Genomic DNA, 72,089 nt, shown 5'->3' with positions numbered 1-72,089 from the left:
TCCTGGTTTCCTTCCCTTTACTGCTGGTTCCCTGTATATTTTTCTTTATTTCCCTTTGCATAGCCTTCACTTTTTCCTCCATTTTGTGACCATACTCAACCATTTCTGTGAGCATCCGGATTACCAGTGCTTTGAACTGTGCATCTGATAGGTTGGCTATCTCTTCATTGGTTGGTTCTATTTTTGGAGCTTTGATCTGTTCTTTAATTTGGGCCAAATTTCTTTGTCTCATCATGCCTATTACATTGGAAGGGGTGGAGCCTTAGGTACTCACCAGGGCGGGGCAACCCAGGTTGCTGTGCTATGATGCTGTATGTAGGGGAGAGGTCATAGAGGGAACAGTGCCTCTTGCTCAGCTCTCCACCAGCTTTCATTCACTTGCCCTGCTACCCACAAGCAAGTTGGGCCCTTCTGGTGCTGATTCCAGGGTGGGTGGGTTTGTGCACATTCTAGGATACTGAGGGTCTCTCCAGTGATTTCTCCTGTGAGGCTGGGAGTTTCTCCAGCTGCCTCATCCCCCACAGTTTCTTACAGCCAGAGGTTCTGAGGCTTTCTTTTCCTGGGCTGGAACTGTGGACTGCGCAATCTGTCTCACTCCCCAGCTGTCCCTCCCGGTTTATCCGCATGCAAAAGTGGGACCGCAAGGCCCGCCAGCTGCCGCCTTGCCACGTGTCCTCTCTGCCCCTCCTACCAGTCTGGATGAATGTTTCTTCTTTAACTCCTTGGTTGTTGGACTTCCATACAGTATGATTTTCTGGCAGTTCTGGTTATTTTTTGTTTTTAAATTGGTCGTTGTCCTTCTTTTGGTTGTGCGAGGAGGCAAAGGCTAGCTACTTACCATTGTCTTCAATATTAATAATGTGATATCTTGTCTTATTCTTTGGTTTCATTTCTTAATTATCTCACAGCATTTGTGGGAAAGATTGGTTTATTTATTGTACCTATTGAAATCCCAATGGTGCTATCAATTTAATAATTACATGTATTTCATTGGGGACATCTTAAGGGCCTGAGTGGAATACACTTCAGAATTATCTATTGAGGGGCAAAGAAGCTGGGATATTTATTCACCAATTCACATCCCTCACTGGTCGAAGGCTGCTTTGAGGGTATTAATTCCCTGACACTTTTAGCTGGCCCATTTTGTGGAGACACAGGTACTTGAAGTAGAAAACCATCAATGTGACTAGAACTGTCTATTGAAGCAACAAGTGACTTTCAGTGTAGGTTGAGGGGATATGGGGTTGAGATAACAACAGTGTCTTATATAAGGTTGTCCTTGAATGCCCCTTGACTATGTTGGGTGCCCTTGCTCTGTGGTTCTACCACCCCCAAATTTTTCTGTCATAAAACATGACATTGTGTGGGTTGTCTACCCTTTCCCCTAGGCCATAACCTTTATGTGGGCAAGGATAAGATCGAGCTTGTTTACTGTGGTATCCCCAAGTCTGGGTGATCAGTAAATATTTGTTGAATGAATGTTCTGATCAGAAATAAATACATATTTACAGTGAAAGAACCAACTATATGATTATATTTAAAACTAGTTTTGCTGTTTTATAAGAAATATATTTACTACACATGGAATAGTACTGGTGAACTCTTTTAATACAAAGACATGAAATGCTTGGTTTGAATCCATTTGATATTGGTGAAACATTTGAAGGAAACTTCTATCTTTTACAATTTTATGGTCCAAGAAAAATGTAGAGATATTTTTCATTATTTACTTATTTAATCCTCACCTGAGGTATATTTTATTAATTTCAGAGAGAGAGGAAGGGAGAGAAAGAAAGAGGGAGAAACATCGATGAGAGAGAGCAACATTGATCAGCCTCCTCCTGCATGCATCCCAATGGGGGAATCAACCCATGACCTACGAAAGGGCCCTGACCAGGAATCAAACCCACAACCCTTTGGTGTATGGGATGACACTCCAACCAATGGAGCTACCTGGTCAGGGCAGATATTTTCCATTTTAAAAAACAAATGTGAGCCAGGAATAGTTTCCATGAGTATAAGATAGAGTAAGAAATTTATTGTTTGAAGTCTTTCTAATCATTTCTGTAATGAGGTTACTTGTCAAAGTTCCCTGCGAGTTCAGCAATTTTAAATGGATTTCAGGGCTGAGAATATGAGGGTGTAATGTGGGAATTCGGACAGTAGGTGGTGCTGTTTCATGTAGCAACTGAGGCTTTTTAGGTTTTGACTGTGTAAATGGAGTTCACAACATTAATCTCAAAATGAATTAGATTAGTTTCTGAACTTTTGATAGGATTTTTTTTTTAGCATCAGAGAAGCAATCAATAGGGGAAAAAGTAATGACCCCCCTTCCATAAGCAAAAAAGTCAGAGGGATATACAATCTTTGCAATTCAGACAACTTCAGCCAATAGTATGGAGAAGAAAAACACTTGATAGATTTAAAGATGGCTAATCGTTTTTGATTATGTGCCCTGGTGTGACCTAGGTAATTCCAGTTTTGAAAAACTGTCTTGGATGGACACATCTGCTAAGAAAAAGTGGATGTAATGTATAGTTTTTGCTATAGGATCAAGAATTGTTTGAATATATAGCTTTAAGATGAACTGCAAAGTACTGGACTTAGCTTTGTGAATAACCACATATGAAATACAATTATGTTTGCAGATTGCTGCATTTAAAAACAAGTCACAAAGTAGCTCTTAGTACTCTGATTCATATAACTTCACAAACTGCTGAGCTGCCTTAATATTTCATTTGAATTTGATAAACACATATTTGGCATATACTGTGTACCAAGCGGCTTGCCAAGCACTGGGAATCCACAAATGAATAAAACAGAGCCCTTCCTTCCGGGTTAGGCTTTAGCCCAGCTGGTTTCAGGCCTTCTGAAGACCCTGCTATTCTCCAAGGACTGTGGTGAGAGGAGTCGATGGTTCCTAAGTCTGCGATTCACTCTGCAGCAAGGTCCCTGCTTGGCTCTTACATAAACCTTGTCTAGTTTGGAGGCTACAGGGCAGTAAGAATTGCTGACCCTCTAATTATGCCCCTCGTGCTACCACCCTTTAACACAGAATGAAGAACAGTCATTTTTAGATGTTTATTAAAATCTACTGATAGATTTAAAAATGTTATCACTCACCATAACTGAATTTTATAATCATATTCTCTTCTGGGATACCTACAGAAGTTTCAAAGAAGCAGTGAAATGGTCAAACGCATATTCTAGGAGAAGGCTATTAAATGACACCTCTGTTGCCAAGACACTAACAAAGTTGCCCCCAGATTTACCCTCTCTTCATCATCCAGAAAGACTCAGGATGGGGAAAGTTGCCCCATACAGCAGTAGAAAGATGCCCAGTAATGACCTTCTGCAAGAGTCAAAGCTTTTAGAAGGAATGAGCAGCAAATATTTCGAAGTGGGGTTCTAGAACAAGGATATCTTTAGAAATGCAGTCCTGGCTTAGATGCCAACTGAACCACATATCATCTCTGAGATTTGAGGCAATTTGTTTTAACTACCCTCACTTAAAAACAAGAATTATAATTCCTAGCTCATAGGTTGTTGCAATGCTTGAAATAGGATAACATATGGGAAAGCACCTAAAATAATTCCTGGCAAATTAGGCATCCTGAAAGATGCTACATTTGTCCCTTCTCTCTTTGGAGAGGGTATCAGTAGTCAGTCACATGATCACAGATCACAAATAAGAATGTTTAGTATCAAAATTTTGTCATTAACATCGACCCATTATCTTCTCTATGCTCGCTACTAATGCTCCTTATTTTGATAGCAATGTCAATAGCAAATGCTATCATGGCAAAGTCAATGAGCAGATGATCTCAGGGGCTAATTCTGGAAGCATTCATGCAAACCTAGAGTAGTAAGAGGCCATTTAAATTTCTCACATGTTTCCTTATAACTGGTGCGTTGGAAAGCTGCATTCTAAAAGAAACTGATTAAATGATAGATTATGTTCATGCATCTCAGAGCTTTCTTCTCTTTTGCTGTGTGATTCTCTGCCTGCTGGCTTAAGTGAAGTGAGGAATAGTTTCTCTTCACATGCCGTGGACAATATGGAAGCATGGCTGCTTTTGTTGCTGATGAAAATATTATGGCCTCGGTTTCCTGTAATCAATTTACTGCTTTATGGACACAAAGTCCTCCAGAGAATTTAATAAATTCACATAATGTTTCTAAGTGCTGCATTGTGCATTTGGAGTGCTGATTTAGCTGACAAATGTGAAAAATTCGTGTAGCTAGACAACTCCCTAGTGATTAGACATGTGTAGAAGCTAAAGAGAGCACGTTGCTCCCAGAAGGTCAGTATTAACATACAGCCGAGACCCTTCTCTCCTGATTGGCTTTTTGTCCCTCTGCCTCTGGTAGATAAAGCTATCAGTCCAAACATTTGGGGGGTTTTACCCATTTCCAGTGGGGTTGCACTTTTACTTCTCTAACAACTTGCAGCTTATGATCTGGACAGAGTGAGAGACAACAAAAGTGAAGGTGATGGTCGAGTATGAGGCTAGGGTGGTACTCACTCAATTCAGATAATGAAATGGCCACTGAATTATGCACCTTTGCCCCTGGGGATGTCAGAGGTTTCTAAGGAAGCTTTTCATGGGCTAGTATCTCAGGTCACTTGTTTTAAACTGGTTCCATTTAAGTTATATTGAATCTTTCTGTACCTCTTTTTCTCCCATTCTAATTTCCTTCCAAACTTAAACAAATTTTCAAAAATAATAAATTTTAAACCATTTTTATTATTCAAAATAATATATCTTTACTAATGTACATATACACATTCTGCATAGTTAAATCATTTTGTCTTAAAAATATCATTTTGTATTCCATGTTTCCTCTTTAATGTTATTTCAAACAAACAGTAATGTTAATTTATATTCACCAAGATGAGCCACAAAGATGTGGTTTCAAATAGGTTTTTAGTATTGAATTTCTGAAGCTTATCTTTAAATTAAAGTAGACAGGTGCTACGTTGCCTCAAAGGTTGCTATTGTTCAGAATTACTGCAGGTTTTACTGTTGATTTTAACTTGAAGTTTGGTTTTCAGCTCAAGCTAACATTTAGGATTTAGCCTGAGTTCTCAAATTCAGCAATATGTGTATGATCCTGGGTATTTTGTAATAGCTGTTGTGGAAAAGAATCCAACACCTCTCCTGCCTCTCCACCCTGGTGACATACGGCCCAGATTTTACCTCACTGAGGCCGGCCGACTGTGAGTGCTGAATGAGATTGTTCATTCTCTCCTGGTGGACCCATAAGGTTTGGGACTGCCTCTATGACTCTGGATCTGGGTGGTACAGACATCCAGATGGTTCTTGAATTAAAAGGGAATACTGCTTCATGTATTTGGATGCTGTAAGTAATGCCATTTGACAGGTAAGCTTTCCACTGCTCACAAAGCAGCAGAAGAGTTAGGGAACCACAATGTGGTCAAGTATTGACAGCCAGAGATAGCATTAAAATTAACAACCCTAATTAATGAATCTAGGATTCATAATTATGGTTTCAGGTGGATTTGGTATTTACTTGAGAAATGGATATTGTTAATTTGATATGTTCGGTCCGGTTAAGAGCAATGGGGCAGGAAGCTGGATAAGTCATAACTATTTCCCTTGAAGGCTATTTTTAAACTTCTCAGAGAGTTTCCCTTCACCTGTCCTCATTTATTCAACACAGAGACTGAGGCATAGAGAAGATGAATGATTTATTTAAGCTACAAAAGATAGTGCCTGAGATAGGATAAAAACCCAGGTTCTATGTTTCCCACCCATTCTTTTCCCACTAGACTGGTGATTCCCAACGTTTTGCTTGTGAGGACTCTGTTTTCATGTTAAAAAATTTGAGAACCCTCATACAAGGCTAGCCATATATACTTATATATATTTTTTCCAGTTTTTAAATTGTGGTAAAATATATATAACATAAAATGTACCATCTTAACCATTTTAAGTATTCAGTTCAGTAATATTAAATACAGTCATAACAAATGCAACCATCACCATTATCCACCATTATCTTTTCTTCTTGTAAGACTGAAACTCTATATCCGTTAAACAATAACTCCTTATTCTCCCCTTCTAGTCTTTGACAACTACCATTATACTTTTTGTCTCCCTGAATTTGATGACTCTAATTGCCTCATGTAAGTGGAATCATACAGTATTTATATTTTGTGATTGGTTTATTTCACTTTCACTTAGCATAATATCTTCAAGGTCTATCCATGTTGTAGCATGTGCCAGAATTTCCTTCCTTTTTAAGACAGAATAATATTCCATTGTATGTATACACCACATTTTGCTTATCTATTCATCTATTGATAAACACTTGGGTTGCTTTCAATAACTATATTTTTTTGTAACTTTTAATTAGGAAAATCCAAAATAGAGTCACAGACCATTTGTAGTGACTCTATAGCCACTTGGGGTACACAGGTTGGAAAATCATTGCACAATAGATTTTAATTTTTAAAGACTTTTTAATGAACTCTGACCTGGAAGCCAGCACAATTCAGTGATATTATGAAGAAAATGTTTAATTATGAAGCTCCCTACACCTCAGGACTTAACAGTGAACAATGTTAGTGAAAGTCCCTTGCAATGAGGGGCTTTGTTAAGGAGGGGACTTTCTAATGAAGATGTTTTCTAAAGGTTCAACTTTCTGCATCAAAAATGGCATAGCAGTGGGTGAGGCAGCTGTGGTGGCTCAGTAGGTGGGTTCAGATTTTGGGGGCCAGCTGCTGCCATGATCCTGTGAACAACCGCATCATCAAGGGGACGCTCGCACTCAAGTTCTAAGTTTGAGAACTTGGCCACCAGAAGTAGTAAAAGCAACATTTGCAGATTTTGATGGGGTCCTCTATCATATTTCAAATCTTAGTGGAGACAAAACAAAGGTTATGGTATTTCTTTGAAATTCTACAATGAACTTCAGGCACATGGTGCTGATGAGTTACTAAAGAGAGTATTCTGGAGTTGCTTGGTAAATCCAGAATCAGGACACAATGTCTCTTTGCTATACAACCTTGAAAATCTGTCTGCATCCGAAGACTCCATTGTGCATCAGTCAGGCTGGTATGTTGAAACGAAATTGTTTTGCCTCTGTCTTTGAGAAATACTTCCAGTTCCAAGAAGAAGACAAGGAAGGCGAGAACAGGGCAGTCATCCATTAGGGAGATGATGAGACCATGTACGTTGAGTCTAAAAAGGGCAGAGTCGCAGCAGTCTTCAGCACAGTATTTAAGGGTGAGGATGACATGACCATTGGGAAGGTGTTCATGCAGGAGTTCAAAGAAGGAGGCCAAGCCAGACACACAGCCCCACAGATCCTCTTTATCCACAGGGAACCTTCTCTGGACCTGAGACACTGATGCTGCTGTGAGTGACAACACTGACTATATTACTTTTGTGCTGTTTCCTTGTCACACTATGTCAGTGCTCGAGACAACACTTTCCACCTGATCCACACTGTGGGACTACCTGCATGACCACATCAAGTGCTCTAAGGCCTGTATTCATACATGTATGTGAGCAAAAACATCCGACTTCCTCAAGGTGCTGAACTGTGCACACCCAGATGCAAAGAAAGAAATGAAAACAATCACCAGGAGAACGTTTTCATCTTGTTCCTCTTGGGAACAGGTAGAGGAAGAGGCTGACAACTGAAGGCTGGCACCCTTGCTACTGGATAATCATAGCTTTTAATGTAGCATCTCTCCAGGTTCTTAAGGGATTCTTCATTTTGGTTCTACATTGTACATGTTTGGAAAATAATCCGCACAAATGAGCTATGTTTGCCAGGACTTCATAGTTCCCAAGAATTAAAAAAAAAAAAAATCCGCTTGATCAGCTTAATTTCTTTTCTTTATCTTCTGGCGCTCATTCTCCTTCTCTTCCACCTTTTTTCCAAGCTGTTTTGCTCTGCAATACGTTACTGGTAATGAGTTGCAGGAAAATGCAATCTTATCTTGTTTTCTCCTAAGTATTTGACTTCAAAACTCCTGTATCTAAAATACTCTTGGGGTCATTAATAAAAGAAAATCTTTCTATCTTAAAAAAATGGCACATGTCAAATCTAACTGTATTATGTTCCCACCACCTATCCTGAAATGATAGAACTGAAATGCCTGTACCAGGCAGACAAGATTCTATATTATCACTCAAATGATAAACCAGTGAGACTGTCCTGCTGTGAGGTTGTGATTTTATTTTTGCCACTATTTTGTTGCTGTCATTCCTGGTAGGTATATTTCCAAACTTGTCAGGTTGAATTTGCTGTCAATTGGAATACATAAAATGCATAACTCCAAATGTATAATTTTTTTCATTTTCTAAAATGAACATCATAAAAAAGACAGAAACGTGACCTCAAAAGGCAGGATACAGACTCAAAATATTGTAGAGCAGCTTCATCTTTTTATTAGATTCCCTGTGTTTTTTTCTCCCTAGTTGCTGGATAAAATCCATACAAATGAAATTCTGGCTCACTCAGTAAATAATAATGAAAAGGTAAATTCATTTTACAGAGAAGCCAGTACATGTAAGACATCATCTTGAATGACTGTGATTTTCTTGAACTGATCACCAGGCTATTATAGTCTCTCAAAAATAATATCTGGCTTTTAGGCTCTCCAATTGTGCTTGCGACCTCTCCTTAACCCTTTGGCTCTTAAGAAAAATTGATTTTTTTAAAACATGTGCACAGTATGCTGCTAAAATTACACAGGTGCCATTTAGCTCACATTACACTGGTGTTCTAAGAGATGACAGTTCACGCTGAGGGTCTTGCTTCTTTCTGCCACCGTTTCCCCCCTCCCACTGTATCTTTCAATAGTTATGATATAATTATAAGACTCTTTAAAAAAATAGAAGAGAAATATCTCTAGGGCTAAAAATCTTTCCTTTTTAAGTTTGTTTTTTAGCTAATTATGTTTCTACACCTATTATATTAGATTCCATTTTATGTTTTGAGAAGTCTAAATGAGTATGTATAATAATCTTGTTTTTGAAAAAATAAAGAAAATAAATTAAATGAAAAAAATAATCTTGTTTTTTCCTTGGAGTATTCCCTTAGTGTGGCAGGAAGGACTGCCCTTTAAGTAGGCATACGTATGCCAGAGAGGACGATAGGGTGACTAACTATCCAGATTTACCCCACTGAGGGAGTTCCCAAGACATGCTACTTTCAATTCCCAAACCAGGAATATCTCTGGCAACCCAAGATGACTTGTCACTCTAGGGGACATGTTTTCTCTGGACTTTGTTTCTATACAAGAGAAATGTAAAATTCAATTCAACAACTTTTTTTTTTTCTTGAGAACTTCTATGTAAAAGAGCCTGCTGGGACAGAAGATTAGCAAAGCAAATCTGTTCTAATGAGCTTTCTACTTGGGGACACTGTGAGTCAAGCCCCTACATAGCTGCAAGCTGAGGAACACTTCCACCGGCTGCAGGACACAGTGGGGGAATGGTCTCTTCCGAATGCAGGTTGTCTGTGCTCAGACAATTAAAAGCAAAATACCTGTAGTTGTTCAGAAATGCCATGCAAATAACTCAGTGTTTAGTGTGTATATAAGAAGATAAAAATATGCAAGTAAGCCTTTGAGTTAGAGTTTGTCTTCAGTCTGAGTCTCGGCTCTCCTGAAAGCTACACTGGGCTTTATTGAAAACTACTGTTAGGCCCGTAACATCTGCGAAGTGTGTCCATGTTGAAGTGGCCTTGCATGCGAGGGAAAGGAACTGTGCACTTGGCCAGGTAGGTATCCTACCTGAGGAGAATCCAGACTGGTAGGGTGAAGGTCTGCAGACAGGAGGCCTCAGAAATTGAGCCATGTTGTGCACTAGTGGAGTCTCAGGATCAGTAGGCCCTGGCACAGGTTACAGTGACTGACAGAAGGGGAGGAAGCATGGCTGAGTGCACGATGTCTGTCTTGGTTTTTGTCACGAAGGTGTGAAAAGTGACCAATGGCCAATGGATGAGGTTAAAGGCAGAGTCAGACAGTCCTTTTCTGGGACACATTTCCTCACTCCTTTGTGGCTGTGTAATCTGGGGTAATCTACTTAATCCCTACCACCCCCTCAACCCCGCAATTTCTTATCTGTAAACTGGGGCATAACTCTCTCACTATAATTTAGTTATTAGGGTTAAATGAGGTAATGTAAACCATTTAGCACAAGTCCTAGTATATGGTTAATACTCAATAAATAGTAGCCATGACTATTATCATTATTAATAATAGGATAGCCATTTAATTCATCTGTTATATTATGTTAACATATAGTAGCTCTTCCTTTTGTCAGTTTATGCAATCTCCTCCTGAACTAAAACCATCCTTTTATAGATATGAACTAAAATTATGAGAACCATTTTCTAGCTGATATACTTATTAAAAGCATAAATTATCCATTTGATAAATTCCTTTAAATTGAATTTGACCGATTTAAAAAAGGTCTGATGGAAGATTTGTTCAGAAGTAATGTTTCTTCCTGGGAGAGAGCCTGAGGTTTCCTGGCATATGGTTCATTCTCTTCTTCCCATGATGCCGGCTCTCCTCAGCTGCTCACTCCAGGGGCGACACCGTGGATAGCTGTCAGCACAGCATGGAAGTGGTTGACAATGGGGGCAGCTGAAATGCAAACCAACCTTGTCCACACAAGACCACGCCACCCAATTTGTTTTGCTTTTCTCCTCTCCATGTGACAGTTCCACCGACTTTCTGCGTGAACGAAAGTCATCTGGGGTTGAGGATTAATCTTTCTCAAGTGCTCTAGCAGAGATGAGAGCAGGAAGCAGGCACAACTAAGGCCGGGTTTGTGCTCAAGGAGGAGAGAGACACATTTGTTGTAACTGTCCTGGGTGGTGAAGTAGATTTATGTCATGCCCTCCTTATTGGGAAGCTGGAAACTGTGCACAGGCCTGAATTCATCCTCATGTGGGTGAATTCTGCTGCTTAGGTGATTCTTTTATTTATTTTGTATCCTCACCCAAGAACATTTATTTTTTTCATTGCTTTTTAGAGAGAGAGGGAGGGAGCAAGGAAGAGAGAGAGAATCATTGATGACAGGGAGAAGCATTGATTGGTTGCTTCCCATTTGCTCCCAGACCTGGGACTGAACTTGCAACCTAGGTATGTGCCCTGACTGGGAATCGAACCTGCAACTTTTCAGTTATGGGATGATATTCTAATGAACTGCCACACCAGCCAAGGCAAGATAAACCTTTTGGATTCAAAGGAAATGAAGAATTGTACAGTCTTTTAAAAATTACAGCTACAAACTGGGCTGAATTTGACTATTCTCTGCTTAGAAGATAAATATCTATGTTCATCTGCAATCAGAAAACAACAGTAACAGTTAATGTTAAATCCTGTGGATTGGGCAAGCCACATGAGCATCAGCTGTGTTGGTAGGTAAGGTTCACTGGGTCTGACAGATGTCTATCTGCATAAAGTGCTGAGGAGCCTCATGGGGAGGACTCACCCTAAAAGAGGTAGGAACCAAGCTTCATAAGATAAATCCCTAAAAGGGCCCTGAGTAAGGTTTTGGGAGGAACATTATTTGAATGTGTTCTACCTGAGGTCTGTAGGTGAGCAGTAGAAAAACAAAAACTATGAGGAAGGTACTGATACAGTCATGGGACTGGAGCACTTATACAAAGTTTGTAAGCAGACTGCTTTGGAGGTCCTTCAGTGATACAGCATACATAAGGGGACGCCGCTCCCGTGGCACAGGACCCAGGAAGCTCATGCTGCTGATGAGAAGCACTGAAGCTGGAGAGGTGCCTGCTGCAATGAGTTAAGGTTGGTATCTGTAAGGAGTGTTGTATTGACATGTAGCAAACTTGGAGTTTGCATCTACAGATTGGAAGTTGCAGGTGCAATTCTTGAGAGGTGGATTCTAATTCAGACATGAGTATGCGGGGAGTGTGTTAGGGCATGTTCTTGGGACTAACACCTGCTAGGGAGGGGGTGGGCAAAAGGAGAAGCTGAGCTGTGACGTGGCTGACCCCAAGGGGAGCTCTGCAGCAGGAATGACCCTTTGGTTCCTCAGTTGGGGCTCAGAAGGTGGATTTTCATGCCCCTGCATCAACCAGGTGCTGAAAGCAGGGTAAGCTGGGAAGAAGGTAAGATATTGGTTAAGGCATTGTCTTCGACCAGCTGAGGGCAATTCCCAAGGCCTGAGAGCTGAAGGTTCTTGGAGAGCAGCAGTTGAGGGCCTAAATCCTTCAGTACTAGTTGGGATTTGGGTGGCACAGCACACCCAAATAGGTCCTCTACTACAAAAGGACTTATTTTTTGAGAGACCAATGGGATGTACTGAAGTACTCCTAATTTGGGGAGATATAAATCAGCATGGATTATTAAAACAAACTTTGAACCAAGTAACATTAAAATGATTGAGCTGATTAAGCAACAACAACAAAAAAAAAAGACTCATAGACACAGGCAAGAGTATGGTGATTGCTGGAGGAGAAGGAGGTAGGAGGAGGTAGAAGAGGGTAAAGGGAGATAAATGGTGATGAAAAGAGGCTTGACTTGGGGTGGTAATACAGTATACAGGTGACGTATTGTAGAATTGTATACCTTAAACCTATATAATTTTATTAACCAATGTTAACCTCAATAAATTCAATTAAAAAATCAAAATAAAATGGCAATTAAATAGAATGAATGGCCTTCCATTCTTGTGGCCTTCCCCTTCTGAGAAGATCATACCCTAAGATTTTCTCATAGTCTATAAACACACTGTGCACTTCTTATGTGTGTTGCTATAATAATAATAGCTGTAATGATAACAACAACTAATACATATTGACTTATTATATGCCAGCACTGTTCTTCTTCTTCCTTTTTTTAGTTATGAGGTGGAGGGAGAAGAAACACACTGCAGAAAGTGTTAAGGTACAGAAGAGCACAGAGTAGAACATATCACAGAAAGGTGGGTCCTTCCAGTGAGGAAGCTCTCCAGCCCCTGCCACCCTTCCTATGCTCAGATCCTCCAGTCTAAAGACCCACTGGCCACAAGCTTTTTTTTTTTTTTTTTAAAAGCTCTTATTTATCTATTTTTAGAGAGAGGGGAAGGGAAGGAGAAAGAGAGGGAGAGAAACATCAATGCATGGTTGCCTCTCGCACACCCCCTACTGGGAAGCTGGCCTGTAGCCCAAGCATGTGTCCTGACTGGGAATTGAACTGGTGACCCTTTGGTTCACAGGCTGGCACTCAAGCCACTGAGCCACACCAGTCAGGGCAAGAAGAGCACAGAGTAGAACATATCACAGGAAGGTGGGACCCTTGAGTCGGGGGAGAGCCCCCCCCCCCCCGCCACCCTTCCTATGCTCAGGGCCTCCAGTCTAAAGACCCACTGGCCACAAGCTTTGCGTTGGGTAACAGAACCACTCTCCTCTGCCCCTGCTTATGGCTGCCTCACTCCTCCACTCAAAGTTTGATTTATAGTTCTGTGGGCTGTGTGGTCCCAGAGGCTCCTGAGGATTTGGAGAGCGCCTTCAGGATGGAGTCAAGGTCCACTTCAGTAGGAGGGTTGGATGAGGCAGCAGAATTCACCGCGAAAGGCAGCTTGCTCTCCTTTTTACTGAGGGACTATCACTCAGCTGTAGCAGGATGGGCTGGTCTGAGGTGATAACATTTCCATTCATGTGAAGGTTGCACTTCATTGGTTGTTTGTGCAGACATATGTTACTACGTTTCTTTTATGCGGTGATGGCATCGTCCTTCACAAAGACCAACTCTGCTACCAGAGGATGGACCAGCTTAACCTGTTTCAGGGCTACACACACACAAAAGCTTAGCAACCTCCTCCTCTGCGACCTGAGGGTGCCGGTTATTGCACTGTCATTTTAGTGCTTTCCAAAGGGCAGGGGACAGGCTCATCAGGCAGAAGCTTTTGGCGGGGCCCCCCCACTTTTCCTGGACATGTTGGTCAACACTTTTGTTTGAACAGAGGAGGGGAGAGCAGGAGCTCTATGCATCACTCTGAACCACTTTGGTGAGAAAGCTTGGGACTGCACAGCCCCAGCAGGTGCTGGAGAAAGCTGCCTGAGCTTGCAAATTTCATCTGTTTACCAGGAATGGGAGCTACAATGTCATTGTCTTCATCCAGGTGATATAAATTTGGCTTGGTTATTGACAATATTGGTCCTCATTCCAACACAAAGGGCACGGAGTGGGGCCAAGGCCTTTCACTGTGGCACCTGGTTTTAGTGAGCTACACATCTGGGGTCACCATCCCAATGTGGGGGGGTGTGCTCAGGAAGGCAACGGGGGACTCCGATTCAAGCTGAGCTCCTCTGGCCTCAGCTGCCTGGCAGGGCTTCTGGTGCACAGTGCTCTGCTGCTTGCCGGGGTTCTCTGGCATTATGCACTTTCCCTTTGATCTGGAACAGGACATCTTTCTGCAAAAGCTTTTCCTGGGCATTTGAGAGGTTAATCTTCTGCTGAGCATCGGGCCTCTGCTAGAAGGTGGCAGTGCGTGCTGGCTGGCTGAGGAGGCTCAGCTGGGTCCCAACATGAGATCGGATACCCACCAACTCAGGGTCTGGCGTTAACCTGCCCTTTAGCTGCAGCCGTCCCTCTTCTGTGTGAGCTCATCTAGGGATATCCCAGTCACCTGGCATGGCAAGCAGCTTAGACTCTCTCAGCTGGTGAACCCACTTCTTTGGCCTCTTCTGAGTGACTAGTTGCTTCCAGTGATTGTCAGAATTTTCCTAAATGTTTTATTTAGAATCTTATGTTTAATTCTTGTAATACCCCCCGACTAGGTAGATAGTTTTATTATGTCCATTTTAAGGAAGAGGAAACAGGCTCAGAGGGTTTAAATAACTTGCTCAAAGTTACATACAATGTAAGAGGTGGTGCTGAGTTGAAAACTCAGGCATGAAAAACAAAGATGAAAAGGTCAGAAGAAAAGCAAGGCGTTCTTCATTTTATTAAAATATTTTATTTATTTTTAGAGAGAGGGGAAGGAAGGGAGAAATAGAGGGACAGAAATCTTGATGTGTGAGAGAAACATCAATCAGAATTGGGGACTTGGCCCTGATCAGAATTGAACTGGTGACCTTTCAGTTTGCCGGATGATGCCCAACCCACTGAGCCACACCAGTCAGGGTGAAAGGTGTTCTTGAAAAGAAATGGTGGTGTCAGGTTTCCTGGACAACGGCAGTGGGCAGAACTGGCCTCTTCTGTTTCCAGAAAAGAGTGTTTGACAGAATTGTGCCTGACTTATTCCCTGTGAATCTCCTGTGTGACCGTGGGTGGCATGGCTTCTTGAGAAGCATGGCCCCTTGGCAGTGCTCGAAACAGTTTTACTAAATAATGGATTGAATGAATGTATTAGAAGGATGATTGTATTTAAACAGAGTTGAAACCCTGGGCAATTCACTTTCTCTATGCCTCAGTTTTTTCTTCAGTTTCAGTAGCGATGTGAGATTTGGAAATAATTGTTGATCTAGCATATAGTCTTCCACAGCATAAGCTCTCAACAGGTAGGAGCTATGCTGCTGCTGCTGGTTTTGCTCCTCATGCTGGAAGGTAGGGGTTGATTTGAAAATTTCAAAGAACTAAATGCCTCATTCTCTTAGCTTTGGAAGGCCTAACTACATTATCTTTAGTGTTCTGCCTTTACCCTAAGTATGGAATCCTAGATTTTGATGTTTTTCAGGTGCAAAGTTTTCTAACAAAATAATTTTAATAAAGCAAAACTGGAGTTTCTTAAATTCAACTTGCCCCACCCAGCCTCACAATGTTTTCAAGGCACGTCTTTTTTTATGACCCTTGCATTAACAGATCTACTTCAAGGAGCTTACCATGACCCAGGAAATGGAGGATGACTGAAAATGGAGGAGGAGAGAGGACAAGGAGACATAAAAGGAATTTTATGTTCTTTTTTAGGAGTCATTAAAGTAGTGTAAAAAAAACCCCTCAACATACCTCATAAAGTAGTGTTTAGATAAGACTCAGAGAATGTTTTCTGTAGACAAAAAAAAAGTAGAGGCTACTGGTTTTGATGATTTATCTCCTGGGTAGAGTCATGGTTCAGGGTTCTATCAGTCAGGGCTTGGCTGGATGTAAGAGAAACCACTTAAGCTATTTTAAGGAGGAGGTTTAACACAGGTGTGCTTATGAGACTGTTGGAAGGATCAGAGGAGCAGGCCCCAGCTGGTCCTCCAGACACTACTACCAAAAGGACAAACCAAATTCTCTTGGGAAAGGAACTGTGATTTCAGCACAATCAGGAAGTTTGGGGAATCAGGAGGCTACTGGGCTCGCTGTTGGCTCCAGGTTCATGTTTCCTTAACTGTGAGTCTGAGATCAGGAAGCCACTGCCTCCACTGTTGGTTCAGAAACCTACTACCTGGGCCGAAAAGCTGGCTCCTTCGTAAGCTCTGAAGCCATGCAATCTGCCTGCTACATCTGCACCAGCAAAACAAAGCTCTCTCTCCCCATTTTACTCAGGTTTGATTCTGGATCTTGCCTAAGCACATCTTCAAAGGAGCCAGGGAAATGTTTTTTATCTTTCCAGCTTCTGTAGTGTAGGAATGCATGGTGCACAGACGTTGAAGTGAACATTGAGCTAACCTGTCTATTTCCATTGCAATGGTTTACACAGTGGAAGATTAGGAAGGCTTCAGTTTTCTTCTTCGTGTTAAACTTGTTTTTGTGTGTTTATGGAAAGAATAGAATGTGTGTTTGTAAACATAACTACACATTCACCTTATTGTGATCCAATGACTAATTTCAGTGAACCCTAATACAGAACCTGAATTATTTGAAGTCCAAATAATTAGGCATAGAAAAGCATGAAGACACATATTTATTAACAATGAATTTAATGGAGCTTTTTACTTGTAATACTCTTGGAAAACTATCACTTCTCCAGTGGCCATGGTCACATTGTTTCTCTATTTTAGACCTTTTGGTTGCTCCTGGCTGCTTGGATCATAATCACCTCTCTTTAACAAGAGCGCCAGAGAGCAGTAGTGTTTGAAACCTAAAGACCAATAGACAGCCTGTAATCTCTTTGAGGTCAGGGTCCATGTCCTTAAACCCTCTCATCATCCCTGTACCCACTGCTGTGAATGCTATTTCTCCAGGACCATGGGCATAGTAAGTGTGTAGCAAATGTTTATTGACCATTTCTTAATGAATAATCGAATGCATGAATGAATAATTGCTAAATAGGTCATATCTTGATTTTTAATGGTGGTGAAACATTTGGGAAAAAAGTATTTTTCACTTACCAGTTAAACATTTTTTAAAACAAGAATGTTTATGAGATCAGTCCTTGGAAACCATAGACAGTTTTTTCTCCCTCAGGCTTTTATTCCAGACCACAGCCGATCTGAAGTAACTTTACGTTATGATTATAATTTGGATTTTTCATTCCCTGGAAGACGTAGCTGTGAACACAGAGAAGAAACAAATTCTCCCAGTGGCATCTTTGTTCTAGCCTTCTTTTCAGTATTTAGCATGTTCTCATGCTTCCCTAGATTTCATAATGCAATCCACAAGGAATTTTACTCAGAATTACTTACCCCTCCTGAACCTTGATCAGCGGTGTCCTTTTTGACCTTTGCTAAGAGTGGTGGGAAAAGCAAAATTTTCTTCTGTAGATAATCTACGAATTATTTGTCCCAGTGAACTGTCAAAGAATATTGTGCCACAACAGGTATTTTCAAGCTGCAATATCATTATAAAGTTAAATTTGTTACTTTTGTATGGGACTTCTGATAGGAGCAAGGGCATGAGTTCCAAGCAATCTTTTCTTTTCATGGTACTTAATTTGTGTCCCTGAAGGAATATGATAAATTACTAGGTAAAAATATCAGGGATTAGTTAATAATTTAACCATTCCAAAATTATTTTTGAGTCCTTGCTACATGTTGGGTATTGTTTCAGTTGCTGGAAATACAGCATAGAACAAAATAGATAAAATCCTTGCCTTCACAGAACTTAACCTTCTAGTAAGAAGACATGTTAGACAAATGCACATAAGTATAATAAATATGATGCCAGGTTGTGGACATTGGAATGAAAAAAAAATAAAGCAGATCAAGGTGAATGTAATGAGTACTGATGTTTAACTGAATGGTGATATGAAGGGAAAGAGTATTTTAGGCAAGGAACAGCAAGGACAAAGGTCCAAGGATCAAAGTGAACAGGAAGGTGGGTGGGCAGGGGTCAGATGATGGAAGGCCATAACAAAGAGTTTGAATTCTATTTTGAGTGTGAAGGGAAGCTAAGAGTAAAGGATCAACATGATGTAATTTATATTTTTCCAAAAATTACTCTGCTACTTTATGGAGAATAGACTGCAGGTGGCATAAGGAGGACAACAAGCCAACAACTGGGGACTATGATAGTTATCCAGGTGGCTTGGGCTCATTAGTCTGATATATTTATTGGCAGTGAGGATGCTGAGAAGTGGTCACAGAATTGTACTGAATAAAATCTGGGGTTATTTTAAGGATAGTTACACTCTAGTTTTCATTCTTGCTCTGCTGAGAACATGATAGGAGGAAATGGGCTCAAGTGACAAGTAGGGAACTTAGTTTAAGTGCAGAACCGAGTGGCAAGGACAAATTTTGGATTGTGTAGATGAATATAATGTGGAATGTCTTTCTCTGTGATATTTTAGAAGAGGTAAGTATTAAGGATTTAAGGGAAGAAAATATTCCAAATAAAAGTGACCAGATATTCCAGCAACACAAGATATATTTTCTTAAGAAACTTTGTGCTCATCTGGGCTCCTTTCTTTCATCTCTCTTTTAATTAATTACTTAAATATGAGATTATATTTCTTAGAGTGCATTATTAAAACTTTGACTTTGTCAAGGGCAAGAGGGAGAACAGGATTACATATATGTCTAAAAGTGTTGGTAAGACAGAAAAAGATATAAATGATTTATCAAAGAATCACAAGCTTCTGAAATGGAAAAAATTCTAGCAGAAGTTGATGTTTCAAGGACAAATACCTGTAGAAAGGTTCATAGAAGTAAGGTCAGAATTACTAAAGCAGGAAATGAGATACAACTTTAAAGTTGAAATAGAACATTCTTTTTTTTTTTTACTCTATCAGGAGCAAGAAAAGACTAATGCAGAGTGTTGTCCTCTAATTAGATAGGAAAGAAAGAGACTTGGTGATGACATCGACAGGCCACAGGGCATTTAATGTCGTTTTTAAAAAAACCTTTCTGTGCGATCAAATGAATGTGCCTCTGGAAACAGGTAATGCATACTTTTAGAAGAATGAAAAGGGAAAAGAAGATGTGAAGGAAGGTAATTTAAATAAATAAGATCTATATCTAAATGCATAGGCCCTGGTTATTTGCATCCAAGGATACTAAAAGAATTGGCTGAAGTATTGTGGTCCATAAATTAAATATGACTCAGCAATTTGTAATGCTTTTATTTTTTTTTAAACGGGAATGTGATTGAGAGTTTTATTAACAGGAGTGTGACATGAAAAGAGCAAGAATGCACTTGACATTGATCAACTATTATTTAGAATATAATTACCAATTTTGATCACTATATTTAAAAGAGATGAGTAGGTTTAAGGAAAGAAGCACAAAATGATGAATGGAACAAAAAATAAATAAGAAAAACTAAAGGTGGGGGTAAAATGTTATGTCATTTTGGTTAAGAGTACCAACTTCCAGATTTAAACTGACTTGGAACACTTGGGTTTGCATCTTAAGTGATTTGTATCTCAGTAGTCATATTTTAGGTCAAAGGAAGTGGGTTTCTTTGTTTAGAAAATAGTAAATGTATAAGAAGTGTTATTGTGAAAACCATTCTGGCTAATTCACATTTTTAAGAGAAAAGCATGAGGAGGTTGATGGTTGGTGTATATTGGTATTAAGATGTCTGATTAATTGAGGCATAGGTAAACAAGTCTCACCTTATCACATAATTACAGCAAAAATTACAACTAGAATATAAAACAAATATCACCCAGAATCATCACAAAATTGAGCTATATAGAAGTCTGACAACCAACGATTTAAAGGAACCACATTCGTTCAGACAGGTAGGAGAGGCAGAGATGCAGAGAGGCACAGGAGAGGTGGGGAGGCATGGAGAGGCACAGAGATGTGGAGTGGAGTGGAAAGGCATGGAGATGTGGAATGGGTGGTCCCATATCAACGTGTGGTGGATAAAAATTGGGAGGGATACTTTGGGAGCAAGGGGTCCCAGCCCCAGACCAGACCACGCAGTCCAAGGTTCCAGGGACAGAAAGGTAAGTTCCCATAACTTCTGGCTGTAAAAACCAGTGGGGGTTAGGGCAGTGGAAGAAACTGTGGGATCCTTAGGAGACTCCTCTTAGAGGTCTCACAATGGACTTAGGACTTATACAGATTCACTCCCTCTGGGATTCAGCATCAGAACAATAGCTGTAAGGGCAATGACTGCATATGGGGAAAAAGTGAGGTGGCTAGCAACAGGGTGAGTGCTGGGAGACAGCTTCCTCCCAGGCAAAATTCCAGAGGCCAGGCAGCAGCATTGTCCCCTCTCCCAGCACTCCCCCACACAGAGCCACAGAGCAGTGACACAGGTTGCCTGGCCCTGGCAATTACTTAAGGCTCTACCCCATACAACTTACAAGTTCACTTTTCTACAATAGGCCACACTGCTAACACAGGAAGTCAAAGAAGTTCTACCTAATACACAGAAACAAATACAGGATGGCCCTACCAAAATGAGGAGATAGAGAAATAGGGCCCAAATGAAAGAACAGGACAAAACTCCAGAGAAATAACTAAACAAAATGCAGATAAGTGATCTATCAGATGCACAGTTCAAAACACTGGTTATCAGGATACTCAAGGAATTCATTGGGAATTTCGACAGCATAAAAAAGGCCCAGGCAGAAATGAAGGTTACATTAAGTGAAATAAAGAAAAACCTACAGAGAACAACAGTGGAGGGGATGAAGCTGAGAATTAAATTAATGATTTGGAACATAAGTAAGAAAAAAATATTCAATCAGAACAGCAAGAAGAAAATAGAATTCAAAACAAACAAACAAAACGAGGATAAGCTGAGGAGCATCTGGGATATATTCAAATGAACCAGCATCCAAATCATAGGGATGCCAGAAAGAGAAGAGGAAGATCAAGAAATCAAAAACTTACTTAAAAAAATAATGAAAGAAAACTTCCCTAATTTGGTGAAGGAAATAGACATGCAAGTCCAGGAAACACAGTGAGTCCCAAACAAGATGGACACAAAGAGGACCATATCAAGACACATCATAATGAAAATGCCAAAGGTTAAAGAGAGAATCTTAAAAGCAGGAAGAGAAAAAAGAGTTACCTACAAAGGAGCTCCCAAAAGACTATCAGCTGATTTCTCAAAACAAACTTTGCAGGCTAGAAGGAACGGGCAAGCAGTATTTAAAGTGATGAAAAACAAGGACCTACAGCCTAAATTACTCTATCCAGCAAACTACCATTTATAATTGAAGAGCAGATAAAATGCTTCTCAGACAAGATAAAACTAAAGGAGTTCATCATCACCAAACCATTATTATATGAGATGTTAAAGGGAATTATATGAGAAAAAGAAGATCAAAATTATGAACATTAAAATGGCAATAAATTCACAATTATCAACAATTTAATATAAAAAAACAAACAAGAAGAACAGAAACAGAATATAGATATGGAGATCATTTGGAAGATCATGTGGGAGGGAGAAAGGAGAGTAATGGGGGAAAATGCCAGGAATTAAGAAGTATAAATTGGTAGGTAAAAAAGAGACAGGAGAATGTTAAGAACAGTATAGGAGATGGAATAGCCAAAGAACTTATATGCAGGACCCATGGACATGAACTAAGGTGGGACATGGAGGTATCAGGTGGAGGGGTACAAAGGGGGAAAATAGAACAGCTATAATAGCATAATCAATAAAATACATTAATATATAGTGGTTTTAAAAGAGTTGGACCAAAAAAGAACTACAACAGTGATTAAGTACAAGAATGAAGGGCTTATTTTCCCACAATGTCTTAGCATAATAATGCAGGGTCCTTAAGTATATGTATTTGACCCTTGAGCAACTTGGGTGTTAGGAGTACTGACCTCTGTACAGTCAAAAATCCACATATAAATTTGACTCCCTCATCTTAACTACTGATAGCCTACCATTGACTGGAAGCCTTTTGAGAACATAAAGAGTCAATTATCACAAATTTTGTATGTTATATACTGTATTCTTACAGTAAAGTAAGCTAGAGAAAAGAAAATGTTATTAAGAAAATCATAAGGAAGACAAAATACATTTACAACACTGTACTGTATTTATTGGTGTTGTACATTTACATCCTCTGTTTACAAGATGAAAAATTTCTGAGTAAAGGAGAAGAGGAAGAGCAAGAAATTGAAAACTTATTTGAAAAAATAATGAAGGAGAACGTTCCCAATCTGGCCAAGGAAATAGAGTTCCAGGAGATCCAGGAAGCTCAGAGAGCCCCAAACAAGTTGGACCCAAGGAAGCACACACCAAGGCACATCATGATTGCATTACCCAAGATTAAAGATAAGGAGAGAATCTTAAAAATAGCAAGAGAAAAGGAGACAGTTACTTACAAAGGAGTTCCCATAAGACTATCAGCTGATTTCTCAAAAGAAACCTTGCATGCAAGAAGTATTCAAAGTCATGGAAAGCAAGGACCTACATCCAAGATTACTCTATCCAGCAAAGCCTTCATTTAGAATGGAAGGGCAGATAAAGTGCTTCCCAAATCAAGTCAAGTTAAAGGAGTTCATCATCACCAAGCCCTTATTATATGAAATGTTTAAGGGACTTATCTAAGAAAAAGAAGATCAAAACTATGAACAGTAAAACAGAGGGGAGGGGGAAGGGGAAGAATGGGGAAAAAGGTACAGGGGATAGGCAGCATAAATAGTAGGTACAAAATAGGCAGGGAGAGGTTAAGAATAGTATAGGACATGGAAAAGCCAAAGAACTTATGTGTATAACCTATGGGCAAGAACTAAGGTAGGGGGGAGGCTGGGGGAGAGGGTGGTGCAGGGTGGAGGAGAATAAAGGGGAGAAAAAAAATGGGACAATTGTAATATAGCATAATCAATAAAATATATATTTAAAAAAGAGAAGGGATAGGAAGTTCATACTGAACATTAATGTGACAGACACACTGTTAGTTTTCCACCAAAATTTATTCACCCTTTACTCCAGAATAATGTGGTTTAATCTGGGCATCTGACTGCTTAAATGAAGACTATACAATACCCTCCTCCCAAAAAATTTCTGGGTCTTAGTGGACCTGGGTAGTTCAGATATGTTAGTGGAACCGGGTAGTTCAGATACCCAGTGGGCTCTTCATATTTTTGGGTTTTCCATCTGCGGATTCAACTAATTGAGAAATGAAAACAGTATTTTTGCATTCCCAGCTGTGGTTTCCCAACCTCAGATTCCCAACTGAGGATGGAAGATACTACTTTTAATCCAAGTTTGGGTGAATCCTCAGATGTGAAGGGCTGACCATACTTGCTGTCTTTTTTTGTCATAGAGTCCCCTGTTCTCTGATTCAGTGAAGGAGCAATGTTTGGGCAAGAATCAATGATAAACAGGTGCCTGTTTCAACAGGAATTCTGGTATGAGACTGGAATTGCTAAATGGGTAATATTTTTTAAATTAATATTCCTAATTAATCTTCAATAGTTTTTATTTTCCATGGACACACCACAGAACATCTGTTTCTTAGATGCCTAGGGCATTTATGTTGCTTCTCCCTGACAGTTCAATACCCTCCTCTAGCTCACTTTGATATATTTCCTTGGACTGTTTCCTCTGTGATACCTTGGGCTTCTTCCTGCATATGTGTCCAAATATCCCTTTTCTCTATTCCATCATCTAGAATTCTTTACTTGAGTTTCCAAATTGACAATTTATTAATTCTGATAATTTTTTCTAGTTGGGTTAATTGTGGTTTTTCAGTGTCTCTTAACGAGTGGCACTGTGGGACTGAATAGTAGGATGAAGGAGAATATTTTACATGGCATATAAATGCAGCAGTACATAACACTGAACCATGTAAAGTGAAAGTTATCCTCTTTGCAATTTCTTCTCAAATCTTTCTAATTAAGACAAGGAGAGTTCTGGCTGGTATGGCTCAGTTGGTTGGTGCGTCATCCAGTAGCTAAAGGGTTGTGGGTTTGACTTCCAGTCAGGGCACAAACCCAGGCTGCGGTTCCATCCCCAGTCTGGACATGTGCATCTCCCATCTGGAGGCATATGATCTCTGGTCTGGGCGCATTCAGGAGGCAACCAATGGATGATTCTCTCTTGCATTGGTGTTTCTCTCCCTCCCTTCTTCTCTCCCTCCCTCTCTCCCTCCCTTCCTCCCTCTCTCTCTCAAATCAATGAAAAAATGTCCTTGAGTGAGGATAAAAAAAATAAGACAAGGAGAAAGTTTCATTTTGGTGCTTAGTGTGGTTTTAATCTTTCAACAATTGCCAACCTCCTTTTTTTACAAAGCAAGTACAGGTTGCAGTCTCAAAGCCTTAGAAGTTGAATTATTTCTTAGACTTTTTTGTACTGAAATATAATATATGACACTAGAAAGGTGTATAAATAAAAATGTGTATCTTGATTAATTATATTAGCTAGAATTTTGAATTATTTTTTCAATTCTTATTGCATTTATGTACAGAGTACCCTTTTATTTATGTCAAGAGATACTGGTTTTCTAAGGCAGTGATAGAGAAGTTTTATTTCAAAAAGAAACATATTAAGTGAAAAAAGTGAGTTGATTTAAAGAGAAAAAGATTGCTCTATTTCAAAGGTTCTAAGGACTCCCCCAACCACGCAGTATTTTAATGTCTTTGAAATCATGGATCATGCGGTTGGTGTCATCTTCTGATGCCCACGGGCTAAGTCAGGCAGCACACTCATAGTGATGTAAACCTTCAGTTGACACCTGTAGTCAGATCAAGAAGGATCAACAATCAGAGCATTTTAGGTTGAATAAAATACAGTAAATATGATATGGAAAAAGTAGAGATTTGGTGTGCAAACACCTGAAGTTTAGCAAACAGTAGCTTGGTGACCTACTTTTTCCATCTGATGTCTCTGTATTTTACTAGGAGCTATAGAGATGCACACACCCTTAGCCCCAAAGAGTGATAGCAGTAGCAGAAATTTCAGCCCCATGGCTGGGTTGTGATTGGTGTCAGGGAATTCCAGGGAAAAATGAGTTTGATTTTACATCTCCTCAGTGTTTTGTGCCTATCAACACTATGTCTGTCCGGAACATAGGGCTTGCTTGGCTCTTTGTGACATATATATTATCCTTGTTCAGAAATTTTTGAGCACTACATAATCAGGCTGCAAGCTTATGAATGACAAGGAAATTAGCTTTCAGATTCAGAATGTTGTTACACTAGAGTATAGATCAATATACTTGAACATCAGGTGTTTGCCTAGACTTGCTCACTGTACCATGATGACCTAACATGTTGCCTTCTGTACAGGAGCCTCCAAATACATATTTGTTAAAGGAATGAATGAAGGCAGCTTACTCTTGGTCTCCAGACTCCAGCTGTGGCTGTACTGTGCGGGCTAAACAGCTAGGGGACAGTAGCAGCCCATAGTTGGCTCCCCCAGCTGCATATGAGACTCCAGGGGCATTGGCTGCACATTTGTATGGTACACCATTTGCATACTCTAACGAGATGGGATATAATTGGCCTTCATTGATTTTGTTTTCATTGAGCTAAAATAGAGTCAGAGCTTCTTAGGCTAGAAGAACTGATTGATTTGTGGTAGAATTCAGGACTATTCAGTTGAAGAAATAATTAATTATGTTCTTATTTAGTAATCATCGTGGTTCAGCCTATTTCTTAGCAGGAGAATTGGAGTTTGCTAAGGCAGGGATGCTTTAATATAGGTACTTGAGATGGGCAGCTGGATGCTATACATAATAGTTAATATTTTTTAAAAAAGAAATCTGTGTGCAGATTAGAAGCAACAGTGTGTGTGTGTGTGTAATGTAGAAAACAAGAGGCAGGCATCATATCTTCCTATTCTTCATCTTTCTCCTCACTGAGCATATAATTCATCTATTTATCTCTCTGTCCATTTATCTCTCCACTAATCCATCCTTTTATCTACTTGTGTACCCACCTTTCAACATTTTGTAACTTCTCTCTCATTTAATTCAGTTTGGATGAATGATACCTTCCACATTTGTCTTCCACTTTTCAAACTTGAGAGCTGGTCCAGATTGGCCCCAACCTTATTGGAATAGGCAGAGAATATTGGTCTGATTTGGTTATCCTGAAGCCTGGGATACTTAAGCAAATAGAGGTCACTTAAGCAAACATAATGGCAAGTCAGTCTGTGTATATAAGGTAGCTTGAAATTTTGAACTATGATTAAAGTCTTTCTAAATGGTTTAGTCCCATGTCAATCTCTGCCTTTTAAAGATTTCTTTTGAAATTATTGTGTAAAATTTTTGGATATTATTAGCCCATATTAGAGTGAGGCCTAGTCTGTAAATTGAGACCTTATACCTTTGAGGAACAAGGTATAGATATAAATAAATAACCACATTCTTCCTTCATTTAATGGACATTTATTGAGAAACTCCATGTGGAAGATATTATGGTAAGTACTGTAAGGGATACAAATTTTAATAAAACACTGTAGATGCTCTGAAGCATCTTACAAGTTAATATAGAAATATTTGTCAGAATTATTTTGTATGTTAGTATTTGGAACTATGTTTTATACAGCCAATAGCCTAGACCACAAAAATCTATATGGTCTCTGGCAAACCCATGTGAAATTGCTAATGTTTTACCATATTTATCCTATAAAAATGGCAACTTTATATGACTCAGACTAATATAACTATAAAACAATGTATTTTATACTAAAGTATAAAACAAAGAGTAACTAATGACCCCGAATGATAATGATTATGTGGGGAAAATGTGTCCAGAGAACTACCTCTTACTGAAGACCTAGAAATGAAACAAGGGACAATGAATGTTCCCATTTTGGGGGCTAGCTGACATAGGGGTTTCTGACTTTGAATCCTTGTTCTATCATTTATTAGCTGCGTGACTGTGAAGAAGTTTCCATCCTTTCTCTTTCTGCAGTTCCATAGTTATACTGTAGTATTACCTTATAGGGTTTGGGCGAAGATTAGACGAATTAAGTGTGTGAAATGCGTAGAGTGATGTATGACCCATAATAAGCACTCAGTAAATATCAGCTGTTTTTGTCTGATGTCAGCTATTTTCAGGTGGTATTTTCTATCTCTGTGACCTTGGGCAAATTATTAGCATTTCTGGGTCTATGGCATTATATTTAAAAAAGCCTCATGGCATTGTTAGAAGGCTGAAGTGAGATTAATCAGTGTGAAACTTGACAGTGATGTATTGTATAAGTATACAGGATTGATATTAAATTGTTCATTATATAGTATATCCTTGTTATTAATCCCATTTCCAGTTTTTCTTGAAAATTTTATCAAAATATTCTAGCAAAGGAGACAAGTGCTCAAGGACTCATTCAATTTTTTATCTTAAATCTTCCAAATTTCTTTTTATTAAGGTTTCCAAAAAAATGCAATTCCAGTCTTATCTGTTGATCTTTAATACATGTTATAAATTAAAAATTTTTTTAAAGTACTGAGTCTAGAGAAAGAGAGGGAGTGAGGAAGGGACAGTGGTTGGGAATGAGAGAGAGACATAGATTTGTTGTTAGTTATTCATTCATTGGTTGATTCATGTATACGCCCTGCCCAGGGATTGAATTTATAAACTTGTCATATCGGGACTATGTTCTAACCAACTGAGTGACCCAGCTAGAGCTACATGTTATAAATTTTGATCATATTGTAGAAAAAGCTTTATGAGTGGATAAGATATGCAATAACTTTAAAAAAAAAAGAGCTAACTCAAGTTGAAAAGTTCCTTGGGCTATATTGTAGTAACAACTCACATCTAACAGTGGACTTACTTTTCAAATAGCTTCCTCTTCCTTTACAATAAACTTAAAGCATGTGGGACATAGATTGTCATACTTATTGTACAGGTAAGAAAACTGGGGCTCCTAAAGTTTAAGAAACTAAGGTTTCATGTAGGCTATTAATGTTAAAAATGTTCTCTCATTTCATAATCTATAATATCATATGTATCATTGTTTAAGATAAGAATGTCAATTTCTGGGCCTGATATATTGCACTGACTTCATTGTTAGATACAATTTTCTGAGACCATTTTTTAATTTTCTACTTAGAAGAGAGTACTTGAAGAAATTGGGTGGAAGAAATGTTTCAGTTAGAAATGAGAAAACCTGTTTCTGGAATTTCCCCAAGTATTCCAAAAACTAATTCTTCTGCAGGAAATTATATATATAAAACTATTATTCATGAAACACATGCATGCACATATGTGCACACATACATGCATAGGAATGTTGGAGCTACAGGCTGCAGCCAAATCATGGGTTGTTGGCCTTTGGTTAACTTGGAGTGCCTTCTTGGTGCCATAGTGGTGCCAGGAGGGGGAAGCATGCTTCTACCAGGGGATGTCTTCATACTTTTTTTAAAAAATTATATTTTATTGGTTATACTATTACAGTTGCCCCGACTTTTCCCCCATGCCCCCTCCTCCCAGCACCCCCTATTCCCTCAGGCAATGACCCACATTGTTACTGTCCATGGGTCATGCATATAAATTCTTTGGCTACTCCCTTCCATATACTGTACTTTACATTCCCATGGCTATTCTCTAACTACCTATTTGTACTTTTTAAGCCCCTCACCTCTTCACCCATTCTCCTCTTCCCCTCTCCCACCTGGCATCCTTCTGGTAACTAACTTCTTTTCTCTTGCTTTTAAGAGTTTATCTTTAACCTTTGGCCTTTTAATAATGATGTGTCTTGGAGTGGCCATCTTTGAGCCCATCTTATTTTGGGACTCTGTGCTTCTTGGACTTGCATGTCTGTTTCCTTCACCAAATTAATGAAGTTTTCTTTCATTATTTTTTCAGATAGATTTCCAATTTCTCGCTCTTTCTCTGTTCCTTCTGGCACCCACATAAGGTGAATGTTGGACCTCTTAAGTTGTCCTAGAGGCTGTTTATACCATCCCCATTTGAGGGGATTCTTTTTTATTTTTGTTGTTTTGCATGGCTATCTTTTGGTTCCTTATGTCCCAAATCATTCATTTGATTCTCGGCTTCATCCATTCTACTGTTGTTTCCCTATAAGTTGTTTTTTATTTCAATTAGTGTATCCTTCATTTCTGACTGGGTCTTTTTTTATGCTGCTGAGGTCCTCAATAAGTTCCTTGAGCATCCTTATAACCAGTACATTGAACTCTGCATCTGATGGATTGCTTATCTCCATTTTGTTTAGCTCTTTTTCTGGAGTTTTGATCTGTTTTTTTAATTTGGGTCATGTTTCTTTGTCTCTTCATTTTGGCAGCCCCATTGTGTTTGTTTTTATATATTAGGTAGAGCTGCTTTGACTCCCTGTCTTGGTAGTGTGGTCTAATGTAGTAGGTGTCCTGTAGGGTTCAGTGGCACAGCCTCCTCGATCACCCAAACTGGGTACTCGAGGTGCACTCTTTGTGAGGGCTGAGTACACCCTCCTCTTATAGTTGAGCCTTGGTTGCTGTTGGAAGATCAGTGGGAGGAATTTACCCAGGCTAGTCAGCTGCAGGGGCTGGCTGTGACCAGCCACCACAAACCTCCACCCTCCATGGAGGATGAGCTGTACAGGGGCAGGGTGGTGATGCTCCAACATGGTCTGTAGCTGTCCACTGAGTGTGCAGGCTCTGGAGTTTCCCAGGTGGTACAGGCCAAGGTCAGCCCTCACCTGTGGTTTGCCCAGGGCACCCTGACTGAGCTGTAAAGCAATCTGAGATGGCTACTCTTTGTTCTTGGTTTGGAGATTCCCAAGTGAAGCTAAGTTGTGACCCTAACCTGGCTGCCTCTAGGACTCACTGAAGCCAGCTGTTGCTTTTTTGATGGGATTTAGGAGCCAAGACCAGCCATTTTTCGAAAAGCATCTTGGGTGCTCCAGTAAGTTGGGTGGGGTAGAGCCTCCATGTATCTTCAGGGTGGGTCACACAGTGTTAGACAGGTTGATGGAGTTGCAGATATGGCATCAGCCTACTGGCTCAGTTGGGGGAAGGCTCAGCAAAGGGACAATGGCTTCTGCTCGCCCTGATGCCAGACACTTCAGTCTTTCCCTGTATACCTTTGGTGCCCTTCAAGATGCCACCCTGGTGCTGGAGCTCAGAGAGAGAGTCTGAGTAGGTGAATCTATGTGGGTTTACCAAGAGGAACTGCTTATGGTTCCAGCAGTCTCCTCCACTGACTCAATCCTCACTGGTTTTTACAGCCAGAAGTTGTGGGGACTTATCTTCCTTGCATTGGGATCCTGGGCAGGTATGCCTGGTGTGCACCTGGGACTCCTTGCCCCTGAGATATCCCTCCAGAACTTCTATTCACATGGGTGCAGGGCCAGGTTGTTCCACGTTTGTGTCCCTATTACCAGTCTGGATGGATGTAGTTTCTTCAATTCCCTAGTTGTCAGACTTCCATTCAACTCAATTTCTGATGTTCCTGAGTGATGGCTGCTCTATATTTTAGTTATATTTTTGATGTGGTTGTGTGAAGAGGCGAGCCATGTCTGCCTGCACTGCCATCTTGACTGGAAACCTCATACTTTGTAATGCAACTGATTCATTACCATGTTCTATTTTTATTTTATTTATTTTAAAAATATTTTATTTATTTTTAGACAGAGGGGAAGAGAGGGAGAAAGAAAGGGAGAGAAATGTCAATGTGTGGTTGCATCTTGTGCACTCCCTACTGGGGTGGGGGCCCTGGCCTGCAACCCAGACATGTGCCCTGGTTGGGAATCAAACAAGCAGCCCTTTGGTTCGCAGATCATGTTCTACTTTTATCCTGGGATTCCACTGGTGATAAAGAGGAAGTACTTGAAGCCCTTTAAGTCTGAGTTAGGTTAGAAGTTAAAAGGTTGAGGACACAGTATGCAGCAAACAACATTCACTTAAGAATGCAGATACAACACTGGGTGTCTCCAGACCACCTGCACTTCTGACAAACTCACTATAAATTTGGGAGTTCCCATGACCCCTTCAGTTTTGATAATTCCCTAGAATAACTCATAGAACTCAGGAAAATGCTATACTTATTTTGGTTTTATTGTGAAGGATATGCACAGGGTGAGGCCTTGGCGGGTTTTAAACACAGAGCTTCCATATCCTTAGCACGTGGAATCAGGACACATCATCCTCCTAGCACATTGGTGTATCCATCAACCAGGAAGCTCACACAAGCTTTAGGGTTCAGAGTTTTTATTGGAGTTCCATGTATTTGAACTCAGTCTCTAACCCTTTCCTCTGTGGAAGTTGGGCTTAATCACCTATCACAAAGCCCTAAACCTCTAGTCACATGGTTGGTCTTTCTGGCCTGACCCAGCCCCATCCTGAGTCATCTCCTAGTACATATGCAGGTGCGGTACAAGGACCTACATGACAAAGACACCTGGGAACTTCCAAGGGTTTAGGAGCTCTCTCCCAGGAACCTGGGACAAACACAAATTCTTTGTTATAACAACACTTTATTCGGAACCCAAATCAGTAAATACTTGTTAAATGAAAGCATGGAGGAATTAAGGAGGAAATGAATGAATTTGATGGGCTTCCTGAGAGATGTGAAACAGGCTCTCCAGGGTCTTTTCTAGGGTAAAAAACTTAGGAGCTTCTGAAAGTACTCCATTCCTAAGTGTCTTGAATCTACCAATCCAAATACACATGCTTATAGGAGTCATGCATCTTGGATTCTGAATCTTTGTATTCCATTGTGTATAGGAATTCATGTATCTTGGATTCAGCTAGGAGTGGTAGTGATGTACTGATTGTGTTTCCCCAGAGTGCAGCACACTTTGCTTGTGCCACACCACACCACAGGGTATTCATTGATTTAGCAAATATTTAATGAACGGCTGCTATATCCTAGACACTGTTCTAGGTACAGAGGATATAGTGGTAAGCAAAGTAGACAAAACTCTCTATCTTTTTGGAGCTTTCATTCTAGTGGGGAGAGATGAACAGCATGAACATAAAAATATGTTAATTGGGTAGTGAAAAATACTTTTGAAAAATAAATTGAATGCCTAGAACCTGTTGCTACTCCACTGCAGGCTGGGCAGGTGTAGGTTGGTCAAACACCCAACTCTGGGGCAAAATTTGTAATTTGTGGTTGGTGCTGCATGCCCTCTGAGTTAGAAAAAAGTCTGTCCCTGAATGTTTAGTGAGTCTGCTTGGCCTTTTGATTCTGCGGTGATTAAATGCCAGGCTATCGGGAATTAGTTTTATTCTAATTCAAGGTTAAATGTAGAAAAGACCTCCCTCTTTTCCATTTATCAAAATTTAACTATGGATCTTTTAAGGGTGTCAGCCTTCTTTGAAGCCTTCTCTGACCTCCACATCACACAATTGCATTTAATCCCCTCTTTCTCTTCTTTCTTGGCATTTAATTTATAGCTCTGTTGTATCACATTTCATTCTGTCTTACATGGAATTACATGCTTATTGGCTTGGTTTTTCCCCCCCCCAAATTTGTAAATTCCTTGGAGATGGGGTGGCTGTGTTTTACTCTGTTCTTCACTCTATTCCTCTCCTCTTTCCATCCCATGTATGGTTAGAATGATTGGCGTACAGTATGTGTTCGATTAAGTATTGATGAAAGAAAAACACCTAAAAGCAAGCTTATCAGTGCTGATATCTGATTTGCAAATATATCTAATTTCCACTGACTTCCCAGTTTTCACTAGTTTCCTTGGGATACTCACTGTGCTTCCTAGGACAGCATTCCAAAGTTAAGGCTTTTGAAGGGAAAAGCAACAGGCATTGGGAACAACAACAACAGTAAAAGTACACTTATTGTTTGTTTTCTCATTGTAAAGGAATACACCTTCACTATAGAAAATTGAGAAAATATAAGTAAAGATAAACAAGAAAATAAAAATCACTTTCATTCACTCAAAAGATAGCTGTCAAACTGTTATGACCCTCTGGGTGCATGCAAAGCACTGGGAATATAACAGTAAGTAAGATAGGTCAAGGCCTGCTTTCATAGAAGAGGGAATTTCAACAGATGATTATAACTCACATAGTTGATTAATGAACTATAATTTCCACAATTCTGACACTTGAAGATGGTTAAGCTAACATTTCAGTGTATGTTTTTTTAAAGAATTTATTTATTTTTTGAGAGAGGGGAAGGAAGGGAGAAAAAGAGGGAGAGAAATATTAAAGTGAGAGAGAAACATTGATCAGTTGCCTCTTGTATAAGCCCTGACCAGGTAGGTGCCAAACACACAATCCAGGCTTGTGCCCTGACCAGGAATAGAACCGACAACATTTCATCTTGTGGGATGACTCTCAACCAACTGAACCACACAGGTCAGGGCTCAGTGTATGTTCATTCAATCTATTTGTACAAGGAATATGTTCACAAAAAATTTTAAAACAAGATTATACTGTTTTTTTAAATCAGCCTTTTACTCTAATATATTTTGTGAATATTTCTTTAGACCTTTTAATGTTCTACAATATCATTTTTAAATAGCTGCTAATAGTTTGTTTTAGAGATATTCAAAACATTCAGCGATACATTGGTAATTACTTAGAATAACTTTTGGGAATTGGAATTTTTCTGTTAAAAGGTCTGCAAAAGTTTAAAGCTTGTGATGAGTATGACTATGTTGCCTCTTGCTCTGCCTGATGACTGCCAGTTTACATTTTTACCAGCAACATAAGAGTGGATTTTGTTATCAGCATTTTTTAAAGGTAGATATATTTTGATTTTATTTTTCATTTTTTTAATGTTGTTCAATTACAGTTGTTCCCATTTTCCCCTCATCACTCTCCCTGGCCCTACACACCCCCTACCTCCCACATTCAATCACACCCCTCTATTGTCCATGCCCATGAGTCCTCTATTCGTGTTCCTTTGCTTACCCCTTCCCCTTCTTTCCCCCATTACCCCCATCCCTCCTCCCTTCTGGTCACTGTCAGTTTGTTCTTTATTTCCAAGTCTCTGGTTCTATTTGGCTTGCTTGTTTGTTTTACTGATTAAGTTCCACTTATAGGTGAGATCATGTGGTATTTGTCTTTCACCCCCTGGCTTATTTCACTTAGCATAATAGTCTCCAGTTCCATCCATGCTGTCATGAAGGGTAGGATTTCCTTCTTTCTTTCTGCTGCATAGTATTCCATTGTGTAAATGTACCACAGTTTCTTAGTCCATTCATTTATTGATGGATACGTAGCTATTGTAAATTGTGCTACTATGAACATTAGGGTGTATAGGTTCTTTTGAATTGGTGTTTCAGGAATCTTAGGGTATAATCCCAGCAGTGGAATTGCCAGGGCAAAAGGCAGTTACATTTTTATGTTTTTGAAGAAATTCCATTCTGTTTTCCACAGCGGCTGCACCAGTTTGCATTCCCGCCAACACTGTACTAGGGTTCTCTTTTCTCCACAACCTCGTCAGCACTTGTTGTTTTTTGATTTATTAGTGATGGCTATTCTGACCAGTGTGAAGTGATTATCTCATTGTGGTCTTGATTTGCATCTCTCTCATGGCTAGTGATGCTGAGCATCTTTTCATGTGTCTCTGGGCCCTGTTTATGTCCTCCTTGGAGAAGAGTCTGTTCAGGTCCTTTGCCCATTTTTTAATTGGATTGTTTGTCTTCCTGGTGAGGAATCATATGAGTTCTTTAAATATTCTGGAGATGAAACCTTTGACCAAGGTATCATAGACAAATATGTTTTACCACATGGTTGGTTCCTTTTTCATGTTGCTGATGATTTCTTTAGCCATGCAGAAGCTTTTTAGTTTGATATAGTACCATTTGTTTATTCTTTCCTTTATATCCTGTGCTCTAGGGGACATATCAGTGAAAAGATTGCTGCATGGAATATCTGAAATTTTTCTTCCTATTTTCTCCTACAGGACTTTTATGGTGTCATGACTTATATTTAAGTCTTTTATCCATCTTGAGTTTATTTTAGTGTATAGTATAAGTTAATCTAGTTTCATTTTTTTGCATGTAGCTGTCCAGATCTCCCAATACCATTTGTTGAAGAGGCTTTTCTTATTCCATTTTATGCTCCTGCCCCCTTTGTCAATATTAATTGACCATAGAGACATGGGTTTATTTCTGGGCTCTCTATTCTGTTCCACTGATCTATGTGTCTGTTCTTATGCAAGTACCAGACTGTTTTAATTACAGTGGGCTTGTAATATAGTTTGATGTCAGGTATTGTGATCCCTCCTACTTTGTTCTTTCTCAAAATGGCTGAGGGTATTCAGGGTCATTTATGGTTCCATATAAATTTTTGAAATTTTGTTCTATATCTGTAAAATATGTCATTGGTATTTTAATAGAGATTGCATTGAATGTATAGACTGCTTTGGGTAGTATGGGTATTTTGATGATGTTAATTATTCCAATCCATGAGCACGGTATATGCTTCCATTTATTTGCATCTTCCTTGGTTTCTTTCTCCAGTGTTGTGTAGTTTTCTGAGTATAGGTATTTCACTTCCTTGGTTAGGCTTACTCTTAGTTACTTCATTTTTCTTGTTGCTATTGCTACTGGGATTTTCTCCTTGATTTCTGTTTCTGATATTTTGTTGTTGGTATACAAAAATGCCTTCGATTTCTGATATTGACTTTGTATCCCGCTGCTTTGCCAAATTCACTTATGAGGTCAAGTAGCTTTTTGGTGGAGTGTATAGGGTTTTCTATGCATACTATCAGGTCATCTGCAAACAATGACAGTTTAACTTCCTCCTTTCCAATTTGGAGGCCTTTCATTTCTTTGTCTTGCCTGATCACTGTGGCTAGAACTTCTAATACTGTGTTGAATAAAAGTGTTGAAATCCAACACCCTGTTTTATTCCTGATGTTAGTGGGAAAGCTTTTAGTTTTCGCCCATTGACTATGATGTTGGCCATAGGTTTTTCATATATGGCCTTTATTATTATTATTATTATTTTAAAAAATGTGTAAGGTCTTTATTTTTTTCCTTTTCTTTTTTATTTATTGTTCAAATACCTTTGTGTCCACCTTCCCCCCACCACTTTCCCCTGCCCTCCTCCCCCACCTTCTTCCCTCAGTCCTTTCCTACCTAGGCTTTGTCCATGGATCCTTTATACATGTTTCTTGACTTGACCCTTTCCTTCCCTTTCCCCACCCCCACCCCCTCCTTCCCTCTTGATTCTGTTGGTTTTCTTTTTCTTTCAATGTTTCTGGTTATATTTTCCTTGAATGTTTGTTTTGTTGGTTAGGTTCCACTTACAGGTGAGATCAAATGGTTTTTGTCTTTTACCCCCTGGCTTATTTCACTTAGCATAATGCTCTCCAGTTCCATCCATGCTGTCACGAAGGGCAGTAGCTCTTTCTTTCTTTCTGATGCATAGTATTTCATTGTGTAAATGTACCATGGTTTTTTGATCCACTCATTTACTGATGGGCACTTAGGTTGCTTCCAGCACTTGGCTATTGTAAATTGTACTTATAGCCTTTATTATGTTGAGGTATGTTCCCTCTATTCCCACTTTGCTGAATGTTTTTATAATAAATGGGTGCTGTACCTTATCAAATGTTTTTTCCACATCTATTGATATGATCATGTGATTTTTGCCTTCCTTTCGTATACGTGATGTATTACATTTATTGATTCGCAAACATTGTACCAACATCCTTGCATCCCTGGGATGAATACCAATTGATCATGGTGTATGATCTTTTTAGTGTATAGCTGGATCTGGTTTGCCAATATTTTATTGAGGATTTTAGCATCTATGTTCATCAGCAATAATGGTCTCTAGTTTTCTTTCTTTCTTGTGTTTTTATCTGGTTTTGGGATTAGGTTGATGTTGGTGTTATAGAAAGAGTTTGGGAGTCTTCCCTCTTCTTGGATTTTTTGGTATAGTCTGAGAAGGACCAGGGTTAGCCCTTCCTTAAATGTGTTGTAATATTCTACTGCGAAACTGTCTGGGTCCAGGGCTTTTTGTGCCAGGAGTTTTCTGATTACTCTTCTAATTTCACTAGCTGTTATTGGTCTGTTCAGGCTTTCAGCTTCTTGATTCAGTTTTGGAGGACTATATGTTTCTAGAAATTTTTTCATTTCACCCAGGTTTTCAAATTTCTCGGCATGCAGTTGTTTGTAGTAATTTCTTACAATCCTTTGTATTTTTGTGGTCTCAGTCATAATTTCTCTTTTTGCATTTCTGTTTTAATTTATTTTGGTTCTCTCTCTTTTTTTCTTGATGAGCCTTGTTAAAAGCTTGTTGATTATCTTTTCAAAGAAGCATCTCCTGGGTTTATTTATCCTTTAAATCGTTCTTTTAGTCTCTACGTCATTGTGTTTGTTGTTTTTTCCTCCAATTCTTATAGCTGTAGGGTTAGGTTGTTTTTTTTGATATGTTTCTATCTTTCTTAGGTAGGTCTGTATTGCTATGAACTTCCCTCTTAGGACTGCCTTTGCTGTGTCTGAAGTTTTGGGCTATTGTGTGTTTATTTTTATTTGTTTCCAGAAACTTTTTCATCTCTTCCTTGATCTTATTATTAACCCATTTATTGTTTAATAGCATGCTATTCAGTCTCCATGAATTTGAATATTTTTTAGTTTTTCCCTTGAGGCTCATTTCTGGGTTTAGGTCCTGTGGTCCAAGAAAATGCTTGATATGATTTCAATTTTCTTGAATTTGTTGAGGCTTGTTTTGTGTCTTATCATGTGGTCTTTCTTTAAAAATGATCCGTGTGCATTGAAAAGTATGTGCATTTGCTTCTTTGGGATGAAAGGTTGTGTATATATAAGTTAAGTCAATTTTATCTAGTATATCGTATTGTTCAGTGCCACAATATCTTTGCTGATATTTTGTTTGGAAGACCTATCCATTGTTGACAGTGGGGTGTTAAAATTCCCTACTATCAGCATGTTGCTGTCTATATCTTTCTTGAAGTCCTCCAAGATTTTCCTTATATATTTGGGTGCTCCTATGTTGGGTGTGTATTTATTAAATGTTTATGTCTTGATGGATTCTTCCTTTGAGTATTATGAAGTGTCCTTCTGTGCCTCTTTTTATGGCCTTTGTTTTGAAGTCAATTTTGTCTGATATAAATATTGCTACCCCACCTTTTTTCTCCCTGACCATTTGCTTGGAATATTTTTTTCCAACACTTTATTTTCAGTCTGTGTAGGTCTTTTGTTTGGAGGCGGGTCTCTTGTAAGCAGCATATGTGAGGGTCATGTTTTCTTAACCATTCAGCTACCCCATGTCTTTTGATTGGAACATTTAATCCATTTACATTTAAGGTTAGTATTGATAGGTACTTATTCATTGCCATTTTTCCCCTTTGTGCTTTTGTTTCTTCTGCCTCACTCTTTTTCTTCATCTTCATAAAGCAGTTCCTTTAGCATACTTTGCAGTGCTGGTTTGGTGGCGGTGTATTCTTTTAGCCTTCTTTTGTCTGTGAAACTCCTTATTTCATCTGCCATTTTAATTGAGAGCCTTTCTGGGTAGAACGGTCTTGGTTGCAGGTCTTTGTTTTTCATTACTTGGCATATTTCCTGCCATTCCCTTCTGGCTTGTTGTATTTGTGTTGAGTAATCAACTGATGCCTTATCTGGGCTCCCTTGTATGTTACAAGCTATTTCTCCCTTGCTTCCTTTAAGATTCTGTCTTTGTCTTTGAATTTTGCCATTTTTATTATGATGTGTCTTGAAGTAGACCTCTTTGGGTTCATATTGATTGGGGCCCTCTGTGCTTCTTGGACTTGTATGGCTTTTTCTCTCATCAGATTAGGGAAGTTTTCTATCATTACTTTCTCAAACAGGTTATCTAACCCTTGCTCCTCTTCTTCTTTTTCTGGTATCCCTATTATATGGATGTTATTACATTTCATGTCCTGCAGCTCCCTTAATCCCTCTTCATTCTTTTTGAGTCTTTTTTTATTTTCTCATTCTTTCTGGGAATTTTTTTCTATCTTGTCATCCAGCTTGCTGATTTGATCTTCTGCTTTATCTTCCCTGCTTTTGATTCCTTCGACTGTGTTCTTTAATTCAGAAATTGTATTCTTCATTTCCTTCTGGATCTTATTGATAGTTTCTCAGTCCTTTTTCATGCTGATGTAGTTAGCAGTAAGTTCCTTGTAGCTTCCCTACAGTTTTTGTTAATTCTCACTGAGTTCATTGAGCTTCCTTAGAATCGTTGTTTTAAATTCAATATCTGATAGGTTACTTGCCTCTGTTTCATTTAGCACTGTTTCTAGGGAATCCCTCCTTTTCTTTCAGTTGGGGGTTGTTTCTTTGTCTCCCCATTTTAGGGAAAACTCTTCTCATTTGCCTTTGCTTCTTAAATTAATCTGCTTTGAGTCCCTGTCTTTGTGGTGTGAACTTCTGTGGTAGGAAATATGTGTGATTCAGTGGTGCAGTGTCCTGGATCTCCTTAACTTGATGCTCCTGGGATCCTCTTTATGCCATTTATGGTAGGCCCCTGGGTGCAATTGGGTTTTAATTGCTGTTTGGTCTTTCTTTGGTTGGTCCTTCCTACCAGGTGGTTGAAATAGGGTCACTCCACCCAACATGTCTTGTATGCTGTTGTGCAGGTGGTGCCAGAACAAAACCACAAAGCCCAGGAAACAAATCCACACCCACAGAAATAACTCCCACCCATAATCCTACTATCAACTGCAAATGAACCAGTCTTAATGAATATGTAAAGAGATTAGGACTATTATAAGAAAAGAGAGCAAATATGAGATGACCTACTGAAAGAAAAATGATTTTCAGAGGGTAGAGGGAGGAGCACATATAAGAGTAGGTATTTGGAGCAATGCAAAGAGTTAGAGTAAAATTTATATCATAAATAATAAAGGGAATGAAGAAGATGGAATGGAGTAAGAGAAGGGAAGTGTATAGTATTAGGTTTAAACAGAAATTTAAATATAATACAATAAAATAAATTGAGATAGAGAAAAAGGAGAACAATAGTAATTAAATAATAAAAAATAGGAAGCAAATCAGAGAAAAAGATCCCCCACAACACAATCTACAACAAATGAGCTAGAATTAATGTAGGTGGGGTGGGAATAAGAAGGAAAAAAAGAAAGAATGAAAAGCTAAAGAGATATCTAGAGGAAAGGGATATGGTTTTAAGATGACAGAGGGAGAGGGAATACTAAGAGTGAGGAACAAAAACCGGGATAAAACAGGGCAAAATTAAAATATGAGACAAAAAGAAAAAAAAAAGAAAAAAAGGGCATGATGAAAGAGGAAAAAAATATGGGCTAAGACAGGGAAAAATTAAAATTTGAGATAAAAAAAGAGTTAGAGAAGGGAATGGTAAAGTTTGAGATTTGTAATACAATATCTAGAGAGGAAATTGAAAAAATGCAAAAACAACTACCCTATCCACAACCAATGAGCAAAAATTGCTAAAAGTGGAGGGAGAACATGGGTATTTTAAGAGTGGGAAAAGAATGTGAGATGACTATTGACAAGAAAATTGGTTTTGAGAGGCTGGATGGGGAGAAATCGTAAGAGTGCAGAATGGAAACAAGTCGTAACAAGAGAGAAAACAAAATTTAAAATGAAAATAAAAAGAGGAAAAAAGAAGGTAATATGGGGTAAGACAAGGAAGGAGAAAAATATATGAATTGAAATAAACTATATATAAAATCTAGTGACTTAATATGCACAAACTTGAAGGATGTGAAGTAAATGTTAAAGAGCTATGCAGGGTCCTGGCTGGTGTGGCTCAGTGGATTGAGTGCTGGCCTGTGAACCAAAGAGTTGCTGGTTTGATTCCTGGTGTATGGCACATGCCTGGGTTGAGGGCCAGGTCCCCAGTTGGGTGGGGGGGCGCATGTGGGAGGCAACCACACGTTGATATTTCTCTCCCTCTCTTTCTCCCTCCCTTCCCCTCTCTAGGAGTAAATAAATAAAATCTTTAACAACAGCAGCAATAATAACAACAACAGCTATGCAGGAAAAAATCACAAATCATGAAGAAGACCATGATGGATTTTGTCTCAGTAGCATCTAGCATTTACCACTATTTTTTCTTCTGGATTCACCTCTGGTGTTGTCAGATGGTGTCCCAGTCTGGCCTTAGGTAGTCTGCTCAAGGCTACCAGGGATTTACTGTCTCCTTTGGTTGTTAATCTAGACACTCTGTACTCAGCAGGCAGGCTTAAGCACCACAGGGCCAGAGCAGAGTTACTCCGGGGGTTGTGGCTTTCATTTTCCCCTTAGGCTGCTGCCACTCAGATGGGAGTGGTCTGCCTGAGCAACATGGCTACTAAATGGTGGATGACCCAGCACTGGGATCCTAGCGGCTACTCTCTCAGTTCTCTTCCCAAAACCTCTGTCCCCAGTCTCTCCTCAAGCATCTCTAGTCCACTCTGCCCTTCCCACCCCTTTCCAAAGCCATGGATAAGTGGCTGCAAATGAAACTTAAACGACTCTTTGCATTTCTAGCCATCTGTCTCTGGCAGAGAGTAACCGTCCCACTTTTCACAGCTGGATGTTATCTGTGCACTTTTTGGGCTCTGGTGTTCTAGGCTGGCGATCCCACCTTGGGGTTTAGACCTCACACTTCTCAGAGGGATCCCTGCTAGTCACTTAAATATCCCTCCAGCATATCAGCTGCTGCCCGTGAGCACCTAGCCAGCCCTTTTGTGTCTCTACTGCACTCCCCACCAGTCACATGTTGAAGCTGTTTCTTCTGTCTGTCCAAGGTTATAAGGCTTCTCTCTCACTATTTTTCAGTTGTTTATCCTGGATGATTTCTCCACAATTTAGTTGTAATTACAGATTGGTCCTGGGAGGAGGTTAGTGTAACTTCTACTCATTCCTCTGCTATCTTGGATCTCCCCTAGCATTTTTTTTTCATTAAAAAAGAAATTAACCATGTTCAAGTGTTTTTGTTTGTGAGTGTGTGATTATTTATTGTGCATTAATCACTAATGAGATCAGTTCCAAAGTAGATAATGAATGAAATTTATAATCAGAGTTAGGACAGAGAAGCATTTAGCCAAGGTAGATGTCAGGACTATTAGATTGTTTCAGCCCTTAAACCATACAATGAGGGAATGACTATAGGCCTCATTCTTTATATTAGTGTTAATTGATTCTTTAGTTTGGCCATTGTCTCACTGTCCTCTGGAGGAAGGACATTTAAGAAAGACCCTGAGGTAGAATGTCAGGAACATAAGGAGAGAGCTAGAGCCAATGGGGCTAGTGTCATTAACAAGATTGCAGAGGAGAAGCAGACCATGTACCCATGAAAAAGACTGTGAAGTGTAGGAAGTTGGTCAAGAAAAGCTTTTCCCCAGCAGGAAATCAAAGCCCTGTGTCTGGAGGCAACACTATCACCTGAAACAACGTGCCCCATCTTTTGCAAGAAGACAATGAGAGATGCAGGGAAAGGGTTTTGTTCCCTCTGATAGCATCATCAGAGTGACACTTGGCTTATAAAGTGCTGCGAGATTGCTACTTTATATTAATATTATGGTCTAGGCTCTAAAGAGCTTCTATTTTTCTTCCTAAAATGTGCCCAATTTTTTTTTCATACAAAAAAGAAAACAACTGGTATTAAACAGGGAAGAAGCCTGTGAATTTACTGTGATGTGGAAGGGAATGCAAGGTCAGCTGGGAATGGGTACTGGAATGCAAGTCCATGGGGTTGTGTCATAGTTGTAATTCTCTTGCCACCTCCTTCTGTGACCCTGGGCAAGTCCCTTAACCTCTTGAGTTAAGTTGAGTTAAGTTAAGTTGAGTTAAGATTCAGTTGCAGCATTTTTAAAGCAAGGGATTTGAACAAAAATGGTTTTAATGCTTTTAATGCTTCTTCTGTGACAGTTTGCCACCTATACCAAAGCTAGTGCAGATTCAGATTGGGGGCTCATCACATTCCCCCTGCTCAAATATGAGGAAAAATAGGAGATTACAACTGGCTTTAGACTAACATCTCTCCCATGAGATTCTCTTTGGAGTTATATTAGTGATGATTCTGGGATTTATACCATAATTCACTATCCACAAAAGATAATTTCTTCTTTCTATTTCTGTCCTGGTCTTTGTAGTTATCATTGAAGTCTGAATTTATATTTATAATAATAATAATGGAAGAGGAATTCTTTTTATTCCTCATTAGTTTTTTCTTTACTCTGCAATTAATTTTATTCACTTCCTATCTCATCTCATAAAACAATGAACACTTTTCAATTTACAAAAACAGTTGTTCCATAGAAGGCCAACATGCTTCAATGACTCTAAGTATTGTTATATCTTCATTGACCCTAGAAAGAAGAGTTTGCTTGTATGTGAGTGCTGTGTGTGTGTGCTCATGCATCCACGCAGAGTTGAGAAACATGAGTTAGGCCAAGAAATGATTAGGTGGTTGGGCTTCAAAGAGAACATTTTTAGATTCTATCTGGAACACATTTTATTAAAATTGCAACAAACTTTATAAAATCAGATGTATGGTTCATTAAGGGAACATTACCTTACAATTATGATTAATTAGATTACACTTATGAAAGTGTGTTATTTATTCAAATCAAAAGGGTGGGGGAAGATGATGGATGATGAAAGAGTGTGATAAATGAAGAAAGCAGCTGAACTAAATTGAATGTGTATTCATCCGTTTTCACTTCATAACTAATGATAAATTGAGCATGTCACATTTAACAATACATGTTTGGGCTTAAACACACAGTTTCAGCTCCTGTTCACTAATGCCTTGTGATAGGTAGTTGAGACCAAAGAACTGAAATTTTAGCTCCTGGACTTTTGTCTGCTTACATCTTTCTTTGGAAAGATCTGTACAATGGATACTTTTTCATTAAAAGAACTTATGGACTTTATTTTTTTATATCCAAAAATCTTTATTTTTTTGTATATAAAAGCTGTACTTCCTCAGGTCATATAGTTATTTAAAACTAGTAGATTTACCTTATTTCCCCCCAAATAGATGTTTCCCATCATTTGCAGGCCCAATCAGGTGGCAGAGGTAGAAAGCACCCAGAATTATAGAAATATTTGTCTCCTCTTTCCCTCTCTCCAATGTAGCCATATTTACTTTGGCAATTGATTGGAAGAAACACCCTGAAAAGCTCATTAGACAGCCTGGGAGATCTGAAAGTGAGGGGTAAATATTAAACAGGTTACATCAGTTTCCTGAAATCTCAAGTTTTCCAATATTTTAAATCACATTGTAGTTTCTCAAGGACCATCTGAGATTTATGAAGCTGGTGTTGGGGTCAGGGAGAAAGTATGTGGAAAATGTTTCCAGTAATATTGAAATTAGACAAGTTTGCCACAGAGAGTCAAAAATGGTTTATAAAAATAATCCATTTTTGCTAGAAAAGTTCAGGAGGGTTATGATATAGGATCTGACACACAAGCAGTATTTTCGTCCTCCTTAATTCTCACTGAAATTGGATTAAGACAATTTGAAGTGAGTGATGGTTTCTGAAAAGGTTATACACCTTGCTTTTTGTTTTCTAAAAGGATTTTGGTAAGGTTTCTGGTCAGTTTTGATTTTCTATACCTCATCTCTAAGCCCAACCTCAAAATCTATTTAAGTTTTTCTAGCTAAATATTTTCAGGAACAATGAGGCTTTTAAGGGACTGAATCTTTTTTAGATACTGTTCAGAATACCTTATGCTTGGGCTGTACACATAGATGTGACTTTTGGACAAGAACTACCCTGTTCCTCAGAGCAGGGAGGTGTTCTGAAAGACAGAAGGTGAGACAAACTTTGGCCATTAAGGTGCAGTGAAGGGAATGAATGGTGGTGTTGTCAGAAGTAGTTATTCAGGGTCAGTTATATGGCTATAGTTCTCAATGAGCTAGAGGCAGGGGGTGAGAGGCAGTGGCAGGGTGGTGGTGGCAGTTTTGCCCCACAGGGAATATTTGGATATTTGGTAATGTCTGGAGACATTTTCGTTGTCACGACTTTTGGGAAGGGGTGTTACTAGCATCTAGTGGGTAAAGACCAGGGAGGCAGCTAAACAGCCTGCTAAACAGCCTACTATACAGGTCCTCACAGCAAAGAATTACTCCAATTACCCTGTTCAAAATGTCATGAGAGATGAGGCTAAACACTCTGACCTAGGGTGAGGCCTGAATTTAAAGAATAGCAAATTAGTAAACTTGGTGAGCAAGCGAAGATGAGGTTTAGGGTGAATTACAAGGCTGCCAAAAATAAGTCTAAATATATTCTTAGAATGAAACAACAAACATGTCAGCCAATACTATGCCAAATAAGCCCTAAATTCAATAACTTGACTTTAACACTAATAACTTTAAGTAGAATATAGAATAAATTGAATTAGTTTTGGATCCCAACCAAAGTGATTTAATTCCTGAAGTACTAAAATAATTTTGCTGTGCCTAAAACTTTTTCATAATGTATTCCCTTAGGGGTTCATTCATTAAATTGCAGTGAGGTTTTCAGGAGGTGTTATAATCTCTCCTTTTCCATAGAGATAAATTGGAGGGGTAGGCTTTTGTCTTCTGGTTAAATTAGGAATAGAATAGGAACCAGAATTCACGTTTCCTGAATGTGTTGCTTGCAAATTAAACTGCCTCTGTTTTCCAGGCCAGCACGCTACTTCTCCTCCTGTGAGGAGATTGTCTTTATTAATGGCAATTTTTCTTGGGAAAGAATATCCAGAAGTGAGGGAAGGTGGTAAAGGGTTGAGTCATGCTAAGCTATTCAAAAGAGGAGCATAGAGGAGGAAACTGTCATATGTGTCTGAGTTCTGATGTGAAAATACATCTCAGGGCCAAGACAATTCATCTGTCAGGCTTTCCCATGGGAAGAGTATTTACTCAACTGTGAGGTGAGAGCTTCAGTGAACATCCAAGATAATGAAAGTTTGATAATATTCCATATTCCAGAAATAACCTCAAATCAAGTATATTCTTAGTGTCAGAATGCAAAATGATAAAGAATCTTGAGAAAACATCCTGGGGAGCAGAAAACAACAGGATCCATACCAGTGGAGTTTTCTGACTGGGAGGTAAGGGTCTTGTCTTTTTTAAGAAGAAGAAAGAGCATGTTCAGTTCTCCTTTTTGTTTCAATTTATTTTGGTATTATTGTGGTAAAATATACATAACAGAGTTCACCTTTTTAACCATTTTAAATGTACAATTTAGTGGCATTTCTGGTCCTGGCTGGGTAGCTTATATGGTTAGAGTGTCATCCCAATACACCAAGGCTGCAGGTTCGATCCCCAGTCAGGGCACATACAAGAAGCAACAAATGAATGCATCAATAAGTAGAATAACAAATAGATGTCTCTCCCTGCTCCCCCAAATCAGTAAGAAAAATTTAGTGGCATTACATATATTCACAATGTATGTATCCATTTCCAAAACTTTTTGTCACTGGAAACAGAAACTCTGTACACATTAAGCAATAGGTCCTTCTCCTCCATCCCTTGGCAACCTCTAATCTGCTTTCTGTCACTATGATTTTTGCCTATTTTAGATACTTCTATAAGTGGAATCAAGCAATGTTTGCCCTTCTGTATCTGGCTATAGTTCCCTTTTGCATTCTTAGTGTCTAGTTAATGCCAGCAAGAAAGGTACTTGACAAACAGATATAGAATAAATAATAGTCTTAGTTGGAGGATGGGAACAACATGCACCTTCAGGATTTAACACATTAAATTTTTTTTTGTAATAATAATGACAAAGCCTTGTATTTAAATAGTGCATAATGTTTCTTCAAAGAGCTTTAACAATTTCATGTCACCTGATATTTGATTATTTGGGGGAAAAGTGACACTCTTAAGTTTAGATTTAAGTAAAACATGTATCTACCATCATGTTAATTTTTGTAGCTTAATTGTACTTAGAAACATTTTAATTCGCTCCTCCTGAGAATAACCCCATATAATAGGCTGCTCTGGGGATGTGAATGAAATGCATGCTCCATAATCATTTATTGATGAGGTTCAGGCCCATCTTTTCCAAGAAGGAAATTGAAGCTTACAATATTAAGTCAAGGTCCCATGGGAAATTAGCAGCAGACCCAGAATTAGAATTCACAGCCTTTAGGTCCCCAAGGCTCCACTATGCTGAGCTGCCCACGAAACACAGCTTTCCTTTTCCTATGTGACTATTCCCCATAATGTCTAACAGTGCCTACAAAGCAGGAAGCAAAAGTAAACCATTCTTGTGTGAATTCTCCCCCCAGCACAAACAGTGCAAATTGTTTTCTTTTGGGGTCAGAGCTTTGCCACCTACCATTTTGGACACTGTGGAAAGCTGAAATACATCATCTGAGGGGTTATACACTTTATTTCATCCGTTACTGAGTAGTCTTGACTTCTCCCTGGGAGATCAGCTCTCTCTCCTGCCTGACGTTGCCTCCTGGGTTCTTGTTCTCCCATTTAAGCACCAGGTGCCTTCAGGACACCAGAGGGGACATTTTGCTCCACTTACAGATGCAGTCGAAAGGAAAGGTTAAGCAATTAAACTAATGCCCTCTTCATTGCCAACTTTATTTGTCCCTGTTTCTATGATCCCATATTTTTGTGCAGCCTGTGGTTTGACATAGCCTCATTGCACTTCCCCTCTGATATTGTCTCATAAAACTCTCTGTCAGTAATATAATTGCTTGACCAGCTTTCCAGGTTATGTGTCCCCCTCCACCCCCCGCCAAAGCACACCGGCAGAAAAAGCATTTAAGCTTGACACTGTGACTTTCCTGGGCTAAGTTCCGTCCTTTTATCTCAGAAATGCTTTCAAGGATGCACTACAGTGCACTTACTTTTTTTCATAATAAAACTTCCATCCCACTTTCCTCATCTGCTTGCCAAAGGAGGAGAATAGACTTGTCTGCTTGGAATAATCAAATGAGACTGTGATAGGAAGAATAAGTCAGGGAATAGTAAGTAGCTAATTTACTGAGGACGAAATAATTATTCCAATTTAGATATTTTTAAATTGACAGACTTTGGAAGAAACAAGTTTTAACAGCCAAGGAGATATTTCAGTGACAAGATTTGGGCCTTAGTAAGGACACTAATTTGGAATTGGAGCAGAGAAGCAGAAGAAAGGATGAAAGTGTGAATGAAGTAGCATAGGGCAAGGTTTATTCTATATAAAAATATAAGTTTAGTACATGTCATTAGAATTTAGGTGGTTACTTAGGGATATCATGTTGATTGCCTGACCCCTCTTGTCTTACTTTGAGTCCCAAGAGGAAGCTCCCTTATAATTCCTGGGACTCATACAAGATCATCCTGCATCAGCTGCACTCCTCACAAAATCCTGAAGATTCTGATTTAGAATTGTGTCTTTAATCTATACTCTTTTTATTCTCATTGATACTATTTTAGTTGAACTCCATTGAATCTCTTTTAAGATTCCAAACCAGGCTCATCTTCAGAATCAGCTAGAGTTGTATACACACACACACACACACACACACACACATATACACACACACACCATGCGATGTCACACATGTATATACAAACACATACGCAGATTCCCTAATCCCACCTTGGTGATTTTAACTCATTTGATCTTGGGTGCGGCTTAAGATCCATATTTAAAAGACATTCTCCAGGTCATGATAATGATCAAACACATTTGGAAATGTTGAAGATCTTTTTAACCATTTTTTAAAATATGTATTTTATTGATTATGCTATTACAGTTGTCCCATTTTTTTCACCCCTTTATTCTCCTTCACCCTGCACCAGCCCTCCCCTCAGCATCCCCCCAGCTCCTTAGTTCATGTCTGTGTGTCGTGCATATAAGTTCTTTGGCGTCTCCATTTTCTATGCTATTCTTAACCTCCTCCTGTTTATTTTGTACCTACCATTTATGCTTCTTATTCTCTGTATCTTTTCTCCCATTCTCCTTCCTCCCCCTCCCCACTGATAACCCTTCATGTGATCTCCATTTCTGTGATTCTGTTCCTGTTCTAGCTGTTTGCTTAAGTTTGTTTTTGTTTTTTAGGTTCAATTAATAGTTGTGAGTTTGTTGTCATTTTACTGTTCATAGTTTTTGATCTTCTTTTTCTTGGTAAGTCCCTTTAACATTTTGTATAATAAGGGCTTGGTGATGATGAACTCCTTTAACTTGACTTGATCTGGGAAATACTTTTTTAACTGCCCTTCCATTCTACATGAGAGCTTTGCTGGATAGAGTAATCTTGGATGTAGGTCCTTGCCTTTCATGACTTTGAATACTTCTTGCCAGCCCCTTCTTGCCTGCAAGTTTTCTTTTGAGAAATCAGCTGACAGTCTTATGGGAACTCCTTTGCCAGTAACTGTCTCTTTTTCTCTTGCTGTTTTTAAGATTCTCTCCTTTAATGTTGGGTAATGCAATTATGATGTGCCTTGCTGTGTGCTTCCTTGGGTCGAACTTCTTTAGGACTCACAGAGCTTCCTGGATCTCCTGGAAGTCTATTTCCTTGGCCAGATTGGGGAAGTTCTCCTTCATTATTTGTTCAAATAAGTTTTCAATTCCTTGCTCTTCCTCTTCTCCTTCTGGCCCCCATATGATTTGGATGTTGGAACGTTTGAAGTTGTCCCAGAGGTTCCTAAGCCTCTCCTCATTTTTCTGAATTCTTGTTTCTTCATTCTGTTCTGGTTGAATGTTTATCTCTTTCTTCTGCTCCCAATCGTTGACATGAATCCCAGTTTCCTTCCCTTTACTGTTGGTCCCTGTATATTTTTCTTTATTTCACTTTTTTCTCCATTTTGTGACCATGCTCAATCAATTCAGTGAGAATCCAGATTACCAGTGTTTTGAACTGTGCATCTGGTAGGTTGGCTATTTGTTCATCACTTAGTTCTATTTTTGGAGCTTCGATCTGTTCTTTCATTTGGGCCATATTTCTTTGTCTTAGTGCTCCTGTTATGTTGAGAGAGACAGAGCCTTAGGTATTCACCAGGGCCGGGCAACCCCCATAACTGCATTGTGACACTGTGTGTTGGGAAGGGGTCCAAGAGGGAACAATGCTTCTTGCTCGGCTCTCAGCTGGTGCTCAGTCACTTTCCCTGCTACCCACAAGCAAATTGGACCCTTCTGGTGCTAATTCCTGGGTGAGTGTTTTTGTGTACATCCTAGGACCCAATGGGTCTCTCCAGTGGATTCTCCTTGAGGCTGAGTTTCTCCTGCTGTTGCAACCCCCACAGGTTTCTACCTCCAGAGGTTTTGAGGCTTTCTTTTCCTGGGCTGGAACCCTGGATTGTGTGGTCTGTCTCACTTCCCTGCTGTTCCTCATGGTTTACCTGCAAACGTGGGACCGCCCGGTCCTCCATCCAGCACCTTGCTGGGCGTCCTCTCCGCCCTGGCTGCCCATCTCTGTCCTTCCTACTGTCTGGATGAATATTTCTTCTTTAGCTCCTTGGTTGTTGGACTTCTATACAGTTTGATTTTTTCTCAGTTCTGGTTATTTTTTGTTTTTAAATTGGTTGTTGTCCTTATTTTGGTTGTGTGAGGAGGCAAAGTGTATCTACTACTCCATCTTGGCCAGAAATCCTCCATTTTAACCATTTGTTAATTGAATATCTTGCTGATAATGTGTCCCTAGCCTAGTCTATAATCTAGGATTAGTGTTTTAAAAATGGTTGAATCACAGTAATTGACTCACTTAGCTGTTTAAAAGCCTGTTTTCCCTGTTTTCTGTTTCAAGGATAAAATTCGGACTTCTTGGTTTACTATTTTGAGAACTTTACAGCACCATTCCTGCTAATCCTTTTAGCTTTCTGCCCTGTTACTCTCCTTCATACACCTGATAATCTGAATGAACTGGTTCTAGAACATCTGCACACTTGAATCCCAAGCCTTTACTAATGGCATTTTCTTTGCCTGAAATGTCCCACCAGTTTCTTCTTGATATTGAGGCAAGACTTCCCTCAAAGGGTACCTCCTACATCTTCATGCTTTCTTGATTAGCTGCTCTCATGATTCTGAAGTACCTTATGCATGTCATTAAAACAACATTAATCAGATTGTATGGTAATTTATCTTTACTAGATTGCAGGTTAGTGGGTGTTAAAGACTATTTTTATACATCCTGTTGTTTCCAAGCCTAGCACAGTGTCTGGAAAATAGTGGTTCTAAGAATTGTGTATGCACAATGGTAACGTAAGTAAACATGGCTCATCACCTCGCACAACCACGCCAAAATTACAACTAAACTATAGAACAATCATTATTCAGAACTGCCAGAAATTGAGCTGAATAGAAGTTCTATAACTATAGAATTAAAGAAGAAACCACACTGAGACTGGTAGGAGGGGCAGAGATGCAGAATAGGCTGCCTGCACACCCATGTGTGGCAGATAAAAGTTGCAAGGGATATCTTGGGAGTGAGGGGCCCCAGCCCAGGGTTCCAGTGCCAGGAAGGTAAGTCCTTAGAACTCCTGGCTGTAAAAACCAGTAAGGACTGAGGCTGTGGAGGACACAAACTGCTGGAGTCTCAGGCAGCCACTTTTAAAGTGCCCACAGATAGACTTACTTGGGCTCACTCCTTCTGAGATCCAACATTGGGGAAGCAGCTTGAGGAGCACCAGAGGCATACAGGGAGAAACTGAAGTATCTGGCATCAGGGTGAGAGCTGGGAGGCAGCTTTCTCTCAAACAGAAGTGCTGGCAGAGGCCATTGTTCCTTTTCTGAGCCTGCCTCCAACAGAGCTGGCGGGTGGGAACAAATGAGTTTCCATCAACCCGACTCACAATGTTTGCCTCACAGTGGTGATTCCCTGATGCTCTGCCCCACCCAACTTTTGAGCCCACCCAAGCTGTTTCCATTGGCTTTTCCATATGAATGGCTTGTCCAGGCTCATGCTTCAGATTTTCCAAAATTCTTTCAAATAAGCAGTATCTGGCCTCAGAGTGCTGCATACTTCTTACTAAGTGGACCCAGGCCTGGCACTAGCGGCAGTGGGCCTTGGTTCACAGCTTGGCCTTGCTTGGGCATCTCCGAGCCCATCTGCAGGTCACCTTGTAGCTTATTCCAAGTGGCTCTGGAGAGATCAGAGGCAGTGGCTGACCTTGGCCTTTACCTCTTTGAAGAGCCTGCACACCCAGTGGACAGCTATAGACAATGCTGGATCAAAATCACCCAACTACTTCCATAAATGACACACTTAAGGGACAGACTGAGTGGACACCAGAGCCCTGCTGAAGTAAGTACAGTTGAAGTGGCCCCCTGCACAGCTGAGCCTCCATAGTGGCTGAAGTTAGATGGTCAGTAGTCATAGCCAGTTTTTGCAGCTGACTGGCCTGGGTAAATCCCTCCCATTGACCTGCAACACATTAGGCCACCTACCAGGCCTAGCAGCTCATAGCAGCTCTACCTAATACATAGAAACAAGCACAGGGAGGCTGCCAAAGTGAGAAGACAAAGAAATATGGTCCAAATGAAAGAACAGAACAAAACTCCAGAAAAAGAACTAAACAAAATTGAGATAAGCACTCAATCAGATGCATAGTTCAAAATGCTTGTTATAAGGATACTCGATGAACTTAGGGTAAGAGAAGATGAACTCAGAAAGAACTTCAACAACATAAAAAAGATATGGAAACCAAAAAAAGAGAATCAGTTAGCAATAAAAGATATGCTAACTGAAATGAAGAGCAATTTACAGGGAATTAACAGTAGAGTGGATGATGCCAAGAATCAAATCAGATCAGCAAGAAGAAAAAAGAATCCCCCTAAAATGAGGATAGCGTAAGGAGTGTCAGGGACAACTTCAAGCATAACAACATTCACATCATGGGGGTGCTGGTAGGAGAGGAGAGAGCAATAAATTGAAAAGCTATTTGAAAAAATTACAGAAAACTTCTCTAACTTTATGACAAAAGTAGATATATAAATCCAGAATGCACAGAGTCCCAAACAAGAAGAAGCCAAAGAGGCCCACACCAAAACACATCATAATTAAAATGACAAAGGTTAAAGACAAAGGAATCTTAAAAGCAACAAGAGAAAAGCAATTAGTTACCTACAAGAGAATTCCCATTAGACTGTCAGCTGATTTCTCAACAGAATGTTTGCAGGACAGAAGGGATTGGCAAGAAATATTCAAAGAGATGAAAAGCAATGACCTACAACCAAGATTACTTTACCCAGAAAAGCAATCGTTTAGATTTGAAGGTCAGATAAGGAACTTTACAGACAAGAAAAAGCTAAACAAGTTTATTACTACCAAACCAGTATTATATAAAATGTTAAAGGGTCATCTTCAAGAAGATCAAAAACATGAACAATAAAATGGCAATAAATACATATCCATCAATAATTGAATTAAAAACCAAAATAAATGGATAAGCAGGACAGAACCATAGATACAGAGATGGTTGCCAGGCAGGAGGGGCATCAGGGGGCTGGGTGAAAAAGGTGAAGGGATTACGAAGTACAAATTGGTTGTTATTAGAATAGTCAGGGGGATGTAAAGTACAGCAGAGGGTTTATGGTAGCCAAAGAAGATATATTCATGGCCCATGGACATGAACAATGGTGTGGGGATTGCCTCAGTAAGTAGGAGGTGTAAGGGGAGCAAAGGGGGGAAATGGGAAAACTGTAATAGCATGAACAATAAAATTAATTTAAATTAAGTAAAAGAATTGTGTATGGAATGAATGAATGAAATAACACCTCTTTTATAGTGTGGTAAGAAACTTGGCTTTTGTCCCAGATTAACTGGGTTTGGTCCCTGACTATGCTGCTCGTTAGCTGGGTGACTTTGACCAAATCACTTACCTCTCTATGCCTCAATTTCTTCATATAGCATAGTGTTAGCTATTATTATTGTTATTGTCATTATTATTTTTGAATACTGGTAGAGGATTAAAGGGATATTATCAGAGTGTTTTGCTGAAAATAGGACACAAGGTCTCCTTTGTGACCTTGAGCAAATCACATGACTGCTATATAAAATGGCAACTTAAAACTTTGTTTGCATCACTGGTATGTAGTAACAATCAGAAATAACAATAGCTACCACTTATTGAGCACTTCTCATGTGCCAGGCTCTCTTTAAGCATTTACAAATTATTTCATTTGATTCTTACAACACTGCTATGAAGCAAATATCCTTATATCTCTCTCTTACTTATGAGGAAATTGAGTCACATGCCCATGGTCACAAAACTAGCAAACAATATGACCAGCTTTGAACCCAGGCCTGTATAGCTCCAAAATTGTACACATAACTATTGTGTAAAACTGCACCTCAAATAAGATAACGGAGCACATGAAATACTGTACTAATTACTTGGGTTGAAATAACTGATCATATGCCTTTTGCTTAATGCTTTATTCTTCTTTTTCAAAAGTGTCTGGCTCTTTTGAAACCTTTCCCTTTCCATGTCAATGTCAACATAAGCTTGTTGATGTCTGCAAAAACCTTGCTGAGAATTTTATAGTAATTGCATTAAATCTGTAGACCAATTTAAGGAAAATTGATGACTTTATATGTTATCTTTCAATCCATGAACACAGTTTATCTTTCTAAGTATTTAGGTCTTTTTTATTTCTTTTATCAGCATTTTATGATTTTCATCATACAGATCTTATACAATTTTTTAAAAAGATTTTATGCCTAAGTGTTTTATTTTCTTTGGAGCAATTGTATTATAAATGGTATTGAGTTTTGGATTTAATTTTCCAGTTATTTGTTGTCAGTATTTAGAAATGCAGTTGATCTCTATGTGTTGATCTTGTGTCCTGTGACCATACTGAACTCACTTGTTTTTCTAGATTCTTTGGGATTTTCTAATAGACACTTGTCATGTGCAGACAAAGATAGTTTTATTTATTCTATTCCAATTTTTTCTTTGCCTTTTTTTCTTTTTCTTATCTTATTGCAATAACTAAAACATCCACTATTTCAAATATGAATGTTTTGAATTGAATATTTCAGCGAGAGTAGACATCCTTGTCCTGTTCCCAATTTTGAAGGAAAGCATTTAGTCTTTCACCATTAAGTATAATATTAGCTCTGAGGTTTTTGGAGATGTTCTTTATGCTTAATGGCCACAGGGTAAGAGCTGGTTTCCTGGGCCTAGCATCAGGCCTAGCTCATGCTAAACTCAAGACACATGATTCAATCTGTATGGAACAGAAAAAGTTTCTATACCTGAAATAAACTCCACTTAGTAATAGTGTATTATTATTGGATTTTATTTACAAATGTTTTGTTAGGATTCTGGTGTTCTAGTTCATGAGGGATATTGGTCTTTAGTTTCTTTTTTTTTCACTATACGTCTGATTTTGGTATCAGGGCAATACTGGCCTGAAAATGAGCTGGAAATTATTCCCCCCTACTCATTTTTCTGGAAGAGATTGTATTAAATTGGTTTTAACTTTTTAAATGTTTAGTAAAATTCTAGAGAAATTATGGTGATCAGAAGATTTCTCTTTCAAGAGTCTTAAAACTTTTAATCTGAGTTCTTTGTGATTATAGGACTGTTTAAGTTGCCTGTTTCATGTTAGCTGATTTATGGTAGTTTTAATGGCTGCAGGATCTGATGTGATATCCCATTTCATTTCTATTTTTTCTCTTCTCATTAAGCATCTTTGGGCAGTTTTTAAAAGAACTTTTATTTTTTTTTCCCCATGCAGGCTTCAATTCAAAGTGAATATTTGATTTTTTAAATTGGTAAAAGGTAGCAGTAGGATTAAAGTAAGAGAGGATTTTTGGGAATCTTAATTGCTGACTCCTCTATCCCACTTCCGCCTGCCCTTACATTGTGCAGTTTGACACCCATTCGCACTGGACATGCTTTACATATTGTCTGCACTGTGAGATTCAGACCAAGAGAATGCTCATTATCATTGAAACTATGGTGAACAAGATTAGATTGCTTTTCATGAAACACTTCCAGACTTCAATATTGTGTCGTATCCCAGGATTATTACTACGAACGATCGTCACTGTGTTTTATAAAGAAAAGGAGAAAGTATGAATTTGACAGAGCCTATTCTGACCCTACCATATACTTAGTATATTACTTAGATGTCATCTGAAGCAATCTTTTCATTTGAAGGTCTAATTTGGTTATGGCCCCAGTCAATTCCATTGTCTGTGAAAGTTAAAGTTCTTCCCTGAGTTCAGCAGACTTCTGGGTTTAATACAGTCTAGATTTTGGTACATAAAGTATGCTTACCCCACCTAAATTTCCTTGTTAAAAAATTGTTAAAAATTTAGAAGCAAGGCAAAGAGTGGGTGGTATGTTCTTTCAGTGTTGTCAGAGTATTTCATATAGGCCATCTTGGTAATTTAATCTTTTAGGGTGGAGGTTGGCAAACTTTTCCCTAAAGGATCACATAGTAACTATTTGAGACTTGCAGGCTGTACACTCTCTGTCACAACTACTCAACTCTGTTGTTGTAGCTTGAAAGCAGCCATAGGAATATATTTAACCAAATGGGCATGGCTGTGTTCCAAAAAAAAACTTTATTTATATAACCAGGTGGCTAGCCTGCAGACTATCGTTCTGTCATCTTCTCAAAGGTGAATATACCAGTTTCATTTTTCTGCACATATCTGTCCAATTTTCCCAACACAATTTATTGAATAAACTATATTTAACCCATTGTATATGCTTGCTTCTTCTGTCAAATATTAGTTGACTATAAGGGTGTGGGTTTATTTCTGGGCTCTCTATTCTGTTCCATTGATCTATGAGTCTGTTTTTATGCCAGTACCATGCTGTTTTGGTTATGATGGCCTTATGGTATAGTTTCATATTAGGTAACATGATTCCTCCAACTTTGTTCTTCTTTCTCAGTATTGCTGTTGTTATGCAGGGCCTTTTGTAGTTGCATATAAATTTTTGAAATATTTGGTCTAATTCTGTGAAATATGTCATTGGAATCTTGCTAGGAATTGCATTGAATCTATAGACTGCTTTGTGTTATGTGGATATTTTAATGATGTTAATTCTTCCTATACATGAACATAGTACGTGCTTCCACTTATTTGTGTCTTCTTCAGTTTCTTTCTACAGTGTCTTATAATTTTCTGAGTACAGGTATTTTACGCCCTTGGCTAGGTTTATTCCTAGGTATTTTATTCTTTTCAAAACAATTTTGAATGGGATTGTTTTCTTAATTTCCCTTCCTGTTAGTTTGTTATTGGAATATAAAAATGCAACTTATTTCTGGAATCAATTTTGTGTCCTGCTACTTTGCTGAATTCATTTATCAGTTCCAGTAGTATCTTGGTGAACCTTAGGCGTTCTCCCTGTACCATATCATGTCATCTGTAAATAAAGACAGTTTTACTTTTTCCTTTCCAATTTGGATACCTTCTATTTCTTCTTCATGTCTGATTGCTGTGGCTAGGAGCTTCAGTAATATGTTGAATAAGAGAGATGAAAGTGGACATCCCTGTCTTGTTCCCAGTCTTAAGGGGAATGCTTGTAGTTTTTGCGTGTTGAGTGTTTGCTGGCAGTGGGTTTGTCATATATGGCCTCTGGGTTGCCTTCTTACACCGTACACAAGAATAAATTCAAAATGGATCAAAGACTGAAATGTTAGACCCAAAACCATAAAAATCCTAGAAGAAAACATAGGCAGCAAAATCTTGGACATTGACTGTAGCAATTTTTTTTTAAAATCAGATTTATCTTCCCAGACAAGGGAAATGAAAGAAAAAATAAACAAATGGGACTACATCAAACTGAATTTTTTTTTCACAGCAAAAGAAACAGAACAAAAAGACAATCCACAGAATGGGAGAACATATTCACTGATACATCTTATAAGGAGTTAATATCCAAAATTTATAGAGAACTTATAAAACTCAACACCAGGAAAACAAACAACTCAATTAAAAAAAATGGCAAAGGACCTGAATAGTTACTTCTCCAAGGAGGACATACAGATGATCAATAAACATATGAAAAGATGCTCAATGTACTAATCATTAGAGAAATACAAATTAAAACCACAATGAGATATCATCTCCCACCTGTCAGAATGGCCATCATCAATAAATCAAAAAACAAGGGCTGGAGAGGATGTGGAGAAAGGGGAACTCTTCTGCACTGTTGGTGGGAATGCAGATTGGTGCAGCCACTGTGGAAATTAGTATGGAGATATGTCAAACTTTTAAAAATGGATCTGCCATTTGACCCAATGAACCCACTTCTGAAAATATATCTGAAAGAACCCAAAACACTAATTCAAAAGAACATAAGTACCCCTCTATTCATTGCAGCATTATTTCCAGTTTTCAGGGCATAGAAGCAGCCCAAGTGTCCATCAATAGATAAGTAGATAAAACGATGATGAGATATTTACACAATGAAATACTACTCAACTGTAAAAAAGAAGGAAATTTACCCTTTGTGACAGTATGAGTGGACCTGTATAACATTATGTTAAGTGAAATAAGCCAGTCAGAGAAAGACAAATACCATATGATTTTACTCATATGTGGAATCTAATGAACAAGCTGAACCCTAGCAAGGGAAATGGGGACATACTCAGAGATGGGGAGTAGGATGATAGCTAGTGGGTAGGGGAGGTTAAGGGGTGGAGGAATTGAGCAAAAAAAAAAGGACTCAAGGACATGGACAACAGTATTGTGATTGCTGGAGGGAAGAGGGTATAAGGAGACTAAGTGGTAATGGGAAAAATACAAAAAAGATTTAAGAAAAAGGTGAATACAGCTGTTTTGACTTACTGTTTGCTGTGATTCAGAGCCCAGACTGTGAAATTAATGTTAGCTTCTGAAATTTTTCTAGTAGAAATGCAAATTATTTGTATCCTAAGGTGATGCTTTGATTATCCTATAGGAAAATAACTAAGTTTGTATCTAATCTAACATTCTTTTTCATGGGGCTATAGATATACCCAATTTCCCCAACCTCCTGGAATTAGCTGTCTATCCTCTTGGGCTCCTTAATAAGTTGAATGGGCCATTGGCATATACTTTATGAGAATTAAAAAAAAACTTTGGAAATAATATTTTCATATACCAAACCCAAAGTTCACCCTATTTCAGTGTTTTTCCCTCCTCCTCATAAGGTGACATTCAAGAGCGATCTAATGGTTTTTTTCAACCCTGACTAAATATTCAAAGAGATGTTACAAGATGGGGAGTCACTGCAGAGCGCATAGCCTTTTACTATCTGCTCATTTCTCCCTTCTTCCCTTTTCCTTCCATCTCTCTTTCTCATTTTCTCCTTCTTGGAATACTGACCTTTTTTCTCCACTCATGTAAATGATCTTTTCTACAGAGTAGTTCAATTGAATGTAAGCTTTTAAACTATCATGATCTTTCTTTTTATAGAGCTATGAGATTATAATTTTTCTCTTGCTATATAAGACAATTTCTTTTTGAAATAAACTCTTGATTAGTTTGTATATTTTTTCATTTGTCTCTTTCATAATAGAAGTGTTTTAATGAACAAGTATTTGGGAGAAGAACACAGCTTAATTTGCAAGTGTAATTATTCTAGAAATGGTTGAAGTAGCTTTTCTCAAAGTTATTTTTTCTTTTCTAAAATTTTCTTCAGTATTTTTTATTGTTCCTATATCAATTATACAATTTATAATTATAATTGTCTTATTTATATGACTTACATTCAATGTGTTAATTTAGTAAGAAGAAGGAGTATCCCACCATTTCTGGGATTCCTTACTATGCACATGCTTGAGTGTTCAGAAGAATTCAAACAAACAATCCAGTTAAAATGGGCAGAGGACCTCAACAGGCGATTCTCCCAAGAAGGCATACAAATAGCAAACAGCTATAAGAAAAGATGCTCACCTTCACTAGCTATTAGGGAACTGGAAATCAAAACTACAATGAGATAGAATGGCTATTATCAACAAGACAAGAAACACGTGTTGGAGAGGTTGTGGAGAAAAAGGAACCATCATCCACTGCTAGTAATAATGTATACTGGTACAGCCACTATGGAGAACAGTGTGGAGGTTCCTCAGAAAAAATAAGAATACAGTTACCATGTAATCCAGTAATCCCTTTTCTGGGTATTTATTGAAAAAAATTGAAAATATTTATTCAAAAGATTCATGCACCCCTATGTTTATGGCAACATTATTTATGGTGGCAAAAACATGGAAATGACTGAAGTGTCCTTTGATAGATGATTGGATAAAGAAGATATAGTACATATATGCAATGGAATACTACTCAACCATAAGAAGAGATAAAATACTGTCATTTGCGACAACATGGAAGGACCTTGAGAATATCATGCTAAGTGAAATAAATCAGTAAGAAAAAGCTAAGAACAATATGATTTCACTCATATGTGGGATATAAAGCTGAAACTCACAGACACAGACAGCAGTATGGTGGTTGCTAGAGGGAAAGGAGCAGAGGGTTAGTAAATGGTAGAAGGGGCCAAATATATGTCGATGGAAAATGATTTGACTTTGGTTGGTGGGTACCCAATGCAATATACAGATCATGTATCATAGAAATGTACACTTGAAACCTATATCATTTTATTATCCAATGCTACCTCAGTAAATTTAATTAAAATATTTTTTAGTATGTGGCAATAACACAAGATTTTCTGTCTTACCAGACTTCAAGTATACAATATAATATTAAATGTAGTCACCATGCTGTACTTTAGATCTTTTGAACTTATTCATCTTGCATAACAAACTATGTACTCTTTGTTTAACATCTCCCCACTTTCCCCATACCCCCCAAATCCTGGAAACCACCATTCTACTCTGTTTTTCTATGAGTTTAACTATTTTAGATAATGCAGTATTTGTTTTTCAGTGTCTGGCTTATCCTACTTAGCATAATGCCTTTCAGGTCCATTTCTGTTGTCACAAATGACAAGACTTCTTTCTTTTTTAAGGCAAAATAATATTTGTATGAGTATGTGTATGCATTAATTACATTATCTTGGTGATTGTGGATAATGCTACAATGAACATGGGAGGTAAGATATCTCTTTGAGTTAATGAAATCATTTCATTGGGATATATACTCAGAAGTAGGATTGTTGGATCATATGGAGTTTCATCTATTTATTTTTTTATTTATTCTACCAGCATTTATCCCCCCCACACCCCCTTCCACTTCCACTGACCTCCCTTCCCCCCCACAATCACCATTCTGTTTTAAGTGCCCGTAAGTTCTTTCTCTCTCTTTTTTGCTCAATCCCTTTTACCCACAGCCCCTGCCCCTAAGCTGTCAGCCTGCTCTCTATTTGCTAGTTCAGTTTGTTTATTATATTCAACATATTAATGAAATCATTTAGTTCTCGTCTTTTTCTGATTGGCTTATTTCTCTTAGCATCATGTTCCCAGGTCCATTCATGCTGATGCAAATGGTAAAATTTTTTTCTTTTCCATGGCTGAGTGGTATTCCATTGTGTAAATGTACCATAGCTATTTTATCCAGTCATCTACTTATGGACACAGGCTGCTTCGAAATCTTGGCTATTGTAAATAATGCTTCAATGGACATAGGGGTGCATATTGTCTTTTGAATTAGTGTTTTGTGTTTCTTTGGATAAATTCACAGACATGGAATTGCTGGGTCATAAGTTTCATTTTGAAGCTTTATTTTTAATTTTTTGAAGAACCTCAGTACTATTTTCTATAACAACTCTACCAATTTACATTCCCCACAACAATGTACAAGAATTTCCTTTTCTTCATATCCTCACAACATTTATTACCTTTTGTCTTTTTGATAATAGCTGTTCTAGCAGGTATAAGATAATATTTCTCCAATGATTAATGATGTTGAACATATTTTCATTTATATGTAGTCCTTTTGTGTGTTTTTGAGTAATTTTTATTTAGATCTTTGTCCATTGCTAAATTGGGTTATTTATTTCTTTATTTACTATTGAGTTGAGTTCCTTATGTATTTTAACTAACTCATTACTAAATATATGGTTTGCAAATATTTTCTCTTATTTTGTAGGTTGCCCTCTTACTCTGTTGATTGTTTCTTTTGCTGTGAAGATCTTTTTAATTTGACACAGTCCCACTTGTCTATTTTTGCTCTTGTTTGTGCTTTTGGGGTCATATCCAAAAATTCATTGCAAAGATCAATCTCAAGAAAGTTTTTTTCTATGTTGTCTTTAGTAATTTTACTGTTTCAGTTCTTAAATTTCAGTCTTTTATCCATTTTGAGTTGATTTTTGTATATGTTATGAGATAAGGGACAATTTCATTTTTCTACATAGTAGATATCTAGTTTTCACACCACCATTTATTGAAGAGTCTACTCTGTGATCATGTATGTTTCTGGTACTCTTGTTGAAAAGTAACAGTGGGGCTGGGTCAAATAGGTGAAGGGATTGAGCAAAAAGAAAAAAAGAACCTCATGGATACAGACATCAGTATTGTGATTACCAGAGGGAAAGTGGGGTAGGGGCAAGTAGAAGATGGTAAAGGTATGGATAAATGGTGATGGAAGGAGACTAGAATTTGGGTGGGGAATGCACGATACAGTATACAGATAATATATTTTAGAATTGTACACTTGAAACCTATATAATTTTATTAATCAATGTAACCCCAATAAATTCAATACAAAATATTTAAAAAAGAAAATAAGACAAATACCATATGATCTCACCTATAAGCGGAACCTAACCAACAATGCAAAGATGCAAGGAAAATATGACCAACAACACTGAAAGGAAAAGAAATCAACAGAGACAAGAGAGAAGGGGGGGGCAGGGAAGGGGAAAGTCAAGGAACATAAAGCAAGGACTCATGGACAAAACCAAAGGGGAAGAGCTGAGGGAGGGAAGGTGGGAGGGGGCAAGGGAAAGAGGTGGGGGGGAGGCAGAGACAAATGTATTTAAAAAGTAAATAAAATTAAAAAAAAAAAGAAAAGGATTTATCTTTTGCTGTGGATTTACTTTGGGATTTGCCATTCTCTTCTGATGGTCTACGCTATGTTTTGAATGGTTTTGCTACCCCTTGTTCATATGCTGAAATTCTAAACCCCAAAGATGATGATATTAGGAGGCAGTACCTTCAGAAGTTACTAAAGTCATGATGGTAGAGTCCTTATGAATGGATTAGTGCTTTTTAAGGGAGGCTCCAGAGAGATCTGCAGCTCCTTCCTTTTACCATATGAGGACACAGTGAGAAGTTAGTAGAGAGAAGTCTCACCAAAAAAATCATGCCAGTGCCTTTGGACTTTCCAGCCTCCAGAACTGTGAGCACAAGATATTCCTGTCATTTGTAAGCCATCCGTTCTGTGGTATATTGTTAAGACCATCTATATGTCTGTTTTTATGCCATACCATACTGTTCTGATTATTATAAATCAGGAAGTGTTATATGCCTCCTCTTTTGTCTTTTCGCTCAAGATTATTTTGGCTATTTATAGTCATTTGAATTTATGATTGTTTTTCTTTTTCTGTAAAGAATGCCACTGCAGTTTTGATAGGGATTGCATTGAATCTGTAGATCACTTGGGTGATATGGACATCTTAGTATGAGGTCTTACAATTCATGCACATGAGATATCTTTACATTTATCCATGTATTCTTTAATTTCCTTCATCAGTGATCTATAATCTTCAGCATGTAAGTCTTTCTACTTTTTATTACATGTGTATATACTTTTAAAACAAGACAAATATCCCTGTAACTATGAACCTGTTTAAGAAATAGAACTTAATCAGTCACCTCACAAGCTACCCTAACGTATTCATCAGGCTAAATAGGCACGATGTGTAAGGCCCACAATATTTCTAGGGGCCATGAAAATACTTTAATTTCTTTTAAAGTCTTTTAAATATTTTATAGGCTCACAAAATGCCTTATTTTTTAAAGAAAAAGAAATATTAATATACAATATTAGTATATCAATATCATTACGTTTATACCAACCTAGTTTTAAAATGTAACTTATAAAAGTTTTTAGGGAGGAAGAAGACCATGAAGGCACCAGTACCTCAGGCCCACTACCATCATACTGTGGTCTTGCTCAGAAGCATCCTAATTACAACTGCTTTTTTTGGTAAATGCCAAAAAGGAAGACTCTCCTAAACTGAGAGCTTACAATTACAATTATTTATTATCTTAAGTTTCTGTGAATCAGAAATCTAGGAGCAGCTTAACTGAGTGGTTCTCATTCAGAGGCTTTTATAAGATTGCAGTCAAGAAGTTGGCTGAGGTTACAGTTATGTTGGGCTTGATAGTGGCACTAAAAGATCTTTTGAGCTTACTCACATAGCTGTTGGTAGGCCTTAGTTTCTTGACACATGTGCCTCTCCATGGGTAACCTCATGAGATGATATGTGGCTTTCCCTAGAGTGAATGATGAGAGAGCAGATATATATAACATATATGTATATATGTGTATATATATAAATATTATATATAAATATTAGAGAGAGCACGCTCAAAATGGAAGTTATAGTTTTTAAATAACCTAATTTCAGGAGCAATGCACTATCATTTAGTCTGTATTCTATTGGTAATACAGACCAACTCTGGTACAATGCAGGAGAAGACTACCAGAAGTAGTCTTTACTCAATTTCTCCATCCTATTAGCCTTCTTTTGGTTCTTGAATCCACTAATTCTGTCTCACCTCAGGACCTTTGCATTTTTGGCTTCTCCTTGGTATTTTTTTTTCTATTGATCTACTTGGCTGATCCACTCTTTTAGATTTCAGCTTAAAGGTCACCGCTGTAGAGAGGCCTTCACTGATCACTTGACATACAGTAGTTATCTCATCATTCTCTATTCTGTCACATTATTTTAATTCTAGGTGTCCAGACTTAAATATATGTTGAATGAATGGGTCCTGGTAATTATATGACCTCGGGGAAAAGATAAGCTCTCTAAACCTTAGTAGCTTTATTTGTATTTAATAAACCCCTACCCCAACCACTACAAAGGCTTTTGTGAAATCAAATGAGCTAGAATTTTCTATAGCATTATTGTTGGTTAGCTTTTCCTCCCTTTCTTTCTCTGGGAGAGAAAACTGCCCAGGAATATATTTTCCTATTTTACTCTTCAGGTTCCCCTTATATAACTGCTTTGTAGGACTGTTCTGTTCATTTTTTTTCATTTATCCATTCACTATTCTCAAATTTACTGCCCTGTAAATGTCTCAGAGGATTTATTTTGAATTAAAGTTAGTGTTCCATATGTGTAAAGCATTCAGTTAGGAACAAGTTTAGTAAGGTTTATTCAAAATGTAAAATGACATTGTGGTTTTGGATCATAACTAATTGTAACAACCCATTGAATATGGGAGGTAGTATGTGTTGTTTAGAAGCTAGTTATGTACAAACGAACAAATACCCATGAATCAAAGCAAACCTTTAATAATGCCCAATTGGAGTTCTGGTCATGTTTGAGCCATTCAGAGTCTAATCAGTAAAACACCCTTGAGTCAATAATTGCCTTCTCCTTAAATCATTGCAGGTATCTGTTATGCTGCACATTATCCACATAGAAATGAGCATATGGTTATTGAACACATAACAAAACTGACTCTGTTAGAGAATGTTTCCTTTAGGATGCCTTAAAATGTTCTTGAGCAGAATATTATGTGGGCTGCTTGCTATCCCTTCTGTTCCTGGGGTCATGGGGGAAGTTGCTAGTCTTTTGTATTAAGAACAGTGAATAGAGCACTGCAAGAAGTTGAAAAACTCAGACTTTGTTTATTTAGAGAGAATAATAATTATCTTCCATGATGAAAACAGCAATAGATGGAGTTTCTCTAAAGTTGGGGAAATATTTTTTCCCTCTGTGTAGCATTTCAGGGAACTCAAATTTTGGGGAAAGGCTTTTTGAAAGTGTATCAGTCCCTGATATGCAGTTTGTTTGGGCCTTTTTGTAATAAAGGCATTTGACATGGTCAGAAAAAGGAAAGAGGAAGAACTTAAAAAAGGGGAGTAGAGTGAAATCTGTGTTAACTTGAACTGGGCTAATTTCTGCTCTGAATTAACTGAATTTTCCAAGTTTATACTCAACTTAAAAAGAAACTGATGAATTCTGACCTTTTGTGACAGCATAGATGGAACTGAAGACTATTATGCTAAGTGAAATGAGCCAGTCAGTGAAAGACAAATACCACATGATCTCACCTATAAGTAGAATCTAATGAAAAAAATAAACTAGTGAGCAAATAGAACCAGAGGCACAGAAACATGGAATAGACTGACAGCTGTAAGAGTGGAGGGATGAAGTGGTACTGATAGAAAGAAGGTGAAGGGATTAGTGGAGGAACATATTAAAATGACTCATGGACATTGACAACAATGTGGGGGATTGGTTGCGTGAGTAGAGTGTGGACTGGCTTGAGGGGGACAAAGGAGGTAAATTGGTACAGCTGTAATAGTATAAACAATAAAATATTAAAATTAAAAGGAACTCAATTAATGAAAAACATTAAGATGTCACCTTATTTGAATCAAAAATTTAAATAATGTAACATCTTATATTTATCAACCGTGTTCAAAGTAACACAGTGATCAAAATACCCATTTCCTAAATATTCTGTAAAAGTGGGACTTAAACATAATACATAATCTTATTTATATGTATGGTATATGCAGATTCACAAATTCACATATCATGTACATGTATAGTATAAAATTATGTTAAAATGGGAATTCAACCAAGACTCTGATTGATAGATATCAAATATTAAAGTGACTGGTTCATTCAACAAATGAACACATTAAATGGAGGCTATTAAAGAACTTTATTTAAAAAATGATGTGGCCCTTTTGGCTCTCTGAGCGGCACCATGGCAGTGGGCAAGAACAAGCGCCTTATGAAAGGCGGCTAAAAGAGAGCAAAGAAGAAAGTGATTGATCCATTTTCTAAAAAAGATTGGTATGATGTGAAAGCACCAGATATTTTCAATATCAGAAATATTGGAAAAACACTAGTCATGAGAACTAAAGGAACCAAAATCGCATCCGATGGTCTGAAGGGTCATGTGTTTGAAGTGAGCCTAGCTGACCTGCAGAATGATGAAGTTGCATTTAGAAAATTCAAACTAATTACTGAGGATGTTCAGGGCAAAAACTGCCTGACTAATTTCCATGGCAAGGATCTTACCAGTGACAAAATGTGCTCCATGTTAAAAAATGGCAGACCATGATTGAAGCTCATGTTGATGTCAAGACTACCGATGGGTATTTGCTTTGTCTGTTTTGTGTTGGTTTTACTAAAAAACGCAATAATCAGATTTGGAAGACCTCTTATGCTCAGCATCAACAGGTCTGCCAAATCCGGAAGAAGATGATGGAAATCATGACCCGAGAGGTGCAGACAAATGACTTGAAAGAAGTGGTCAATAAATTGATTCCAGATAGCATTGGTAAAGACATAGAAAAGGCTTGTCAATCTATTTATCCACTTCATGATGTCTTTGTTAGAAAAGCCAAAATGCTGAAAAAGCATTTGAATTGGGAAAACTCATGGAGCTTCATGGTGAAGGCAGTGGTTCTGGAAAAGCTACTGGTAAATACGGAGACAGGTGCTAAAGTTGAACGAGCTGATGGATATGAACCCCCAGTCCAAGGATCTGTTTAAAATTCAGACATTTAATGGTGACAAATAAAAAGGCCTATTTGTGATAAAAAAAAATGATGTGACTGGTGAGACCAACCATCTTGTGGGACTTAACAAGAATAGCCTGAAAATCAAATGGATGATGCTTAAACCCTTCTTATACCTTGAGGATATAATAAATTCAGAAGGTAGATTTATGAAGAAGGCATTTGGGGGAGAATTGTTGATGTGCTGAGTGTCCCTGCCCCTCGAACGGGCATTGTGGGGTACCTGCCCCTCACCTTGAGCTTAGTAAAAGGGTTTTCAGTGGGGGCACTGGAAAGTATGGTGTATGTGTCCTGCAGCCTACCCTCAGTCCTGGAGTTGATGGGTAGAAGATCCATGGATATTTCCCATGAACTGAAGGTGGGCCATGCATGAGAGAGAGAAACATACACACATGCACATACATACTGGGCACTGGTGGGGTTTATTCTTAGACCCTGTTCAAGAACAACAAACACTTGGAGGAACAGACCAAAGCAGAGAGAAGCTACAGGGATAACAGGATTCCTGGGGCTGAGAAGGAAGTCCCAACCAGCAGAAAGAGAGACGAATTTATCAACATTAAGGAAACTACAGATGAGACAGCCACAATAATATAGATGAAAGCGGGACTTAAGGAAGTGTCCCAAAGAGATTAGCTTTAGATTCCTGAAGGCCTGGGGAGATCCAAATCAGTTTATAGCAATAAATAAATAAGAGATAGTCTCCCTTCTCCTGCCACAATAACCCTCAAGCGATCAGAAAGTGTAGTTTAGAAAGAGGAGTAGAAATGCTACATGGTGAGAGAGGAAATCAATCACACTTCCCCAAATATAGTCATCCTATCTGATCCCAGCATCCATGTTTCTGCAGGAGAGGACCTTAAATTTTATGTTAAGAATGAAGTTGTTATGATTACCTTCCTTAGACATATTAAATACAGATTTGATCCTTTTTTTTGTTTGTTTTTGTTTAGGACTTAAAGTGACCATAGGATTGGCTGTGATCTAATAGAAACTAGAAATAAAGTCATGGGGTCCAGTTGACTTTTCACCCAGGGGCAGAGGAAGATGTGCTAGTCACATATACTACATTTATAAAAGTGTAGAAAAACATTTAGAAGGATAAACATCTAATTGTTCACAAGGGTTATCTCTTGGAGGTAGAATTGGATATAGGGAATTAAGGTACTTTCATATTTTACTATGAGTATTTCCTCTTTAAAACGGCAGAGTTTGAATTGAACTTTTTAGATTTACATTTTCAAAATTAACATAATTTAAGTTCTTATGCATGTATACCTACTCAAGTGAACAATCACTGTATATACACAGTGTTTGCAGATTACATGATAGTGTATATAGAAAATCCTGTTAACTCCACCAAAAAGCTACTTGACCTAATAAATGAATTTGGCAAAACAGCAGGAAACAAAGTCAACATTCAGAAATCAAAGGCATTTTTGTACACCAACAATGAAATATCAGAAACAGAATTCAGAGGAAAATTCCTATTTACTATAGCAACAAGAAAAATAAAATACTTAGGAATAAAGCTAACCAAGGAACTAAAAGGCTTGTACTCAGAAAACTACATAGCACTGAAGAAAGAAATTAAGGAAGACACAAATAAGTGGAAGCATATACCATGTTCATGGATCGGAAGAATTAACATCATTAAAATGTCTATACTACCCAAAGTAATCTATAGATTCAATGCAGTCCCTATGAGAATTCCAATAACATATTTCACAGATATAGAACAGACATTTCAAAAATTTATATGGAATCATAAATGATCCCAAATAGCCACAGTAATTTTGAGAAAGAAGAACAAAGTAGCAGAGATCACAATACCTGAATATCAATCTATATTACAAGTCCACTGTAATCAAAAAGAGTTTGGTACTGGCATAAGAACAGACACATAGATCAATGGAACATAATAGAGAGCCCAGAAATAAACCTATGTAAATATGGTCAGTTACTATTTGACAAAGGGGGCAGGAGAATAAAATGGAGTAAAAATAACCTCTTCAATAAATAGTGTTGGGAAACCTGGACAAGTACAAAAAAAAAAAAAGAAGAAACTAGACTACCAACTTACACCATACACAAAAATAAACTCAAGGTGGATACAAGACTTAAATATAAGTTGTGACACCATAGAAGTCCTAGAGGAAAACAGGCAGGAAAATTTCAGATATTCCATGCAGCAATATTTTCACTGAAGTCTCCTAGTGCAAGGAATATAAAGGAAAGAATAAACAAATGAGACTTCATCAAACTAAAAAGCTTCAGCACGAATAAAGACAACAACAAAATGGAAAGGGAACCAACCGTATGGAAAAACATATTTGCCAATGATACCTTGGACAAGGGTTTGATATCCAAAATATATAAAGAATTTACACGATTCTACCCAGGAAGACAAACAATCCAATTAAAAAATGGACAAAGGACCTGATCAGACACTTCTCTAAGGAGGACATACACAGGGCCCAGAGACACATGGAAAAATGCTCAACATCACTAGCCATTAGAAAGATGCAAGTTAAAACCACAATGAGATACCACTTCACATCAGTCAGAATGGTCATCATTAATAAATCAACAATCAACAAGTCCTGGCAAGGTTGTGGAGAAAAGAGAACCCTGGTACACTGTTGGTGGGAATGCAGATTGGTACAGCCACTGTGGAAAACAGTATGGAATTTCTTCAAAAAACTAAAGGTGGAACTACTTTTCAATCTAGTGATTCCATTGCTGGGACTATACCCTAAGAACCCTAAAACACCAATTCAAAAAAAATATGCACCCTAGTGTTCATAGCAGCAGTATTTACAATAGCCAAGTGCTAGAAACAGCCTAAGTGCCCATCAATAAATGAGTGGACCGAAAAACTGTGGTACATTTACACAATGGAATACTACACAGCAGAAAGAAAGAAGGAACTCCTGCCCTTCCTGACAGCATGGATGGAACTGGAGGGGATTATGCTAAGCGAAATAAGCCAGGGGGTGAAAGACAAACACCATATGATCTCACCTATATGTGGAACTTAATCAATAAAACAAACAAGCAGGCCAAATAGAACCAGAGACTTGGAAATAAAGAACGAACTGATAGTGACCAGAGGGGAAGAGGGAGGGGAATAATGGAGGAAAGAAGGGGAAGGGATAAGCAAAGGAAGATGAATAGAGGACTCCCCGCCATGGACAACGGTGGGGATTGACTGTGGGAGTGGAGGGGGCGGGGTAGGGATGAGCAATGTGGAAAAAGGTGGGACAACTGTAATTGAACAACAATAAAAAAATTGTACATTCACATGTAGAATTAATAAATGCGTGTGATTTCAAAACTAAAGGAGTTATATTCTTGGGGTGTATTGACTTATTTGTTAAGATATAATTGGCATGAACAGTGCTGAAATTTCTGATATAGCTATCCATGTTAGTGACCTCTGATCAGGCATTCATCCCAGCTTTCTGTGTGGGCATCTCTAGTTTGAAGCAGGAGGAAACACTGTGTCTGGTTTCACTCTGAAATTCATGGAGCTCTCTGCTTGATATAATATAAAAAACCTTTATTATTCAACCTGTGCATTCATCTGTGCAACCACATCTCCTTAGGGAAATGCTTGAAAATGGGATTTTTGTGGCCTTCTCTCCTGTTTGACTCTTCTTCCCCTCCCCCTTTCCCTACCCTCACAAAGGTATCTATTAGTTTTCTCCTTCAATAACACTGTTCTGGCTGTACTGAAAGTGCTTTTTAATGTTGGAGATGTACTTCAGGCATAATACCAGGTCACTTTCTGAGTAACATTTTATGGGATTAAACTTGAGCACCATAACTATGGACTTTACAGGCCAGAAAAGAGACTCAGAGTGTTATACTCTGTATAATTTGTGCCCCACAAGTTTGAAAAATCAAATAGAGATAAGGGTTTTTTATGTGTTTTGAAAAAAGAAGGTGTCATCTGTTTTTGAGTCTTCTGTATTTAAATGACCTCAATGTTTAAAATGAAATAATATCTTTTACACTAATAAAGTGAAGTTATAGTAAATAAGTATATAAAAGAAAGACTTTTTAATTGTAGGGGTGAAGATAAAGATTTAAATTAGTCTCTTCATGGCTCCAAACCTAACTGCTTAATTTTTCCTCTTTTGCTGATGGAACATGAAGATATCTTTGCTCTTGGTGAAGTTTTCACAGGTGTGAGATGATGCAGAGATAATGTTATTATTAGAGAAATGCATCTTTTGAGCTAAAATGCAGTGGAATCGTGGACCAAAGGTAAAATAAAAAAAAAAGTCTGTTTTGGAATCTGGAAATCCAAATCATTGACCTTATCTGTACACAAAGTTATGTTGCCAGTGGCTCAGTGATGTGATTCATAGTTACAGGGACATACTAAGGAGAGGAGAAAAAACTGAGATAGGAAAAA

The 72,089-nt window shown here is 38.4% G+C and overlaps 3 pseudogenes; 2 read left to right on the top strand and 1 right to left on the bottom strand.

Annotated features, from left to right (window-relative positions):
- The first annotated feature begins 4,066 nt into the window (after window positions 1-4,066).
- LOC129085400 (actin-related protein 2/3 complex subunit 2-like) lies at window positions 4,067-7,673 on the top strand (annotated as a pseudogene).
- A 5,768-nt stretch (window positions 7,674-13,441) lies between these two features.
- LOC129085399 (polymerase delta-interacting protein 3-like) lies at window positions 13,442-50,414 on the bottom strand (annotated as a pseudogene).
- Window positions 50,415-66,787: 16,373 nt separating this feature from the next.
- LOC129085383 (40S ribosomal protein S3a-like) lies at window positions 66,788-67,657 on the top strand (annotated as a pseudogene).
- The last annotated feature ends 4,432 nt before the right edge of the window (window positions 67,658-72,089 follow it).

This window comes from Pteronotus mesoamericanus, unplaced genomic scaffold, assembly GCF_021234165.1.
Source record: "Pteronotus mesoamericanus isolate MK-2021 breed Mesoamerican mustached bat unplaced genomic scaffold, CSHL_Meso_final scaffold_232, whole genome shotgun sequence".
NCBI lineage: Eukaryota > Metazoa > Chordata > Mammalia > Chiroptera > Mormoopidae > Pteronotus > Pteronotus mesoamericanus.
The sequence above is the reverse complement of the archived record's forward strand: the minus strand, read 5'-3'. Positions and strand labels throughout refer to the sequence as shown.